Source organism: Ursus maritimus, unplaced genomic scaffold (assembly GCF_017311325.1).
Source record: "Ursus maritimus isolate PB19 unplaced genomic scaffold, ASM1731132v1 scaffold_1, whole genome shotgun sequence".
In the NCBI taxonomy this organism is placed as follows: Eukaryota; Metazoa; Chordata; class Mammalia; order Carnivora; family Ursidae; genus Ursus; species Ursus maritimus.
The window spans coordinates 84,110,130-84,182,218 of record NW_024423343.1 but is presented as its reverse complement, the minus strand read 5'-3'; positions in this window follow the sequence as shown (position 1 = coordinate 84,182,218).

Here is a 72,089-nt window from a genome sequence, read left to right as displayed (position 1 = left end):
TGGCAAGAATACTGGATAGACTTTGATATTAATACCATAAGACCACAGAAATCATGTACTAATTCTAAGCCCATTTTCTTTCTCTTTTAAAAATGTTTTGGTTTTTTTGTTTTGTTTCTTTTTTTAATTAAAGATTTTTATTTATTTATTTGAGAGAGAGCACAGAGGGAGAGGGAGAAGCAGGCTCCCCACCGAACAGGGAGCCCCACGTGGGGCTGGACCCCAGGACCCTGGGATCATGACCTGAGCCAAAGGCAGAAGTTTAACCGAATGAGCCACCCAGGTGCCCCATCTCTTTTAAAAATGTTTCAAAATAATTTCAAACTAGTAATTTCATAAAATAAAGATACTCTCATACATAATCATAATACAATTATAAAATGCAGTGTATTTTTTTAATCTCATTTTCATTTTCATCTTGGACATTTCTCTGGAAGTTTGATTTGGGTCAATTTTATATCAACCTGTTCTCTACTTAACTTTTTAAACATCAAATACAGTTATAATACCTTTTATATGACCATTCTGCTAATTCAAATATCTCTGTCAGTCCTAGGTCAATTTTATAAATTAACTTTTTATTTTGAAAGAGTTTGACTCACAAAGAGTTGCAAAAATAGTGCAGAGGTTTCCCACGTATTCTTCCTCTAACTTTGTTCAATGATAGTACCTTATATAACCATAGTACATTGTCAAAAAGAAAATTGACGTTGGGACAATACTATTAACTCAATTACAAACCTTCATTAGAATTTCTCAGGTTTTACATGTATTTTTGTGTGTGTGGACACTGAGTAAGGAGAATGGTTCTTTGAAAATCTGTCACATATATAGATTTGACTAACAAAACCACATTCGGGGTACAGACCGGATGTATTATCATATACACACACAAAACCTCCTTCATATTACCATATTACTCCTTAATAGCCATTCCTTTTCCCACCGCTACCCTCTGGCACTCACTGTTATGTTTTCCATCACAATAACTTTGTCACTTCAAAGTTGTTATGTAAATGAAACTACTCAGTAAAACTCTCTGAGGTTAGATACATGCAAATACACATAAAATACACTTGTTTCTAAATCTGTCTAACCTTATAGATAAATTTCTATATCCATCACCTATGTCTATATAGAACTGATTTTTAGTAAACTCAAATCTTTCCAAATGACTTAGCTCAAGAATGGCATTGCTCTTTAGTTAAGATTTGGAGAATATCATGCTAGCACTGCTTGTTTACTTTATTATTCTAGATGGTTCTTTATGCAGTGGATAATTTTGTCTTTGTTTTTTCTGGTTGTTTGATTGGTTGCTTTGTTGGTTAGTTTTGGGAGAAGGGGATTGGAGTTCGAACTGAGTATAGCTTAGTGCATCAATTTGAAGAAGCTTTCTCAATTATTGTGAAAAAATCAATCGTTGAACTGTGTTTGAATAAGATATATCAAATATGAAAGAGTGACTATTATTTTCATACACTACAGCAAAAAATAGCCAAAATATTTTCTATCCAACAGGAAAACCCCTGCTTTATGAATATTGTTGAATAACTGGCACAAAGCTGGTAAATTCTTTCATAGATATGATTTAGATGAACTAGTATATTTCATAATTCACATAGTTTAAATACTTAACAGTTAAACTATTGTATTTGAAATAGTTTATATCTGCAGCAGCAGTAGTCAAACCATTACAAACACATTTCGGGGAAAGACTAGCTAAAACATTACATTTGAAAGACTAGCAATCAACCTGCTAAATTTTTTTGAGACTCTTTTTACTTGTAATTAATAATTTTAGGAAGATGAGCTGTAGTCAGGGTAACAAGGAACAGAAAATGAGTAGTGTAGTTATAAGAAACCTTGCCCTGGGGCGCCTGGGTAGCGCAGTCGTTAAGCGTCTGCCTTCGGCTCAGGGAGTGATCCCGGCATTCTGGGATCAAGTCCCACATTGGGCTCCTCCGCTGGGAGCCTGCTTCTTCCTCTCCCACTCCCCTGCTGTGTTCCCTCTCTTGCTGGCTGTCTCTCTGTCAAATAAATAAATAAAATCTTTAAAAAAAAAAGAAAGAAACCTTGCCCTATATGGCCCTGTTTACCACAGTACACTGTGTTCCCTGTGCTCCTGTGAGCGCCAGAATGCAAGCATGCTTTGACCTTCTCTTCTTTACCTTGCTGAGAAAAGTAACTTCAATAGAACATTTACATTTTCTGAGAATAGTTTTCACAACTACAGTTGCAACTTACGTTTCTATGACTGTGGTCAAATAATCTATAATTCCTGACTTATTTCTCTGTACAATCACTTTAAAGCAAAATAAAATGTAAAAATGATTTCAGGAGAGATGAAACTATAAAAACATTATTTTTTGTAGTATTCCAAAGTCTCTACTGAACTTATTGTGTCGATAAGATTTATGTAGTACAGGAATATTTTCATAATGTTTATTCACAAGATGTATGCAGATACTATTATTAATTCATTTTTAAAGGTACAATACTGGTGTACAAGTAAAGTGATGCTGTACTGAAATTGCTGCCATTATTACAGAATTATTTCTTAGAAAATAGACATATAACTTCAAGCACTTTCGGCACTGTAGATTTTAATCTGTATACCATTTTGCATTTCTAAGGGTAAAACTTGCCAAGGTAAACCTATTGGTTCAACTATATGTGACACAACAATATTGGGGAATGATAACAGATTTGATTTTCTTTCCATGGTTTTTTTCTTGCCACCTGGATCTACCTATTAACTTAATGGCATCCATTGCTTGTATAGATGGGGTTTGGGAGGTGGGGGACACAAGCAAAAGAATAATAACCAGACAATTTTCTTAAGAGACTGTTTTAAAAACTCATAGCTCACCCTATAGTCTTAAACCAAGACACTTTTATATCTGAATAGCTGGCCTGTTTGAAAAAACTGTGTGTGTAGTTTTTTTTTTCTTTTAAGATTTATTTATTTGTGTGTGAGAGTGAGAGTGCAAGAACACACAAGCAGGGGGAAGGGCAGAGGGAGAAGGAGAGAGAACCTCAAACAGACTCTGTGCTGAGTGCGGAGCCTGACCTGGGCCTCCATCTCATAACCCTTAGATCACGAACTGAGCTGAAACCAAGAGTCCGACACTCAGCCAACTTCACCACCTAGGTGTCCCTGAAGAAAGTTTCAATGTTTCATCACATTTTCCTACGTTTTTTTTCTCCAAAAATCAAACACATAGTTTATACCATAAACAAAAATGAAAAAAAATGATGATGGTATAAGAGTAATTTCTGGTTACAAACTAATCAAAGACACATGGTTTGGAATGAGAGAACTGTGTAAGGAAATTGGATAACTTTGAAGCCCACAAAAGATGACCTGACCCTTCCTCACTGGTCTTCACTCCCCAGGCTGCCTGCTAATGTCAGGAGTAGTTGATCAAAGACCAATAGTCTAAGGGGAAACTAACTGTGGAAGGACTGATGTCTTACTTTCTTATACTGGAGCCAGTAAGGAGAAAATCCCAAGAATGAATGTCAGAGTGAACTAGCAGATAGAGATCCCTACTGACCCAAATTTTCTTGCACTCAGAGAATCACAAGAATGTTCTTCCTCCACCTACACCCCAAGAGAAAAACAGAGGTTTCTAAGGGCTGTATACTTGAGGTGAGGAAGGTTCAGGAAGCCTAAATGTTCACAGTGGTAGAAGGCACGGGACCTAAAACTTGAACAGTGGAAATAAGAGCCCATGACTAAAAATCAGTGGGAATTACACACCACGGTAGAAGCCAAGAAGATGCTTGTTAATGTGAGGATGAGATGTTTTTCCTCTGTATGAGAGTAATATGTGATCTCTTGACTGAAATTTCTCATTTGTCTCTCCAGATCTATTCTTTTCTGCGTTGCCTTGGACCTAGAGGCTTACTTGTATAGACTGTCTCATTTAGGCTCTGTTACCATTTGGCTCATGCTTGGATTTGGACAATAAGAAACACTGGCAAGAGATAAGAGAAAGAGAGAGAGAGAAGGAGAAATAGGTCAAGGTATTTACTTATATTCTCCACCTACTCTCTTCATACCTCACCTCACTCTATCTGTTCCTCACAAGACAAATTTTGGCAGTGACTGCCTTCTTCTCCATGATCTATGACTATTCATTTTCACTGGGTTCCAGGTATTGCCTTTCCTGATATTTCTTTAGGTTAGGGATAGTAACAACTTCCCTTCTCCAAATCCCTGTGTGATTCATCATCCCCTATGGATACCCATGTCCTTACCCACATCTCTGTAAATAATCCCATCTTCATATGCTCTTCCTCTACTCCCTTCAGTATGTCATTTATCACCTGATCTTGAATTTAGACTACCATCTGGCAAAAATAGGAGGAAACAAGAAAAAATCTTATCTAAAGACAAGAAAAAATCTTGAAAGCAGCAGAGAGAAATGATGCACTGCTTATTTGAGAACACCATTTCAAATGACAGAGGATTTCTCATCTGAAACCATAAAGGCCGGAAAAAAGCGGCACAACATTTTTCAAGTGCTAAACAAAAATAACTGCAAATTCTACATCTGATGAAAATATCTTTCAGGATCAAGGCATTCTCAGATGAGGGAAACCAAAGAGAATTTGTCACTAGCAAATCTATCATTAAAAAATGACTAAAGGAATGTCTGTAAACAGTAAGGAAATTATCACAGAAGAAGGTTTACATGGATGAATCTGGAATCTGCTACTTCTTAGCTATGCAAACTTGGGGTGATATTAACCTTTTTTCAGGTTTAGTGTGCTCATCTATAAATTGGGGATAATCATTGAGGTGCTTATAGATTAAATCAATGATACGTATAAAATAATCCAGTATCTTCTTGGCAAAAAAAAAAAAAAAGACTCTGGAATGGGTGAAAATAAGGCTGAATACATCAGACTACCCTTCTTCTCATGAGTCTTAATACATATTTAATGATTAAAGGAGAAATTATACCATCTGATGTGGTGTTTAATATATGTAGAAGAAACAACTTAGTCTATGATATTGTAGTAGGGAATAATGGAATCTAAACGGAAGTAAAATTTCTACACTTCACTTGCAGTGATAAAATATCAATACCAGCAGACTCTAGGTCACATAATGTGTATTATATTTTCCTGAGTGACCACTAAGAAAACAATACACAACTATGTAATGAAAACACTAGAAATAAATCAAGACAAGCCTTTTTTTAATTTTTATTTTTCGATTGTTAAAATACACCAACAAGGTGGCATAAAAGGAGAGGTATTTCAATGTTTCCCCGACAAGCAATGGATATAGGGTCTGAGACGCCCTAACTAGGGAGATGCCCATGGGTTTAAGGTTACATTTGGGATCCACAGGGACAAATTTAAAAATGAGAAAAGCCAGGAAATTCCCACCAAGAATCCCATGGGGTGACAGTCACTGTAAATTTAATTATGAAAAGTCAGCGGATAAAAAACGGTGACCTAAAAGTTCAAAATGCCAAGGTCCCCAGAAGTACGAAGAAGTCAAGTCAAATGAGATCAGAATGAGAGGGCGTCTACAGAAAATAGAGAAGTTGGAGGAGGGAAGCCTGATTCATGGCTTGCTGCTTGGGCTGACAACTGTGTAGTGCATTACAGGGAAGGCATCTGACTCATTTGAAGTACAGGAAGCAGGAAGTCAGTGTAGGGGACACATAAGAGCAATTAATGGGTTTCTAGACCTTTAAGAGGATTTTCCTATATTATCTCCCTTAATCCTCTGTGTGACAAGAAATTTTAGTTTCATTTTAAAAATGACACACCCAAGTAATAAGCAAATTTAATAACTTGGATAAAATCATTTAGCCAAATATGGGTAAACTAAGATACACATGTATCTTATGGGCACGTTCTGCAGCTAAACTGAACAGATGATCTGGGTTGCTAAGAATGGAATAATCTCTTCACTGTATTTTCCTCTCCAATATCTTGTAGCATGAACTTGTTTAGTTCGAGGCAAAGAAGCTGTTTTTTAAAACTTTTTATTTTATTATAGAAGCAGAAAAATTCTTAAAATAAAACAAAGCAGGGCTTTGATTGACTGAGATCACAAGATTTTAAAGAATAAAGTAAAAGCCAAAGGCGGGGAAAAAAAATGAAAGTTATACAATGGAATCTTTTTTCTTGTTCTTAAAATATTAGTGTGTATTTTTGCCTTTATCACTTTCTCAATGAAGAATCTTGTAGAAAAGTGATGCATCTTCACCATTCATATTTACTGTTCTGAGGAATCAGTGTTGCCCAGTGTTTAAGAATACAGGCTCAAAGGCAATTAACATGGATGAATCTGGAATCTGCTACTTCTTAGCTGTACAAACTTGGGGTGATATTAACCTTTTTCAGGTTAATGCGCTCATCTGTAAATTGGGGATAATCACTGAGGTGCTTATAGATTAAATCAATGATATGTATGAAATAATCCAATATCTTCTTGGCAAATAATTTTTTGAAAAGCAGTCAATATTTTAATAAATATCTACAATATTTATTTAAAAATATTGATAGAAAATGGTCAAAGTCATGACCTCCCTTTGGAAATTTACCTCCACTGCTATGTACCCTTTGAATCCTGAACAAAAGAACTAGAAAATGACTCATCGTCACTTGGAACCTGGGTGAAACATTATAGCAGGATCAAAGAAAATGCAGGCCTGCTTTAGAAAAAGTATCTCAAAGTATATCCCCTACCTAAACTGAGTCCAGCCTGCCATGTGGAACAAAGAATAGCACATAGTTAATGAGTATATTATATGGCCTGTAAAGAAAACCAATGTAGCAAAACATAAAATAGTTTGAAAACATACAGTAAAAATATACTGCTTACTCAGTATTAGGAAGATAAGGAAAAGGGATTACTTGGAAGGAAATGATTGCAAAGAAAAACAAGCAGCAGATTTTCTCACAGCTGAAGACCATAGAATAAAAGATGAAAGCTAAGCTTCTTAGGTAGAATAGTATGAATTCCAACTGTGTACGAGGGACGAGCTGACAGAAGACTAATTTCTCAAGAAGAAAACATTTTAAAAATTAAGCACTTCAATCAATATGTCATTCTGGTTTAAAAGGAAAAAAAGTGGTGTCCAGGGAGTGGATTTTTATTTTTTAATCAAATGTAAATACAAAGACAAAGATTCTTTACAACTTTAAGTGATCAATGTTACCCTGACTGATTGCTGTAATTTTATTTTTGTTAGACATACATCAATGAAAGAATTAACTCTTTGTTTCTGGTAGTTTTATCAACAATATGATCTTAGTTTAGAATATTCTAAAATGATAGAAACATTTGTCATTGTAGAAAAATCCTATCCATTTCAAACAACTTACGAAGTATTGACTCTATAATCAGAGCCTAGATTTTTTTACAATTTATTTAAAAAATTAAAACATCAGAATTAGGACTTCGATTTTATTAAACATTTTATTTAACAATATTTGTCAGATTAATTCATTCTTTTGTCCTTTCCCAAATCTTCACCTGAGTAGCGGAGTGTGAATTGGTGAGTCGTATTCTCTTGTTCACGTCCTAGGGAAACATTACTTTTGTTAAATAAGGTTATATGATAACAACAGGCACAATGTTCTCTCAAATTTGACTGCTGCTTGGTATTTCAAGACTTTTAATACAATATATATGTATTTTTAGTGCAATATATTTGTATTTTTCTTTTACCTAACGTGAAATGTTGTCAAACTTGTGAGATACGTAAGAGATAATTTATAAAATCACTTGGATAAGTTTCTCCTTAATATTTTTTCATTTTTTTCTATCGGAAATCTTAGTATATATTCCTTTTCCTTTTATTAAATTTCATATATGTTAAAAAAAGTTTCTATAAGAAGTTCTGAAGCCAAATATAAAATAAAAAAATCTTTATTCTGAATAATTATCATTTATTTTTGCATTTGCTTAGGAATATAATGGTCATGTTTTAATGTTAGTAAACAAAAGGAGAAATAAAATCTAGACAATACCACTTTACCTGTATCTCTTCTCATAGGACAGAGATTAATGTCATGCTTTGGACTTGATTTGGGATATTATATTTCAATTTTAAGAAACCTCCAATTGCATCTATAAGCAAAGAAGCCCCAAGTTCTCTAGGCACTAAAATTACTCTTTTCTTTAAGGTCTAAATAAAATGATTCAAACTGGATCCTATGTTGTTGCAGGAATTAGAATCCTGCCTTGAAAATTCATAAAGATGAGCTAGAAAGGGCAATGCAGATGATTACATTCTTAATCCTCCTCACTGCAAACTTCTCTCCCCAACAACTAGGTGACCATCTCCCACTATGCTATGTTTTATAACCAGAACACATGAACAAAAGCATGCCTAGTTCTCTAAGGCAGGGCAATCACAAGGCTAAAACGAAATGTATAAGTTAATAAAACTTATTTAAGATTTGGGGGATGGGGTGGGAAGTTGGTAAGAACAACCACAGCATGAAACAGAAAATAACCAAATAGTCAATGCTACATGAAGAGTACTGAACTATGAACACATAGAACCACACAGATGAACTCAAATGCATGATAGTAAATAAAACAAGCCAGACTCAATAGGTATGGTCCAATTTATATTATAGGCAAAACTCTACAGAAATATAAGAGACAAAATGTAGGGACAGAAACAGGTCAGTGGTTGCTGGGGTGGGGGAAAGAGAATAGACCATAAAGGGACATGAAAGTTTATGGAATGAAGTGTCAGACATTTTGTGGTGATGTTTACTCAACCATAGACATTTAACAAAATTCATAGAACTATAGAATAAAAAGGATTTTGCTAAATGTAAATTATACTTCAATGAACCTCACTTTAAAAAAAAAATGAATGCTGTGCCATATTATTTTTCCTATCCCTTACCTGTATCTTCAGAGGACTCCTTAGAAGCCCTTTTTCCACGTAGCTCCAACTTCCTAATTGATTCTCAAACCAGAAGTTCCAGCTCCCCTTATGGTCGGTTCCCATTTCCAGGATCCCCAGATTTGTGTCTTCCTAATCCCTCCAAAATCCAAATGAATCAATTTGCTTAAAAAAAAAAATCATTAGCGGGCAGAGACATTTTTGCCACTCATTGATCTGAACCCATTCATAACTTGCTCCTGTTCATAACCAAAGACATTTTGATGTGGTTCTTTTCCTTTTTCTTTTCTTTCTTTTCTTTTTTTTCCCCCACAAATAAAAGAGCCACCTCTCTCAGAGAAGTATTTACCGCCATGGTTGGACTCTCAAAGGCCTGGGGTAGCGTCACACTCAGTCTTCCTTGCCAGTCTCGGCAGCCCCAGATATACTATTTCACAAGGACTCTGCCACCATTACCAATGCTTTCCTTCCCTAACCAGCACGTTCCAGAAAAGGCAAAGGATTAAGTGCTAGAAAATTCATCTCCTACTTGAAATTTCTTTACAAACTGTTCCGTTTGATTGCCCAGTGTCTTCAGTGACTAGGCATGTTAATTGTTTAAAGGGCAAAAAGAACATGCTGCATTAATTTGTCCATTTATTTGCTCCCTTTCCTCCGTAGATTACTATTTAGATTTACTTTATATTTTATATTCAGAACTGATTCTATGTTAAGAGAAGAAAAATTAGTGTTAATCCAAGGAAATGAAAAATTTAAAAACTGATTTGCACAGCTGCCTTTATAAGTATTACATGGTAGTCTTAAACTTACAGATACAAGTGAGAATGTACTAATATCCCCAGCCCTTCCTGCCCCTAACTCAGCCAGTCTTCAGGTGTCACATCTTTTGGGAGATAATTCTCCATGGTATGTGTCTCCTGAGCAAAAGGCCTTGACATTTACACTGGAGGATATCTTATCAAGGATGTTAGTATAGCAAAGGGAATTGGAAGATAAAGATTGTGTCTCCTCCTAGAGCAGTGACAGATTTTTTTCCTGATTAGAATAATCAAAATACTGTTTCCCTTCAGTACGAAGGTTGGCTAGGTTGGCTAGGAGCTCCCTTGAAAAGACCGGGGTTGCTAAGCCGGGAGTACTCAGCTATGACGCAAAGCCACTGCTTGCACTTCCACACCTGCGCCATCCCCTGTGGTATTTAAGGGGAAAGGATGTGACCACAAAGCTCATGATGACTGCGGTGCCAGGAGTAATGAAGTCCTTTGTTTCGGACTCGCGAGTCCCAGGTCTTCTGCCAGCCTTCACAAAACCACGGGGACCTAATTTATTAACTGAGAAGCACTGTCAGTTCTCAGACCATTATGGTTCTTGATAGTACTGTACCCACAAATCAGTCCAGTACATGTCTGTGTGTGTGACGTTTGGTGGGCTCATCTTACCTGCAAGCTCCTGGGCCCAAAATACTGCCCAGACCACCTACCTGCTGCTCTACCAGGATTGTTGACACAGCTGCGTTCAAGCAACTACTCCTTCTGCTATTCTTCTCTGGGGCATTCTCTCCTTGGCTTTTGAAGGCTGCTACCCAAAACATTGAGGCCATCACCAGTGAGTGCCCAATTCAGGCCTCCTGAGATGCTCTACTGTAAATTGGTAAGGACACAACTTCTCTTTCTCTCTGTGGGCTCTTCTGTACATGTTTCACAGTAGGATTGCTTGGCCCTGGAGCTGTTCAAGGTCATTTTGATTTTACAGATACATTGGCTTCTTTCTCCAGGGTAAATACCCAGGACTAGATGTTAACTAATCAAGGTGAGTTAGTAAAGCCAACATGGTATAACCAGGATGATTCATCCTTTCCAGTTCTCCTTCTTATTGCTGAGTCAAGCCTAGTTTGATACACTCTCTCCCTTGGCATAGATTCTTTACCAGAGGGCCTACAGTCACTGCTAAGTCACAATAATTAGAATGCTATTGTGGACTGAATTGTGTCCCCTCAATATTCATATGTTGAGGTCCTAACCCCTAACCTGATGGTATTTGGAGATGGGAACTCTAATGAGGTAATTAAGGTTAAATGAGGTTGTAAGAGGGGGACCCTAATCCAATAGGACTGATGTTTTTATAGAAGAAACACCAAAGATTTTCTCCCCCCCCTCTCTCCATGAATGATTTATTTTTCCTCTGGGAAGGGAGTATATAGATACCAGATACTAGGTAAAATATGGAGGGAACTCCTTATGGAATATATCAAATGTCAGGGACCTTTTTTTCATTGTTATTGGTTTCCATGTAAGAGATCAATGCAAAAAGAATAATTACTAGAAATACTGAAGGGGTTATTTATCAAATGGTTGAGACAATCCTGGTTTGTTTGCTCTCACATCTATTCCTTGCCCTTTCTGACTTCTGCTCTGTTCACAGACCAAGCCTTGCAGGCTGCATTTTCTAGAATTCACTGAGTTCTGTTAATGAGAGATTGGGAGAAGCCAGAGTTTATTTCCCCTCCCCCTGTGTCAGCTACTCCTCCAACTTTCCCACCTGCTCCATGGCTCCAGCTCCCACCAGAAAGGCCAAATGGATTCCAGCCTCTGTCGGACAGTCCGGGGCTCTACACTCTTCCATCGTCCTCCTCCCTTTGTTTCAACAACCTACAAGTGGTAATGACTTTCTACTATTGCTAGTGTCTGTTACCTCACCATTCTATTTGCATCCCACCACCCAGACAACCAATTCCTTAGAGTAAATCCTCTTTGTTGTAAATTCTTTTTTTTATTGAAGTATAGTTGACACACAATGTTACTTTAGTTTCAGGTGTACAAAGAGTGATTCAATGACTCTGTACCTCATGCTATGCTCACCACAAATGTAGCTAGCATTTTTTGACTGATTCATTCCATAACTGGTAGAAGTAAATTCTTAAAGTAGTTTTAAATTTTCTTATTTAGATCCTAATTGGATTATTTGTTTTCTTGCTTAACTATGCTCTGCCTTATTCCAGATAAGGTTTAAGACGATTTGGGGAAAAGCGTGAAGTAGGAGAAGATATCAAAACTTTCAAGTGGATTTCTTTAAAGCAGAAAGATGATCTAAAATAATTAGATAAAATAATGTCAAAAATAACCCAAAGTAATGCACAAAATTGACCTATACATTAGCAGTAGATGACTTATAAATTTAGTTCTAAACATTCTGTCAGTCATTATAAAAAACAAAACATGGTCAGTTAAAAAATTCAAAGGTAGGTGGAGAGGGAAAGGATTCTATTGCTTATTTAATTACTAGGATCTGCAGTTCTTTGCAACATCTGCTCATGGTATATATAAAAGGGTTTACCTTTTTCAAAAATATTATTCTCAAAAAAGAAAGCACTCCAGCATTAGTGTGCCCTCTAGTTTTGCTTGGTGCATTCAAACCCAACCATCCTTCAAAGTTCTGGAGTTGATTCAATCCAAAGATCCTCCAGGATGCATCTTGGCCACTGCAGAAATTACAACCTTGTTAGTCAAGGTGGGTTTTCATTCCTGCAGTGTAAAATTCTGCCAAGATTGCTTCATGTTTGTATTCCCAGTGGAGCTTCAGTTTTTTATTGCACAGCAATGTTTGTCCGTTTTCCTCAAAGCAAGGGAAGGATTCAGTCAGAATCAGCCCTTATCCAGTGATAAAAAATATCCAGTGATAAGAATAGCTGCATATCCAGTGAGTCAATCAAATTTAGGTACAGCTCTATCAGACTACTGGACCAGTTTACCCTCTTTACTCATGGAGAGGCTTCTTCCTTGGAATTCATAGATCTTTTCCTTAAGAAGGACATCAATCAAGGAAACTCTGGCTGTCAAAAGATCCTACAATCTTTGAATATTGTATGCATAATTTTCATTGTTTTTCACTAATGCTCAATGTTTCATGGTGCCCACAATAACAAATCATTTATTTATTTCCCCTACATTATTTTCAACATGGGCACTTGTGTGTACTGTACAAGAATTTCTTTAGGATGTATACTTGGAACTAATTTTTCAGGGGCATGAGAAAACACATACTTACGTTCACTAAGCATAGACAAATTACTTTCCAAAATGGTTGTTCCAGCTTATGTTCCCATCATAAGAAAAGATTTAAAAATTTTCTCGTTTACATCCTAGTCAATGTTGTTTTTATCTGATTTTCTAATTTTTACCTATTAAGAGTGTAAAGAGGTATTTCTTTGATGTTTGGCTTTCTCTGCCTAATTGTGAGTTTGAGAGCATTTTCATCTTCTTTTAAGTCAATGGTACTTCTCTGAATCATCTGCTCATCTTCTTTACCAAATCTCTAATCAGGTTTGCCTTTTTCCCTTGTTTATATTACATAAATTTTCATTATGTTAAATTCTAAGTACAAGATAATGGCAGTTCCAATTTCTCCTTCAGCCCAGGGTATTCAGTAATTTTTTTAATAAAAGATGTATTAAACCATCTTTTAATTCATTATAAACATACACGCACATATACACATATACACAAGCTAATTTAGCATGTTTGTGCTTTTAAAAGTAATGTATTTGACCTCAGAATTTTCCTACAAGATAAATACATTCAATATCCCTGTTTTAGAGATGAAGAACCAAGGCAAAGAGAAGTTAAATAACTTGCCCAGGGTATTAAGCTAGGAGATGGCAAAGTCAGATTTGAGCCCAATGTTTGAATCCAGAGCTCAGGCTTTTCACTATGATATCTTAACACTAAGTCAATATTGAACAAACATTCATAGAGTTTCTTAAAATGAAACTTTGGTAAACAATAAATAAGTAACAATAGAGATGAAATGTGATTTCTAAGGGAAATAAAAATATCTTACTTAGATACCTCAAATATAAAACATAACCATCCATTTCCAGATACTTTTTGCAGATGCCTAATTAGAAGCTGTGTGACCTAGTTAATGAAAATAACCATCCAGGTGTAATAGACACATTTAATAACCTATAATCAAAAGTCATGTTGACTATTTTTGTTAAGATAAATTTCCAGTAAAATATCCAACAAAGTTGCCATTTAAATGGTAATGCTAATAATTACATTCTGGGTTCACACTTCACTGAATGGCATAATTTATTTATTGCACATTTCCCCTGTGGTTAAAAGAGAATGCTTTTGTTCCTATGAGGGCTCTTGATTATCACTTTTGAAATCTTGTTTAAAAACCAGTTTGAATGGAACAACTAACATCATTTTTTAGATGAGATTTTTGAAGCAAAATATATATATCTATTTTTTTTTCTATTATGCAGATATCCATCCATCCTGGGAAACAAAGCATCTTCTTAGTAATACTGCCAGTTAAAATCATACAATTCCCTGGAAAGAAAATAGACTGCCATGAGTAACTGTGAAGTATATTCTTTCATTGGTGGCTAGACTTCAGTACCTACGATCCTTACTTAATCTGTCATCTCTGGGGTAAATAAATAAATTTAATGTAAAATTTTATTTGTTTTAGCTTAACATCCTTAGTGTAGAGACCAGCACGCACTTGTCTTTGGCAGATGTCAAGAGTTTCCAATTTATATAGGTTCATCACTATGCAAATAAATGAACAAAATCTGCAAAAATATTGTATGTAATGGATACAAAATTTATTATAAAATAAGAAGTTTTAAATTGTTTTCTGTGAACTCCAAAATAGAAACTATGTGAAAATTGGAAGTCAGAAGCACAAGCTGCAAGCATTAAACATAATCAAGAATTATGTCAACGTTCAGAACTAGAGAGACAATCTTGAAAAGGTGTCCACTCTCCTAAACAAACAAAAAAGTATTTACTAATTTCCCTAAAAAGGCCTCCACTTTAGCATTAGTGATTGTATGCTGGTTGAGGGAAAAAACTTGGAATCATTCATCTCACAATGCTTAAAGACTTTTGACATAGCCAGCACTCAATCAATAAGCCAGATGGAAAGAAAATATTCACAATACATATATCAGACCAATAATTTTTATGCAAAATATGTGAGGAACTTTTACAAATCTATACCAATAAGAGAAGAATCCAATAAAAAATGGTGAAACTCATACAGATATACTGTATAAAAGATTTACAAATGCCAATGGGTTCTACAGACATCAGGAAAATGCACATTAAGCCACAAAAAGATGACATTTGTTACCCACTAAAATTGCCAGCATATAAAATACTGATACTACTGGGGTGCCTGGGTGGCGCAGTCGTTACGCATCTGCCTTCATCTCAGGGTGTGATCCCCACATCAGGCTCTTCCGCTATGAGCCTGCTTCTTCCTCTCCCACTCCCCCTGCTTGTGTTCCCTCTCTTGCTAGCTGTCTCTATCTCTGTTAAATAAATAAATACAATCGTTAAAAAGAATAAAAAATAAAAAAATAAAATAAAATAAAATACTGATACTACTAAATGTTTGCAACTGTCTGGAGTAACTGAACATTCCACATACATTGCTCATGGGAGTGTAAAATAATACTACTGCTTTAGAGACCTGTTTGAAGTTTTATTATAAAGGTAAGCATGTATCTACCCTATGTCTGAACAATTCAACTACCAGATTTTTATCAAAGAAAAAAATATTTACGTTTACAAAAGAATTGTACAAGAATGTTATAGAGGACTTCAACATTATAGCCAAAAACTAGAAACAACCCAAGTGTCCATCAACAAGAGGAATGGATAAATGTACTGCAGTATATTCGCACAACGCAGGGTCAGGATTACACCGAGGCAATGGAGGAAGATATGTGTGTGTGTGTGCATGTATGTTTATATATTGGCTATGTATTTATAGTATTAATATATTATATTAATATATTGAATTTTGTTTATAATAAATTTAATTAAAATCATTATATATATTATATACAAATGAATACATTTATCATTGACAACTACATAATTTGTAAGGTCTAGTGCAAAATGGAAAAGCGGGGATTCATTAAAAAGCAAGGAAAACAGCACCATTACTATTTATCTTTGTGTTACACAAAGTTAATTTTAAGTGCAAATAACAGCATTTAATAAATATGCAGAATTACTGAAATTACACAGTTCAGTTCGTATTTCATAACTGGGACATGCATGTGTATTTTGTTCTTACCAGAATGGTGGAAAGGTCACACAGTAACTCAACTGGCTTTATTTTACTTTTTTTACAGGTATATTCAACCAATACTCTCTAAATTAATTTCTCTGATTAATAAGGGACTGTTAAAGGGCAATAAAACTGTAGGTTGCCCCAATCTTTTCAATTTTTTTCCCATTCAGTGTCATCATTTTCATAAGTGGTTGGCTAAAAGAGGGAAGTGACAAGACTAAGAAAGGATACGTTAGGAGTCTTTAGCTGTTTGTGTTTCCTTGAACACTGTTACCTTCTTCCTGTATTGAAAACAAATTAAATGAAAGTGTGGAGTCTCAAGGCTGTCAGCAGTCCCACTTAAACAGTCATAGACATAACATCATTCCTTTGTACTTACTTTAAGTCTTACTGAACTTGCATGCATTGTGATTCCACCACCAGAATTCTGTGCTTGTGGGACATCACAAAAGCTGTATGTGATTGGGGTGACAAGGATTAGCAGCAAGCATACATATAACACTTATGTCCTCTGCTAATATGCATGTTTCATTCTCCCATTAGACTTCACCTACAAAACACAAGTTCAAAGATAAAATTTTGATGAATTTCAATATTGTGACAGCAGAACATTAAACCAAACATAGGTCCTTCTGAACTTGAGACCCTTTGAGACCATACAGGTCACATATGCAGGAAGCCAGCCCTGATTACAAAGATGGTATAGATAGATAGATGATAGATAGATAGATGATAGATAGATAGATAGATAGATAGATAGATAGATAGATAGATAATAGATAGAAAGAAATAGATCAATCGATCTAGAGAAGACTCTTCAAAGGGTAAAAGACACCTCAAAGAAAAAAAGGTGATGAGAAGTGGTCAAAATCTGGATACATGTTGAGGAAACAAAGGAGTTTAGATATGGGCTTTACAAGAAAAAAGAAATTAAAAACCACTCAAAGTTTTGGGACGAAAGAGTTAATATTTAATCAAATAGGGACAGAAGGAGGTGGTGTGAGATATGAGAGATATCAGAAGTTAAATTTTGAATATATGAAGTTTAAGTGCCTGTTATACACCCAAGTGTAAATGTCATCTAGTCAGGTAGATACTTGAGTATGGAGAGCAGAGAAGACAGCAGTCAACAGTCATGGCATGATATTTAAAGCCATGAAAAGTGAGAAAAGCTGATGTAAGAGGTAGGTATATATGGAGAAGAGAAATACTCCAGTATTTAAAGATCAAAGAAATGGCATGTGATCTACAATGCGAACTTGAAAATTGCTTTGGGCAAATGATTTAATTTCTCCAAATGCGTTCTCCCATCTGTAAAGAAAGGGTGTTGATACCTACTTCTTAAGATGACTGGGGAATGAAAGATAAAAATAGTACTATCTAAACCATCTACAGTACCCAACAGAACTGCCTGCTTATTCCAGCCCACGTGTCTCCTTCCTCTGATTCATTCCCCATAGAACTAAAAAGAACAAAACAAAGCAAATGAACAAGAACCTTAATCCTTCCACTTATTCATTTGTATTACCACTGTTGGCCCTCTTAATACTTTCAATTACTGGTCAATTGTCCAGGACAGGAAACATGTCTTATTCATTTTTGTGACTTTACCACTGAACTCACTATAGAAATAAAAGACACTAATATTTTTCTCTAAAGAGTGAATATACTCTTGGCAAATGAGGTCATTCGATTGCCCTAAAGAAATCTTTACTATAGTTCCTACTCCTCAGGACAATCAGGATCTAACTTGTAAAAAAATAATGTTTTACATTTCTCACAGTATGTTTGCTTTAACTTGATGAACTAAAAGCGATTTGAGAATAAATTTTTCATATTTTTCCTCCCCGCATTCAAAGAAATAACAGTAAAATCTTTAAACATGAAAGCACTTATGGGAAATAAGTAATTCTCCCAACCTACTCTGAGATCAAACTTGAAAACTAAATGTTCTTTGACATTCTGTAGGATTTATAAAATGTCAAGATAGCTTCCACTTTGATTAGTTATTCATAACTTTGAAATGTTTCCATTTACCATTCATGTTCATGAAGTACCTCTCTCTGTTTTCAGTGGAAAAACAGAGCTTTTTGCATTAGTGATAACTTATATAATTGTGTTAAAGAGCTAGACACTGAACCTGGGAGAAGAATAGCACATCCAGCCCTGTTCAAAGCTGCAAATCTCTGATTCGGGTTGTATACAACCAAGTCAAAAAGCCACAGGGATTTGGCTTTACCATTTGCCTTTCTTACGTAGCTTTTTTTCAATGACTAGCCTTGAAAATATGCAGAACTTCCTAGAAACTAAAAGGTAAAAATTGTCCCTAATGTTTCTTTCAAATGGCCTTTTACTCAAGAAGGTATCTTTTTGATTAATGAGAGATCAGATGCCTGTGACATCTGGGAATACTGGCTATCCTAGAGGTGGCGTCAGGACACAAACAGGAAAAAATGAAACCACTCTGAATATATAAACCAGAAGGATTGAAATGCGAGAATCGACTAACAAATGATGAAATACTCCAAAACAATGGCAACCAGGAAACAGGAGACAGAGAATCCAGATATTCACAGTAGGAAGCCCCCCACGTTATCCACCACCAGACAAAGGGACTAGGACTCAGGGATCAACATTATTTGGTAGAAGCTAGGGTGTGTTCATACTAACTGGTCAGCACATTGTCTCTATATAAGGCAGCAATTCTCAAATTTCGTGTGCGTGAAAGTTATATTGCTTAAAATGCAGACTCCGAGGACTCACCTCCAGAGGTTAGGATTCAGTAGAATCTGATTCGATGGTATTAAGCATAGGAATATGTATTTTCAACAAATACCCTTGGTGATGCCCGTATAAGTTGTCATGGGCCACATTTGTAAATATATTATTAAGGAGTAATTTTTCACAGAAGGTCTAACTATAACAAAACTACTTGTTGAGAAAAAAATGTTGAGTGGAGAGTGATGGAGTTAGAGGATGTTCAGGAAAAAAAAAAAAAAAGGAGAGAGAATGCATTAATTTCATGCATCCATTCAAGCCCGGATCTTCCGTCTCCTTTTCTTAGACACCTTGTGAATCCCATTCCACATATCTCAATTTAAACATTTGAACATAAAAGTATATACTAAAGAATTTCTTAGATTGCATAATAGAGACAACCTCAGATCACTTCAGGATTATTGTTAAGTGACTCAAGAGGGTAAAAGCAAAGAAAAATATTTCAATGGCTGCACAGCTGCTACTGAAAACTGAAATTGCAAATCATTATTTAGGACATCATGTCGAACATCAGTGTGGTGCTCTAACAGAAGATTGGGTGACCCAGTTTTTTAATTCTCTTATATATAGGGGTCTGCACCTCAGTTCCTTTGCCATTAGGACTCAGCTTTTCTTCTTACCTCTTTCCGTGAATTTTATCTCTTTCTTTCCATGTCTGCATCTTCCTCAAATGATTTATTCATTACTAACTCTGAATCTAAAGTTATTTATCTACCTTTATATTCAAAGCCCCTCAAAATGCTGTCATCAAGTATATTAGGTAGCATCCTATATGGAGCCTATACTGAACAGATGTCTCAGATTTGTTTAGAATCTTCAGTAAGAATCCCACTACAATCCCGCTTTGATTAAGACTGCATGTCCCCATATTTCTTCATATAATTTTAATGGACAGTTGCTCATGTAATTTTAGCAGATGACTAACTTTATCATTTGCATTTTAACTTTTTTTCTAAATTTCCTTTTCAAATTACAGATACTCTCAAACCCATGTGCTAACCAAACATCCAATACAGACAATGAATTAGCTGTTACTCAAAGGTTTCAAATAAGGGTGATGTCACCGCGTAATCTGTCTGCCTAGTCTATCATGGCAGATCATTCACCATTCCAAGGATCTTCCTCTCTAAGAAGTTGCAACTGCTTCACTAAAACTTTAATAAACGCATACCAATGATGTCTGAAAGTTATATAAAATACACATAATTTTTTCTCCAATAGAATAGCTACTCAAATATTTAAAAGCATCTATTATGGCTCTCCTAAGTCTTTTTTATCTCTAGCCTAAAATCCCCCAGTTCCTTTCATCTCCCTTAATGTGTCAGAGTTTTCAGACACCTCACTGTTCTGAACACATGCTAATTCGCCAATGTCTGTTTTACATTGTGATGTACAGTATTAGAGAAATTATTCCAAGTGTGAACTGCATAGCAGATGAGATGAATAACTTTCTTTATCTGGATATGAGACTTTGATTAACTCAATTTAATGCTATGTTGTGATAATATTTTCAGTGGCATGATCAGAGTATTGAATCATGCTGAGCTTGTCATAATCAACAAAAACACAAGAATTATCTATCCAAAGATGCTATATATCACTTTTTCCTGATCTTTATCCTAACTAGTAAAGTCAGATATTGGCATTCTTTCCTTTTAAATTTCATAATATTGATTTGATTCTCTCACTGGTTTTTGTAACAATAATTTGAAATATTGAGGTCATTTACTCTTACAGCTGGAAATGGTTTAGTTTTATCTATAACATCAAAAGAAAGCCCAATGGACAAAATAATCTCCACAGTCCAGAGTTAACTGACCTTCACTATACAACAATTCTCTAATTCCCTAATTCTAAACTTCATCCATGTATGTGCCATCTGAATACTTGACAGTTATAATTAGCGATGGTTCCGAGTTATCAAAAGATTAAAATAAAAATAATATTGCCTCAAGGCTCCTGGGTGACTCTGTAAGTAAAGAGTTGGACTCTTGATTTCGGCTTATGTTATAGATCTCAGGGTCCTGGGATGGAACCCCACGACAGGCTCTGCGCTCAGCACAGAGTTTGCTTGTCCCTCTCCCTCAGCTCCTCCACCCGCTCATGTGTGCTATCTCTCTCAAATAAATAAATAAATAAATCCTAAAAAAAACCATCCCAGAAATAATACTGCCTCAACTGATGTTTACAGAATCTCTGATGCAGAGAGCTGAAATTATTATTCTTGATGTCAAAGATTTGCTTACAACATTAGAGCTAGTCTAACACACAGCAGAAGACACAACAGAACTAATAGAGGTGGAGAAAAAGTAGACCTGGAAGGGATGAAAGGATTATAAAGGGGCATGAGGACTCTTTTACGGTGATGAATATGTGTATTATCTTAATCGTAGTGATGGATTATCAGGTGTATTCTATGCCAAATTCCTCGGATTGTACTTACTTATATGTGTAGATCATTATATACCAGTAATACCTCCATAAAGCTGTCAAAATAAATTGAGGGACTCAAGGCCTTTTTTCATGCTGATTATATCTATCAATATTATTCAATAGGTAGTTAAAACTGAGAAAGTTTAAAAATATTTGTTTATTCATTTAAAAACAATGCTAATTTCACCTCATGCTAATATAGCATTTTTATAAAAAAAATATTTTCCAAGATATGAAAAAGTTAGTGAATATAGAAATAGTACTTTACATTTTTATAAATCTCTTTTTACATCTGATAACAGAAGGCAACTAGATTTTCATACATACGACTTTCAGTCTATTACTAAACATTGTATTGATTGATATATCATAAAAAATACTGCCTCACACAGATGCATAATTGGAGATGAGAGTATTTTCATAGCCTTTTCAGATAGTTGTGGCTATTCTTTGATGCTACACCAAGACTCAACAAGTGGTGATTTCTTAAAGGTACATTGCACTATAAAAATTCAAATTCTATCAATACACTTTATATGCTCTGTTACTTTAAAATTTATTAGACTACATTTCATATTAAATAGATTTTTACCTATGCATGAATGTGTATATGCATTATAAATTTGAAAAAATATTGATTACCTGAGCTCTGCAGTTCTTTCCAAATTATGATCCATTTTATTTTACAGTATCAAAATGACAAATTCCAGTTTCATCTTGAAAACAGAGATTTTCTTCTCTGTGTAACTATTGTTTTCTTGGTCCTTTAGGTGATATTCTGATTCAGTAAGTTAAAATATGTAAGACCATTCCCCTTATGAGTAAATGCCTAACTTATGGTATGGTTATCTATCCTTTCATGGATAAAGACTATTTCAGTATAAAATGTACACTCATAACATTCTAGCTATGGGACATGAGGCCTTCAAGATCTGATTCCTGCATATATTTGCAGCCTTTTCACCATCCTGTGTCTACACTCAGTTTCCTGAATTCGACTTGCTTGTACACATTTTATTGAGTTGCCACATATATATGTGTTTTATTCTGGACAACACTATTCTTTTGGCCAAAGAACTCTTACTGTCTGCAAAAGTGAGATGCTTAACCATGATTTGAGGTAAACCTCCTTGACCAACCCGAACAAGATGCGGGTTCCTTTCATGTGCTGATACACCAATGATCCTACCTACTTTCTTGGTCTTTATGAATTAAGGAAAGGCACTCCCTCCAGTAAGATGCAGGAAGGCACATGGCTTGGCAACATCTTCCTAACAGACACATCTTCACTTAATTAGACACAGCCTCCACAGAGAGCTGGGAAGGAAGAACTGGCTTAGATTTTACCTACCATGCGATGCTCCACCAGAAGCCATTGTAAGAGCATAATATACAAAACTTTTCTAGATGTTTTGACCCTTTCATACTACTGTTCATGAGTAAAAAGGCATGTCCTCAGGTACACTATAAGCACCACAAGGAGGAATCTGCTTTATGTGTATCCCCAGGATGCAGCACAACATCTGACACATTACCAGTGCTCACCAAATAGGCATAGAATGAGGGAATATTGGTGGAAATCTATATACTATATATATACTATATACTATGGCACATATCAGAGATTTCTCTTGGAGCTTATGTCATGATATGTATTTTCCCTCCACTGCTAAATTCATCCCATCATCAATCTTCACAGGATAGATTAGTGTGGGAAGCTAGCAAATTAAAATACAATTATTTATGGGAAAATGTTTTTTTCTTTCAAAATGAAAATGTAAAGCATAACAAACAGACAAGTAAATATATTTCAAATATTATTTTGGTTACCGGCAGAAAGAGAGGAAAACAGCAATTTTCAAACATGTTTGAATTAACAAGATTCAGAGGAAGTGGGAAAGCCATGGAAAGAACAAGAACTGTTCTTCATAATTGTGGGTAGAAATCTAGTCTGTCATTTTTCCGGGCACATGAATTTAGGCAGATTGTTTAACCACTCTGATCTCAATTTGTCATTTGTAAAATAGATGTATACTTACCTCCTAGTAGTGTTGTTGTGAAGAGTCAGAAAAACAAATGATGCATGTAAAAACCCAAGACATCACTTGGCATATTGCAGGCACTAAGTATTTGGTGGTTCTTTACTAATTATATATGTTCTTATCATATTACTGAAAGTAAAAGACACCATGAAAAGAGAAAATAATTTTTTAGATATGAAGTTCAAACGATGGAAGTCTTGATTTTTTTGATGTGCCATTTCTGTTTTGTACATTGCTTCAAATTTGCATTTTCGTATCAGTGACAAATGCATGAAAAAGTGTACATTTTAAAATATTTAAATTAGTATATATTATTTAAAAATGCATAGTAGCTTTACTATTCCATAGGGCATTTGACTTCAAATAACCAAAAACATGACATAACAACTTGTAAAATTAGTTTGCTTCACATAACATGAAATTTTGAAGAGGCAGCTTAGAGCTGGAGAAGAAGCTCAATACACCAGGATTGACGTGGATTCTCTCTTCCTCACCCTTCCTTGGCTTAGTTGCACTCATACTCATGCTAGTGAATTCTGCACAGGCATGGCTTGCCTATCCTTAAGTGGTGGATGGGAAATTTAACTTTTAGTTTTCCAACACTGACAGTAAAAGGAAGAAAAATCAAAAGTGCATTAGGTAAGTCTCTTAACTGAGAGCAATTATGATGTATGGTATAGCAACTAACCCAACCACATTTACATGTTTTCATATAAATGAGATTAAATTTAAATGAATTTACCAATATTCTACATTACACTTCCTGCTCAAGTTGCTTTTGTACTTTGACAATGAAAAATGTGAGTTGTGAGAAATACACCCATTATGTTAACAAATAAGCTATTAGAATATCAAGGATTCAGGGGCGCCTGGGTGGCACAGCCGTTAAGCGTCTGCCTTCGGCTCAGGGCGTGATGCCGGCGTTCTGGGATCGAGCCCCACATCAGGCTCCTCCGCTATGAGCCTGCTTCTTCCTCTCCCACTCCCCCTGCTTGTGTTCCCTCTCTCACTGGCTGTCTCTATCTCTGTCAAATAAATAAATAAAAATCTTTAAAAAAAAAAAAAAGAATATCAAGGATTCAATAAATATTTGTCATAAAACTCTCATATATAGTTGGTTGAAATGGATACTAGCTTTATTTTGTTAGACCTAATAATTCGAAGTAGATTTTCGTTTATTTGAGTTATTTATTATCATTTCAAAAAATTCATGGCAATTACAAAATATCTTAGATTTAAACACATTAAATATTTTTTAAAAAATCATATAAATTTTTGCTAACCTATTGTTAGCTTATGAGTCATATGTAGATAATTTCTCATGGTGTAGCCATCAACATTTTATAACAATATGACGGTCTATCAAATAGTTGCAGATATGCATATATTGTGATAAGAAATTAGGTTACTATAGCATTTCATGCCACTAGGAACTGAGTAGATCTCTAAATTTCTGAAAGAGTTGTCAGTAGATCAGAGAATTTTATAAGTGGGTGTGTCTTTTGCATTGACATCAAATCTTTTGATAATCATTTACAATATTTATAATTTATCTTGCATGTGCTTATGAAAGTGATTTTTGATCATTGTCTTATTTGTCAAAAGTAATACACCCTGCATATTGCAATTGAAGGAAACAATCAGATTTGAAATATAGCATAATCTTACAAACCTTCAACAGTGTCATATCCTTTATTTAATCAGTCAAAATTTTTTCTTCCTCTCTAATATCCTTAGTATTTGCCTCTAAATCACCCACTAATGTAATCCTTATTTAAATAGAAATTATGAAAGTATCATAATTACTTTTCTTTCCTTGAATTCAGCAGAAAACTAAACACTTCAAATAGTTCAATTTATCCCATAATAATTTCTAAAAAACATGTTACATGATTCCCCTTGTTCCTTTTTCTTTTTTCTTCTATGCTACATTTGGAGACTGTTTATCTTCTTTTCATTGTTTTAATTAATCTATAAATTATTTATCCTGTTTCTGGGCATTTGAATTCTGGGTGGGAAAAGAAACATAAAATTGTGGTTTTGTAACAAATGTTGGTGAAGATGCTAGGAAAGGGGAACCCTCTTACACTGGTGGTGGGAATGCAAGCTGGTGCAGGCACTCTGGAAAACAGTATGGAGGTTCCTCAAAATGTTAAAAAATAGAGCTATCCTACAACCCAGCATTTACAAATGTAGTGATCTGAAGGGTCACCTGCACCCCAATGTTTATAGCAGCAATGTCCACAATAGCCAAACTATGGAAAGAGCCCAGATGTCCATCGATAGATGTAGGGAAAAAGAAGATGTAGTATATATATTGTGAATATTACTCAGCCATCAAAAGAAAGAAAAGGAAGAAAAGAAAAGAAAAAAAGAAAAGAAAAGAAAAGGAATCTTGCCACTTGCAATGATGTGGATGGAAGTAGAGGGTGTTATGCTAAGTGAAATAAGTCAGTCAGAGAAAGGCAATTATCATATGATTTCACTCATATGTGGAATTTAAGAAATGAAACAAAGGAGCATAGGGGAAGGGAGTGAAAAATAAAACAAGACAAAATAAGAGAGGGAGACAAACCATAAGAAACTATTAATCACAGGAAACAAACTGAGGGTTTCTGGAGGGGAGGGAGTGGCTGGATGGGGTAACTAAGTGATGGGCATTAAGGAGGGCAAGTGATGTAATGAGCACTGGGTGTTATATACAACTGATGAATCACTGAACTCTATTTCTGAAACTAATAACACGCTATATGTAAATTAATTTAATTTAAATTAAAAATGTCATTAAAAAAATTGTGGTTTTGTGTACATGTCAGGTGGTGCCATTGGTGGGAGTCATGGAATTCAAGGAGATGGTACACAGAAGTAGAAAGGCAAAAAAATATATACATGGGTTTATTACAAAAGTATTATAATACACAAGTAATATCTAGAGATAAGACTAAGGAATTAATACATAATTTTTTAGCTTTATTTAAGTATAATTGACAAAATTGTAAGATGTCTAAAGTGTATATCATAATTTGATATATATACACATTGTGAAAGTATTCCTCCCATTTACTTAATTAACATATCCATCTCCTCACATATTTTATTTATTTATTTATGAATATTTACTTTCTACTTTCTTAGAAAATTTCTATGACTCAATACACAAATGGAAAATTATTCAGCCATGAGAAAGAAGTAAATTCTGCTTTTTGTAACAACATGGATGGAACTTGAGGTCATTAGGCTAAGCGAAATAAACCAGACAGAGAAAGACAAATACTTCATCATACCACTTGTATGTGGAATAAAAACAAAAAGAAAAGGAAGAAAGAAAGAAAGAAAGAAAGAAAGAAAGAAAGAAAGAAAGAAAGAAAGAGAGAGAGAAAGAAAGAAAGAAAGAGAAAGAAAGAAAGATGGAAAGAAAGAGACAGAAAGAAAGAAAGAAAGAAAGAAAGAAAGAAAGAAAGAAAGAAAGAAAGAAAAGAAAAGAAAGAAAAGAAAGGAAGGAAACAAAAAGAAAAGCCAAACTCATGATATGCAATTTTGAGAAAAATAAAAAAGTCATGGTCATCCCAAATAATATCACAAAGTTTTTTTTAAAATACCATTTATTAACATGGAAGGTAAAGTTATGATATAGACAAAATTAAAATTAAAATCTAATTTTTTTAAGTCTTCATGGAATCATCAGTACATTTCACCTCACAAATATGTAAATTCTTTACTAGTTATCGTAGAAAGAATATTTCTATAGCTCCCAGTAAATATGATGTGTCCAATTTATATGACCTTTCTTGTATTACTCCTCATAAACTAGTCATTAAAAGACTAAATAAAAAATAATACATAATTTTTCCATGGTTTCTTAAAGTTATAAGAAATCACACTATATTTTTTCTTCAAACTGTGCAATTTGAATGAGCTTTTTAATCTTTGAAAAATAATGGTGAGAATTTTCTTGGTTTATTTAGAGCAAAATACTTTTCCTAGTCATCTGTTTTATTGAATTAATAAGCAATTAATTGTATCAAATGGAGACAGGTTTGAAGCCCATAGACTGACAAAAATATTAGCAAAAGGGTTCAGAAGAGCAATTAGTGGAAATATTTTAAGAAAACAAGTGCTTTTAAATTTCTTTAACAAAATTCATATTATTAATAAATGTAATCTTGTTACTATTACCATTATTTTGTTTTTCTTTAACAACTTCACTGACATAATTAATATACCAAAAATTTGACTCATTGAAAGTGCACAATAAAGTAGTTTCTAGATTATTCAAAGTTGTTTAACCTTTAGCACAATCTAACTTTAAAACATTTTTATTACCCAAAAAGAAAATCTGTATACAGTAGTAGTAACTCCCTATTCAACAACTCTCCCTATCGACTCCACCCTACACACAAGAACATAGACCTGCCTTCTGTTTCTATAGAGTTGTCTATTCTGGAGTTTTCAAATATATGGAATCATACAATTCCATTGTATAAAAAAAGCTAATATTTTCGAGGTTTAACAATATTGCAGCATGCACTAGTGCTTCATTTCTTTTAATAGTTGAATCATATTCCTTTGTATGAATATACCATGTTTATTTGTTTTTTAATCAAATTCATCAGTGGATGGGCATTCAAGTCACTTCTTTTTGTTATTACGAATCATTTGGGTATGGACATTTGTGCGCAGTTTCTTGTTTGAATGCCTGTTTTTAATTCTCTTGAGTATATTACCTTGGAGTGGAATTGCTGAATCACCTACTAACTTTATGCTTAACATTTCACTGAATTGTTGAACTGTTTTCCAAAGAGGCTATAACATTTTAAAATCCAGTCAGGAATGCATGAGGATTCCTATTTCTCCATGTTACTTATCTAACGTACTTTAGCCACCCTAATGTTGTGAATAGGTATCTCATTGTGGTTTTGACCTTATTCTAATTAATGACGCTAGACATGTTTCGCTTACTTATTTTCTATTTGCGCATGTTCTTTGGAGAAATATCTGTTCAGATCTTTTGCTTATTTTTAAATTGAGACCTAGCACATTATTGCAAATAGTAAATGCTCAATAAATATCCATAAAATAAATGGGAATGGCTTTCCTTTTTAGGATAATTTTTTCTTATTAATGGATATTAAATTACAAGTGTTATTCTTTTAAAAGTTCACTTAAATATTAGAATAAGTATTACGGAATGATAGGATGGTTATTCATTTTGCAGATCATGTAGCATATAAAAGCAAATGAATAAATAATGCTTGCTATCTCAAATATGATTTTAAAAAACCCCTCAGAATCTTAATAAACTATAAACAGGAACAAAAAGAAAAAGAAAGATCACATCTAGGCATATTATAATTGAACTTCTGACCAAAGATAAAGGTAAAGCCTTAAATCAGCAAGGATTACTAATCTAAATAAAGGAAGATGGGAAAAACAGTTGGGCAAACAGAAAACAGGGTCGGTTTGTACATTAAAACCTGAATTTATCAGGGCGCCTGGGTAGCGTCTGCCTTCAGCTCAGGCCGTGATCCAGGAATCGCCGGATCTAGTCCCACATGGGGCTCCTCCGCTGGGAGCCTGCTTCTTTCTCTCCCACTCCCCCTGCTTGTGTTCCCTCTCTCGCTGGCTGTCTCTCTGTCAAATAAATAAATAAAAAATCTTTAAAAAAAAAAAACCAAAAAAAACCCCTGAATTAATCAGAATTGCGTTGAATGTAAATGATCCAAATACTCCAATAAACAAATGAGAATCAATCTGAATGAAAAAAGGACACGAACCTAACTCTGTGCTGCTTGAAGATACAAGAAGGTTGACTATAAAATGATATAAGCATATATAAAAACATTAGGCAAAAGTAAACTGATGGTTCCATTAATATCATACAAAGTAGATTTTAAATCAAGAGGATTATGTTAAAAAACAAAATACATCCAACTAAATTTTAAAGATCAAATTGGCTTTATTCAGTGATTCATGAATTGATCAGCATCCCATCCAGCAAACAGAAAGCTCTGTTGAGCTGCAGGGAAGAAAGAGTTTTTAAAGAAATGGGGGTGGGGAGAGGGGGGGGTGGAAAAAGGAAACTATTAGCAAAGAATGCATTGTTTTAGGCAAGGTTGCCCTCCTAAGGGGAATGGAAGCGGCCTATCAGTAAATTTCCTTCGAGGGCTGACCAGGAAACTCCAGGTTGACTGGTTAAAGGTCACATTCCTAGCTGGGTGAAACTGCAGTGAGGTTAGGTATTAATTCTTGGTTTGCTGATCTGGGGCCTTAACATAAGTGATTACCACCTGTGCGGTTTTCTTTTTAGCAATCATTAGAGAAAAAGTACATGCTGTAATGAAAACAAATCTCAAGCAAATATAACAGTTCTAAATCACTGTGTGTGTCATCCCAGAGTCACAAAATAAGAGAAGAAATAAATCCATTGAAGAGATTATTTGTCCTGTTGATGAGGACAAAAAGTAATGGTAGCTTTCATAGTCTATTAGCAAGGAGGTAAATTCATACTACCACTACAAAAAACTGACAGGATCTAATAAAGCAGAATACAGGTTTGTTCTGTGACCCAGTAGTTAATATATATCCAGTAGAATGCTAATTTATCCACTAGAAATGCCTACATATCTGAACCAAAGAATATGCACTGGAATACTCAGGGCAGCACTATTCATAATAGCTCCAAACCTGAAACTGCTCAGATGTCTGTTACTAGGAAAATAAATAAAGTGTACTATATTCATACAATGGAATGTTAAACACCGATGAGAATTAATGAACCACTGCTACGCATAACTAAATGGTTGAATCTTACCAACATGTGTTGAGTGAAATATGCCAAACAAAAAAGATACTACATAATTCTAGTTTTACAAATTTTTAAAACAGGAAAAACTAATTTATGGTGTTAGAAGTCAGAGAAGGCAGTTCCCTTCCTAATGACTAGGAAGTGGCACAAGGTGGCCTTCTTTGTTCCGGTTATGTTCTATTTATAATTGTGTGTGTGTGTGTGTGTGTGTGTGTGTGTGTGTGTGTGTGTGTGTTTAAATGAAATTGGCAGCATTGTGATATTTATTTAGCTCTGTGTTTATGGCTTGATCAATTTTATGTATGTATATCATATTATGACTGTTTTTATTTTTTTTAAGATTTTATTTAGTTATTTGAGAAAGAGAGAGATCACAATCATGGGGGAGGGGTAGAGGGAGAAGCAGACTCCCTGCTNAACAGGACTCCATCCCAGGACTTCGGGATCATGACAGGAGCCGAAGGCAGACGTTCAACCGGCTGAGCCACCAGGCACCCAACGACTATTTGTTTTTAAAGGTACATTATGTATTTGGCCCTTAGTTCCGTGTAGAAAATGTTTTCCTAAAAAAGTTCCATTTGAAGTGAATCTTCAGAATTATACAGAACTTATAACAAAGATCACAAAACTTCCCAACTATATGACCTGTAGGAAATTAAGAAAGCCCTATTGGTGGACATTTGGATGTATTTTTTTCAATGATAACTGGCAATGTAAATGTTCCTACACACCACTGTGACTAGATAAATAAATAGATTAAAACATATATATAAGATATTATGATATATATAGGACATGCCAATATGGTATTATGAAATATATAGGATACTATAGATACACGTGGCATTATAGATATATATAACATCATATATATATATAAACTAATACTAATTTTATTGTATTAGGTATCACATATATACATATATAATACTCATGATTTTGAAGATTATCCAAGAGATTATTGAAAATCATTGTCTACTTAAAAAAAATCGATTTTTTTAATGACCATTACAGTACAAAGTTCAATTTCTGAAAAAGCAAAATGTTTATAATGACAAGTCTTTCTCATACTTTTTCCTTCTAGATCGCCTCCTGGGAAGTAATTGCTATGAACACTTTCCTGTTCATTCTTCCATTTCTTGTTTCTATTTTTCCCTGTACAGTATTCTACACCTTATTTCTTCTTCCCCCACATAAGTAAATCTTGCAGGCAGTACATTTTTGTACATATGGATCTGTTCCTTTCATTTTAACGGCTACATAAATTCCATTGTATTAATGTAACACAGTTGATTTAACTGGTCTTTTACTGATAGATATTTAGCTTTTCCCAAATTTTTTCTATCTGTACTGCATACAATGCACATTTTTATGCATTCATCATTTTACATGGGTGAATATAGCTATAAGATGAATTCTTAAAAATGAAATTGCTTAGTGAATTGACATGAGGATTTTTAATTTTGATTGATAGCGTTTCATAGTTTTCCATTAAGTGGAAGCAATTTACATTCTCATCAGCCATGTATGATTTTAAGCATTTGTGTTTTAGAAAAATAATTCTGTGTTACGTTGGACCATGACAAAGAACAGTGATATGTGGGATGCTAATTCAGAAACTAATACAGTAATAGTCGATGCAAGTAGTCAGGGCAAAGGCAGTAAGAAGTGAGAGGAAGTAACAATTTCAGGAAGTATTGAAATAGTTGAGTTGAGAGGATTGAGATAATGACACCTTTGAGTGCTCTATCCATAATGGCCTTAAGTGTATCTTTTACTAAATCATCGAACTGAAGTCCCAATAATTCAAGAGACATCCAGTCCATTACCACTTCACCCCTTGACTTGTCAGCCTTTCAGTTCCTTTTGCCAAATTCTCACTTCATTAAAGTGCTACTAAAATGAATTCCTTTTGTCAGATGTCTCCACTATTCTCCATTAAGCCATTAATACGGGCTCTTCTCTCTCAAGAACTTTGGCCTTAAAGGTTAGCAAACTTGAAGTTCAAGTATTTGGCCTTTATCATTACAAGACTGAAAAAAGCTATTCTTAAATCGGTCTCCAAGTTTAACCTCCAAATTATATTAGGTCCAGCATTAACAACTCTACATTCCCTAGAGGAGAGCTGTCCTCAAAATTTACATGTGGAGAAACATTTAAATTTCCTCCAGGGAAACTGAAGTTTATCAGGGAGTACAAGCAGCAACTCTTGATTATTTGCATACATTCTTCACCATAGACCAACCAGTATCCAAAATCATGTTGAGAAGCATGAGATACTCTTTCTTCCTTACATGAGAACCCGATAATCCCTGTCACTTTCTTAAATGTGATTAGCTTATAAATTTGAAAGAAGGTAATGGAAGCTAAAACTGTGATGCAATTTCTCTTGTTGAAGAGAAGTAAGATTCTGTGATTTTGTAAAACTTTTATTAATCAGTTTTGCTTGGACCTGTATTACATTTGACAATCTCATGAGGGCATGATAATCTCATAGTGGTCTTCCCACACTCCCTCCCCAGGTGGCATAACTAGCTGATGACAACATAAGAACAGTTTAGAGGATAGAAAAGGTGGTATGACCCCTGGAAAGGTTTCATAAGGGCTTGAGTTTTATCTTCTCCTGGTAGAGATGTCTGTGGAGGATGGGCGTACAACATATTTCGTTCCAGCTTAGATGCAAACTTCAGGCCATTATTTTTTGAAATCTGAAGTTGGCAGATACAAAGTTGAGAGGCCTGGGGAGCAAACAAATAAAAACTAAGCTAAGCAAACCTGTGGTTTTGAAGTAGTCAGGATATTTTCTGCTTTCCAATTGTTAGAGACTTATATTCTACTTTCAGGGAGGCTGTTTTATTGTTCCAGGAAAACAGTGCATTGAAATGTGTTTTTTAATTTTGAAGATGTAAAGCAGAGATATGACTCCAAGGAATGCAATTGCTCTGTAAGAAAATGTAGAGGTTGGCTACGTTGCAAGTAGACTTGCATATCTGCAGATTGTGTTTCCCTTAGAGGAATTTTTTTTCCAAGTATGGATTTAGAATGTGCTGTCTCTGACAATTATGGCAAGCCCTGGGGGGAATCCTTATGAAAACAATGGCAACAAGACATGAGCAATAGAGACCTCATAGGACTTAAAGACGGGAAAGCCCAATTAACTTGGGCTTGAAGAGAAACTGTACACTGGTAATGAATCGGGCTTGGCTAAACAATGGACTATTGCATTGAACTGCCGATGTCCCACACTATTATTATTCAAGACAAATAATTTGCTTGAGAGGAAAGGGGTTGAGGCATGACTATTGTTTCCAAGAAATTATTTTTTTGAAGGCTTCAGGCCAGACTGCACCTCTGCGGTTGGAGGTAAAATCTTCCTTAAAAGAAGTAGAAATGCTCATGACAACCACCCTGGGAACAGGTGAAACTGGGGACAGAAATTCAACTTGGTAGGTCTTAGATTAGAAAAAAATAAAAAATAAAAGACATTGTTTGTTCTACTCTGGGTAGTAGGATTGTCATCCTCAAGAACACCCCTTTAAGTATGGGAGGCAAAGTTTTTAGGAGGGAAGGAAATTGGCCATCACAACAAAGATTCAGGCTAGAAGCTAAATGAAGCTATTTTGTTAGGAAGATTCTAATAGTAAGGCTAGTTTAGGTGGTACTTTGAGCTGACATATCTAATATGTAATACATATCTAATACTAATTTTAAATTACATGCAAGTTTTATTTCTATTATATTTTAACTTTCAGCATCCTCAGTGGAAGATTAAGGGAAAGTTCATGTCCATGCTTGTGATAAAGGACAAGAGATAAAAAAACACACTCAGAGACAACATACTTACTTGTTCTTTCTGCAGAAGTTTGTCATACTTTCTATATACCAGGCACCATTCTGGATGCAGAAAGTAGATTGGTATGCAAAATAGTCTTGATGAATGAGACAATGTCTCTCATAACACTCACACTCCAATGTGAAAAGATCAATAAGATAGAGAATCACCAATTTAAAAGTAAACAACCAGATAATATAACAAATAGTAATATTATTAAAATAATAAAATAAGAAATTATATGTTTGTGTGAACTCAGCCCTCACAATAGGCGCCGATTTCCATTTCACGATCTATGTTGTCCATGATCCATGATCTATGACACCATGGTGCCCGGGTAGAACATGTGACCTACTGTAAGACAATCAGTACATTCTATTCACTAAAATGATAGGTTTGGGGATAAGCTCTTGACCCAAGATGATTCAACCATCTTGGAGTTTTCCAAGAATTTCTGAGGCTAAGATATGAAGAAAGAAGCATACAGTGCTTTGAGCTGCTAGAAGCTATATTTATATCGTGAAGAGAACAAATCCTAGGGTGACTGCAATAGCATTAAAGGCAAAGTAGAAAGACAGAAAGAAGCTTTGTCCTAGGGAACATTATTTAGTCAAACTCAAGTATTATCTGAGAAAAATGCCACCTCAAGTTTTCTAGGTATGCAAGTCAGAAAGTTCCTTTTATTATTGAAGCCATGTTTATTCATTGTTACTTCCAACAACAACAAAAAGTTATAGCATAAATTTGCCTATAGAATGGAGACTAGCTTATAGTTCATCATAATGCAGAGACTGGCAATGCTTGTTAAGTGACCTGGAATTCTTACGGGAAAAAGGGATAGGCAAGATCCTCAAATCAGATCAGAAGAATATAGAGTTTAAGATTGAAATACTCTAACAACATCACGAATCTTCTATGCCACAACTGAGGCTCAATGATGTTTATATTACACAAAATATATATATATGAAACTTTCATTCCAAAAAGCTTGGAACCCCTTGGAAGGGACTCATCAATTTTCCTCATAATATCACTCCAAAGTAGTCATATTATAAGTAGTATTATTCATATTTTACATAAGGCAGGAGAAATTTAAAATTCTTATAATCCCATTTATCTAAAAATATGAAACTATTCACTCCAGACTAAATATAACTTTGCAGTGAGACACATTGGTCCTGAGCTGCTTTAAAGTTCAATTCATAGAGCAGCTAAATGCTGAAGTTTTTAGGCATTTTTATTTTATTTTATTTCTTATTTATTTTTATTTTCTTAAAAATTTAATTATTTATTTGAGAGAGAGAGCAGGGCGGGGGGTGCGGGGGGAGAAATTTAAGCAGACTCTGCACTCACCACGGAGCCCTACGTGGGGCTTGATCTCACAACCCTGAGATAACGACCTGAGCAGAAACCAAGAGTCAGATGCTTAACCCACTGTGCCACCCAGGTGCCCCAAGTCTTTAGGCATTAAAATTTTTTTTTACAGTGGGAAACCTGGGAAGAAAAAACTTTTTATGTGCTAACATGTATTTATATTTATATATTCTACCCAAACTGTTTTCAAACCATATTGTCATTCTGTTAAGAATTAATATTTCATTTTACCATCAGAAAGAAAAATGACAACTAACATGATGTCGTCAAATGGGACAAAATTTTGAGATACTATTTTAATAATAGTATTAATAATAATGAATTATAGATTTAATATTGATTCATTAAGCTTATCCACCCATTCCAGCTTAGTATTTCTTTGGCGTAATAATGCATATTTTGAGACACTAGTTTTCTGAGTTAGGAACAGTCTGTGTCAAGAAATTATCTACATTAACCAATTGAGACAATTGATTAATTAACAAACTGACAATCACTGCTTTGCTAAAAATAAGCAGATAATTAGATGACTTCTCATAATAATTTGTGAGTTTTTGTCTCATTTTGTAATATTAAATATGGCACATACATTGGGATTACAGTTAGTAAACTTACACTAGGCACATTACCATCATTAAATGAGTATATCCTGCCTGTATAGATGCGACTAAATCAGGTGCTAAGGCTTATGAGCTTAATTTTCAACTGTTCTATGATAGCTGTCCAAATAGTCAAGTGTTCCTTAAATATCTTTTAAACAAACAACAACAGCAACAAAAAAAAAAAAAGAAGAAGAATAAGAGAGAGAGAGATGGCATATCTACCATAGACTCTGCTGGAAATTAAATACATTTTAAAATTTACTTCTTATAAAATACCATTAAAATGAAGTAATAATGAATTTTTGCAAAGGTAGGTTCTTACACAATGTTACTGGAAAATGAATCAACTTTAACTCTTAAATGCATTCTAGATTAATGTATGTTACTAGGAAATTCATTTTGGTATGCACATCTATCACTTGAAGCTACTAATTGAAATGTCCTAGCCACAAAGAGTCACCTTAGATACTGCAGGGTCATGACACAGAAAAGTTAATACTATTTCCAGTAATTTTTTCCTCCTTAAATTAATGAAGTCTTAACAATTAGAGGTTTCTGTGATCCAGGTAAAGGTCATATTCAATTTAGAATGGTTTTAGCAGAAAGTAAATTTAGTATAACTGCTTTTAAAAAATTACGAGCTGGTTTTAAAATTAAAATTTTCAAATATACACTAGTTCCTTTCTAAAATTGCTAAAAATATTAAAGCAATTTGTGGTATAGGTTATATGTTAAATGGTACAAAAAAATCTAATTTCTGGAAAATTGACCAAATATTGAAAAGAAAAATGTTACCTTAATCTGGGTGACAGTTCGTGAACTAACTAAAAAATAAAATGCCAAAAAATAAAATAAAATAAAAAATGCAATGTCTCTACCTTTCAATTAATAGCATTAATGGCACTCATCCTCAAAACTTACTCAGGATTTTTAATTTGAATTTGTATGTTAACAGCACTAAGTAATTGAACACACAAAGTAAATTGGTTAACAAATAGTTCAATGGAAAGATTTCTAAGTTCACTTCATAAACGAATTTTACTGTTATCTGTCTAATTTATGCCCCATATGTGATATGCATAAGCACTCACACATATAAAGCAAAGTAATTGTCATGATAGAGCTCCTCGTTGCATCTTTGACCGTGATCTATTGTGCTGAAAAGAGATTCAGGTTTAGGTAGGGATTTGAGGGAATAGTTGAGTAGCAGATGTAAGGTAAGGTTCAGGTATAGAATATGAATTCAAGGATGAAGCGGGGAATGAGGCAGTTTCAATACAATTATTACAGTAAATTATACAATTTAAAGGAAGTAAATTGATACAAGAATTTTAGAAAGCAATTCATCAACTTAAGGCAACTTTAAGCCCCAAATAAAGTTCCATATTTTTAACCCACTCATCTAATTCTTGAGATTCTTTACAAAAATATATAAAAATTGTGAAGGATGGAGATCAACTGTACAGAATGAAGATGCTCTTTCAGTGACAACATTTACACTGGCAGATGTTAGAAACAATCTAAAATTCCAATATTGTGCAATTAGCTTGCTTATTTCAGATGCACCTACTTGATGAAATTTTTGCACTAATTTATTCATTTAGCAAGCATTTATTGAGTGCCCACTCTATTTAAGAAAATGTCCTAAGTGTTAGAGACAGAGTGGTAAAAAAAAATTGTTCATGATTCCTGTCTTGTTGGAATTAACTACTACCAGTCATCATCAATTATAATACTCTTCAATGTTATACAAGTACATGGAACAATGATTATGAATTATTCAATCACTGACTTTTTAAATAAATTATTTATATGAAAGTTTCAAATATAGTGTGTAGCATTTCCTTGCATCCTTCACCCAGCTGCCCTCAAATATAACATTTTACATTACCAAAGTACAATTGTTAAAACCAGAAAGTTGAATTAAATACCTGGAATAAATTTGACCAAAGAGGTGAAAGACCTGTACTCTAAAAACTGTTAAGACACTGATGAAAGAAACTGAAAAAGACACAAATAAATGGAAAGCTATTTAGTGCTCATGGATTGGAAGAATTAATATTGCTAAAATATCTATACTATCCAAAGCAATCTATAGATGCAACAAAATCCTTATCAAAATTTCAATGGCATTTTTCATAAAAATAGAGCAAGCAATTCTGGGGCACCTGGCTGGCCCAGTCAGAAGAGCATGTGACTCTTTATTTTTTCTTAAGTATTTATTTATTTATTTATTTATTTATTTATTTATTTAAGACAGAGCTGGGGACGAGCAGAGGGGGAGGGACAAGGAAATACTTCACTAGGTGCAGAGCCTGATGAGGGGCTTGATCTCACAACCCTAAGATCATGACCTGAGGCAAAAGCAAGAGTTGGATGTTAAACTGATGGAGCCATTGAGGCTCCTGAGCATGTGACCCTTTATCTCAGGGTTGTGGGTTCAAGCCCCATGTTGGCTGTAGAGAGTACTTAAATAAATTCAAATTTAAAGAAAAATAATGAACAATCCCAAAATTTGTATGGAATCACAAAAACTGAAATAGCCAAAGCAATCTTGTAAAAAGAAACAAAGCTGGACACATCGTGCTTTCTGATTTCAAACTATCTTACAAAGCTGTAGTAATCAAAACAGTATGGTATTGGCATAAAAACAGACAAGTAGAACAACGGAGCAAAATAGCCCAGAGATAAGTCCACACATATATTGTTAATTAATTTATGAAAGAGCAGCCAAGAATATACAAAGGGGAAAGGATAGTCTCTTCAATACATGGTTTTGACAAAAATGAATAGCCACATGCAAAAGACTGAAACTGGACCACTGTCTTGCACTGTACACAAAAATTAATTTAAATAGATTGAAGACTTGAATGTAAGACCTGAAATCATAAAACTCATAGAAAAAAGCTCTTTGACATCAACCTTGGCAGTGATATTTTTTTAAATGCTTTTTTTTTGAGAGAGAGAGAGAGAGAGGCAGGAGGGTCAGAGGGAGAGGGAGAGAATCTTAAGCAGGATCCTAGCTCAGCATGGGGCCTGATGCGGGGCTTGATCTCACAACCCTGAGATTATGACCTGAGCTGAAATCAAGAGTTGGATGCTTAATCAACTGAGCCACCAGGCACCCCTGGCACTGATTTTTTGATCTGAAAACCAAAGGCAAAGTTAACAAATGCAAAAATCAACAAGTGGGACTATATCAAACTAAAAAGCTTCTGCACAGCAAAGGAAACCATCAACGGAATGAAAAGGAAATCTACAGAATAGGAGGAAACACTTGCAAATCATGTATCTGATAAGGGATTAACAAAATATATAAATATATAAAATATACAAAAAAACTCATACGACTCTACAAAACACAAGCAATCTCATTAAAAATGAATAGAGATTCTGAATCAATGTTTTCTCAAAGAAGACAAACAAATGGACAAGGACATAAAAAAGTGCCCAACATCACTAATCACTAGGGAAATGCAAATCAAGACCACAATAAGATATCACCTAACACCTGAGAGTTGGAATGGCTATTATCATCAAAAAGAAGGGAAAACAAGTGTTGGCAAGGATGTGGAGAAAAGGGAAATCTTGTGCATATTTGTGGGAATGTAAATTGGTATGGCTACTATGGAAGAGAGTATGGAGGAGCCACAAAAAATTAAAAATAGAAATATACAATCCAACAATTCCTCTTCTTGGTGTTTTTTCTGAAGAAAACAATAATATTAATTTGAAAGATATATGCACCCCCCTGCTTATTGAAGCATCATTTATAATAGCCAAGATAGGCAAACAACCTAAGTGTCCATCAATGGATAAATGGATAAAGAAAATGTGATAGATGATATATGCAAGATATATGCCTATTTATATGATATGCACATATAGGTATAAATATCACATATGATATATATACACACACACATATATAATAGTCCATTGTGTGTGAATACACACACACACACACACACACACACACACACAGAGTGGAATATTATTCAGACATAAAAAAGAATGAAATCTTGCCATTTGTAACAACATGGATGGATCTTGAGGTCATTATGCTAAATGAAATAGAGTAAGACAATTACTGTATGATTTCACTTATACGTGTTTCTAAAAACAAAAACCAAACAAACAGCAACAACAAAAAACTCATAAATGAAGAGAACAAAATGGTGGTTGTCAGAAGCAGGGAGTAGGGGTGGGGGGCAAAATAAGTGAAGGGGTCAAAAGGTAAAAAGTTCCACGTATAAAATAAATGAATCGTGGAGATGTAATGTATAGAGAAGCAACTATAGTTGATGATATTGTATTGCATATTTGAATGTCACTAAAAGAATAGACTGCAAAATTTCTCATCACAAAAAAAATTATTGTAACTTTGTATGGTGACACCTGTTAACTAGATTACTGTGGTGACCATTTCCCAATATATACAAATATTGAATCATTATATTATGCACCTGAAACTAATACAATATTATGTATCAATCATATCTCAATTAAAAAAACAGGAAATTGACATTGGCATGATAATATTAATCAAACTACAGACCTTATTTAGATTTCTTTAGGTTTTATAGTCATTCTTTGTGGGCATAGCTCTATGCAATTTTACCACATGTATAGATCCATAACCAACACAGTCAGAATACAGTAACATTTTCTTACTCCAAACAAAATTTCTCTTGCTGCACCCCTATTGTCTCATCTCTACAAACCTAACTCTTGACTACCACTGACCCATTCTTCATAACTATAATTTTATGATTTCCAGAATACTATAGCATGTAACATTTTGAAATTGGCTTTTCTCACACAACAACAAGTTGTTGCATGCCCCAATAGTTTGCTCTGTTTTATTGCCAAGTAGTATTCTCTTGTATGGATGTATCACAACTTGTTTACACTTTCAGCTGTAGAAGAATATTTAATGATTGATGCTTGATGACATGAAAGTGACATGTAAGTTATGTGTATATATTTTAAAATTATAAGAGCACACAAGCTCCCTTAAAACATCACTTCATAGCAAGATGACTAGACCCATTAGGTGATTAATAAATATTTATTGGTTAAATAGATGCCCAGAAAAGAAAAATGGAAAAATTGTATTAGTTCATTTCATGAAGTGATGTATAGTGACTGTTGTCATAATTTTTTTTTTATGGAGCTCTATTTTGAAAAGAACATGGACTGCACAACCTAATAGTTAAACTTCCAAATCTTTATCTTTTTAACTACAATACTTTTAACATTTTACTAATAATTTTATCCACACTCTAGCTTATATTATCAATAAAAAATTTCATGAAGTATTATTTTCCTATGTTCCAGATAAGAAAGCTGAGGCTTAGCAAATAATGAACTCATGCAAATTGGTAAAAAGAGACTACTTCCAATAGAAAAATGAAGAAAAACATTAATAAAATGCCTAATAATTATTTTAAAATACTTAACTATCTAGTAAGCAAATACACATTTATTGAAAGACCAATATTATTTTCTAACTATCAAATTATCAAAGATTTTTTTTTTAAATGATAAATATCCAGCACTTGAGATTTATGGGATCAGAAGTTGGCACAAAGTTATGGAGGGCAATTGACCGCAAATATTTTCACTAAGATGATAGTAAATCCACTTCAAGTATTTTCTTTTTTTTTTTTTTAAGATTTATTTATTTATTTGAGAGGAAGGGGCATAAGAAGAGGGAGAGAGAGACTCTCAAGCAGATTCCTGCTGACCATGGAGGCTGACGCAGGACTCGATCTCATGACCCTGAGATCAAGACCAGCCAAAATCAAGAGTCAGATGCTTAACTGACTGAGCCACCCAGGTGCCACACTTCAAGTATTTTCTTAAATAATTATGTGTGTGTTTGTGTGTATATACATACATATATATTCACACACACATATACATCCATATACTTGTTTAAAAGTTGTTCATGATAATAACAAAAAAGATGTTATTTAAATATCTAGGAAGGGGCCCCTGGGTGTCCCAGTTGGTTAAGCATCGCCTTTAGCTCAGGTCATGATCTTGGGGTCCTGGTATTGAGCCCCACATCAGGCTCCCTGCTCAGTGAGGAGCCTCCTTCTTCCTCTGCCCCTCCCCCCTGCTCGTGTGTTCTCTCTCTCAAATAGATAAATAAAACCTTATAAAAAACTTTAAAAAATAAAATAAATATCTAGGAAAAGAAGAATGATTATATAAAAAATGAAATAGCAGTATTTATAGAATTTATAGATGTTTTTCATAGTAACCCCTATTGTTTTAATATTTTTCTTTACAATTATATTGTAATATTTATATATACAATGGTTATATATTTTACAATAAGAATATACATGTAAAAATAGTTTATATTGTTCAGCCACTTTCTATGCTTAAAAATCACTTCTCACTTATGTCTCATTTGATTGCACAGTAACCACTTAAGAATGTGATTATTGTTCCCATTTTCCTGACAGAATACTGAGACCTAAACTTATGAAGTGATTTGCCAATATCTCACATATAGTGAATGTCAAATTTAGTTCTAACAATCATGTTTTCTTTCTCGTGGTGTATAGCATTCTTTGTACTATATTATGCTGACAGCATATGAAGAATTACAGTTCATGGGTAATAAATATATCTCACCACATTTATGCACTTTAAAACTTACATTTGCATAAGTAGTAGTTTTAAGTACATAAGCTTGAAATGATTATAGCAGTTTTTTAAATTATTCAGTCCTTGACAAATGTAAACTGTGACAAATACATTTCCTATCAAAAGAAAGATTGTCAAATAGCTAAACATTGAATGGAACACCACCATCAATATTTCCAATATTTGGTTGTTATGAAGGACATTGAATTTTGCTGTAATACGAGAATAGCCCAGGGGTGCTATATTTAAAACTATATAGGCATTTCTATTAAAATCCCAGCTTTTCAGGGATTTATGCCAAAGCCATAAAAATTTTATTTGATAGAAAGGCAGAATTGAAAGTCTCTGTGGAGATTGTTTTCTTCCCTTTTCATATAAGATAAGCCTACCTGTTTGTTGTCTTCATGGAATCCAAACACTTTAACAGAATACGAATATCAGATAACTATTAAGCTCTTAATGTATACCAGCACTCTACCAGTCTGAGAAAATGTGTGCTGGTTATACTGTCTCAAGGCTTGCCTATTCCAAATTCTGTTCTTTTAAATCTAAAAAGGTTTTTGGTTTATGTTAATGGGCTCCAAACTCAGAATATTTTGAGTCACTCTGCCATCACTTTACATTGAACAGAGAAATGAAATGTTAAGTTTTCCGTGTTATTGAGAAAACTCTCTGATTATATTTTATTTTTGGAAGGGTGACACAACTATCACCTGTCAGCTATCTCTCAGAAGTATATGAATTTAAAGCTAACTTTTGTAATTTTTTCTATTATTCAATTAAATATGCCTTTATTGAATCAGAATTCTTTGCTTAGAATCATGTTACTGCTATAGGAGATAAAGAGAAATACTGGAGATTGTTCTTTCCTCAAAGAGCTAACAATTTCATTGGGGAGATAAGATAAACCCATGAAGCAGTGTGGTTCAAATACATAAATTGTGATCATTGTGAAACATTTGCTAAGAGCATAGATAAAAAATCCTGTGGTTGAATACAATTTAACTAGCTATTGCTTCACTTCTTCAGGACCTTATGACTAAAGCAGTATGACGCAACTGGGTGCGTAAGGTACATTAGGACATTGGTAGTGTTTTTGATCAAACCGAATCTGTGTTTTCTTTCTTTCTTTTTTTTTTTTAAGATTTATTTATTTGAGAGAGAGCAAGAGAGAAAATGCACGTGCTGAGAAGGGAGAGGGGCAGAGGGACAGTGAGAATCTCAAGCACATTCCCTGATGAGTGGGGAGACTGCCACGGCTGATTTCACGACCCAGAGATCATGACCTGAGCCAAAATCAAGAGTCGGAAACTCAACCTACCGAGCCACGCAGGCTCCCCAAGAATCCGAGTTTTCTTAACTAAAAGGTGAAAATTAAGTATGATCAGTGTTTTTCAGACTTTAAAAAGACTGTTAAACCCCCATTAGTAGTCACGAAATCAATTAAATGGATCACAGCCAGCATTCTTTCACAAATTGAAATAGTTTAAAATAGGTAAACAGAAAATATCAAAGTGTACCACCTAGTTAGGGTAAGTGTTGTTTCATGAAACTTTTTATTTATGTTATGTGTATGTGTTTGTGTATATATAACCCACCATAAAATATATTTCCATCTGTGGGTCATAATAAATGAAGTTTAGATTAGATGGACTAGTTTCATGCCATCTCTTAAAGTTTATAGTTTTGTAAACTCTCTCAGATTTCATCAGGCCATTGCAATACTATACCACATTAAAGATCGATGACATTGGCTTTAAACTTTCATCAATTTAAGCAAGAAATTCATCCTTCTAAAATCCCCATTTTCTCAATCTGTTATTGTAAAGAATATGAAGGTTGGTGGTATCTTGCATGTGTCATGACTGTTTTAGTATAACTTTTTCTATTCTGGCACTGTTTTCTCGGTGTTGAGTCATATCTATCCTGAGACTTCTTGCCAGTGCTTGAAATCTCTGTAAGCACTATATTTCATGCACAGTATCATGTGGACCCTGAAACCCCAAGGCTCATTCCTGGGACCTCATAGTGCAGTGCATAAACTGAATTCATTCTTTCAACTTCTAGCTTAAGGCAGGAGTTTTTGTTTGTTTTGTTTTGTTTTAAACAGAGATCAAATTTTGTCCAACTAGCTGTAGGGCAACCAATGCTGTCCCATCATTTTCATATTTTGACACTTCCCTCTCCTCTCCTTAAGATCCTAAAGAACTCCCCTATCTTCCTCCAGCCAAAAAGGAACAGCCCTTAGTGTCAACCATTTGCCTATTTGCTGTTGGCCTACGAAGTCCACCCTTCTTGGCTCTGCTATATATTTTAGGCGTCTTGGAGTCAGCACATTGTATTTCTCAGGTCCCTTTGGCATCTGGCTTTTCAAGGCATTGCTATCATTGGGAACTCAAACAGGAAATCAGAAAGTGGGAGGAAGCTTCTTGCTTCTGGGGTCTTTGAATTGGTAGTTATTGAAAATTGTTAAGAGATATGGGGGGTGATATTGGATTTAAGCAATCTGGAGAAGACAGTTACCTTTTCAAAGTCAGTCTTCGTTGAGCTGAAATTTTGGTGGGTAAAACACGTACAATAGGTTCCAATAGAACAGCAGCAGGCATAGCACAAGGACTTTTGAGTATCATTACTTTTTTTTTCCAACTTCTCAATACAAAACCCTTTTTCTCCTCATATCCATCCAATACTTATATAATAAATTCTCCAGATTAAATCTCTTCCAAATTACTACAGTTGATCTGTATACCTAACTGAACCCTGACTAATATAGTCCCATACATGGTAAATCCTTCAATATAGTTGGGGAGGGGAGACATGACTGAACAACACTTCCAGAAGAATCTGGGTTAGTCAGTCAGCTCTGGTTTAGTCTATGAAATAACAGAAGAAAATGTTTAGCTTGGGTTTATTAGGCATTAGTTTGCCAAAGATTCTTGAAGTAGATTGTGATATTTTTCAACAAAATTTATTCTCCCCAACCTTGCTGCATGGGGGATATATTTCTCTGCTCCGTAGAAGTTGGGTATGGCCATGTGATTTCTTTTGACCTATGAGATGTGACATAACTAACAGCATTAAAGTAGTGAGCCCTGGGGTTCCTGAGTGGCTCTGTCAGTTGACCATCCAAATCTTGGTTTTGATCTCATGGGTTGTAGGATCAACCCCGCATAGGGCTCTACACTCAGTGGGGAGTCTGCTTGAAGGTTCTCTCCCTCTGCCACTCCCCCCACTCATGCACGCACACACTCTCTCACTCTCTCTAAAATAAATAAATCTTAAAAAAATAAATAAATAAGTAGAGCCTTAGCCTTATGGGACATCCACGTATTTCTGCAGCCCATTGGGGTGCTCCTGACTACCACCAGAAGAACATCATGCCCCAGTTGGCTTCTGCCCTTCTGGTCTCAGAGGGAACATGCATGGAGCAGAACCATCCTAACATACATATGGACCTGCAACATGAGGTTGAGTTCCCCTTGTCAACCCATAGGTCTATAAGCATGAGAATAAAAGCTGTCATTAGCCATTGAGGTTTTGCAATTGGTTGATATGCAGACACTACTAATGTCATAGATTTCTAACAGTATTTTAGCCTTTTCTACCTTGTTGACTTCTCTATATGTAATTGCTGACATAGATAATCCCTGCAATCAATATCTGTGTAACCCTGACCTGACCATTCTGACCTGTTGTGACCTGCTATATAACATCTGGTGGTTTCACATAGACCCCTGAGAAAATGAAAATGTGATTAATTTTTCAGGACTTGCACAACACTGAAAAAAACTAAGAGGCTTAGCCAACATCTTTAAGATATAGCATTTCTTCAAAAAATACACTGTACTGTGTTTAAACTAAAAATTTATTATCCTTTATTCATTAATTTGTTCATTCATTTATAATTGTTTCAGGTATAGGTGATATGGCAGCAAACCAAATCAAGGTTACTATTCTCATTCTAGAGGTGTGGAAAGACTCCAAAATATAAATAAATACATCTATAATATACTGCCATGGGCTGTTTTAGGTAAGGTGATCAGTGAAGACCTTTGGTCTTCTGACAATTATAGTAAACACTAGTAGAGCTTATGTCTGTGTTATTGTTTTGTGTATATATATTATTGAGTATATATAGTATTATATATAATATTAAACTGATCCATATTAGAAAAGAATTGAAAGTATGTTTTTCGTATGTTCTAATTAATGACTTTTCTGGACATATTGGGTTATATATGCAATTATACATATTATTGTGTATATATAGTATATATATACACAATAATATGTATATATAGTATATATATATATACTATATATACACAATATATATGTACACAATATATATATACATAATATATATATATAGTGTATATATATATATATACTATATATACACAATAATATGTATAATTGCATATATAACCCAATATGTCCAGAAAAGTCATAAACTAGAACACATGAAAAACATACTTTTAATTTTTTTCTCATATGGCTCAGTTTCAAGGACATAGGAAAACATTTTATTTATATGGCTCCTCATAAAAAGTGGTGTATTTGAATTTCTCTTATATTGTGTTTTAGATTTAAAATAATATAAATATTGTCTTTAGGCAGTTTGATGGCTAAATAACTCCATGGGAATTTCAACACAATATAGTTCATAAATACTGGATAAAGCTATTTGACATTCATAAAGTCCCCTGACATCCTTACATGCTCTGTTAGTATTAAATTCATAAAGGCAGCAATGAGATTTAAAAGCATTACTTGTGCAGACTATTTTCCAGTAAAAATACAAATAGAACCCTTTGTATTTGGGTTCCTCACAACAAAAGGAGAGGAGAAACTTCTGGTGACTTAATAACCACTATTTACTCTGAAGTAGTAGGAATCACAGAAAATTTTCACCACCGGTAATGCTGTTCCAGGCACTGAACAAAGAAAACTACATGATACGCCCTTTGTCCTTCAAGAGATTACAGTCTGAGAACATTTATTTTGCCTAAAAGAAACTAATTTAAGTGACCTAGGGCAGAGCAGAAGTCACATATACAGTTCCCAGGCAGTTAGTATGGGGATGAAACAGAAATGGGAGAGACAAGACTCATCTTATGTCTGTGGAAATGCAAACCTTCTAAGAGTAGGAGGAACTGACCTTTCACCTGTGTTAAATACTCCGAAGGCACAAAATAACTGACTCGATTCCTCTTCAAAATCTTTTCACTGCAGTTCACTTACGCTTACTTCTGTTTTGTTTTTGTTTTTGTTTTCTCAACTCTCAGCTGTTAAAGAAATCATAGAAAGCAAGACAAAAATATATTTTTTTCTGGGAATAATAGAGGCAAATAAAACACATTACCACCAGTGTCACACATAGGGCCACACAGAGATAAGAATGTTCTCATAGTGGAGACAGCGAGAAAAATAAAAAGAAGACTGGATATTATTTTAACTATGGCATTAAGGCACATAAAGAAAACAGTGAGAATCAGATGGTACTTAAAAAACTGAAAACTGTAATGAAATGCAAGAGTGTGAAGACAGTGAGGTTTTTAAAAAATGCTATGTAATATTTAATAACACACACACACCCCAAACACGCATTTAAAAAAAAAAAAACTCCTAAAGCCATCAACAGCATAACAACTAGAACGTTTTATACCCATGTGCTCCTGCTTTGATTTTATCCCTATCCTGACTTTTTTTCACCATATCTTTCATCACAAAATAGGTTTTACTACAAATGCATGTGTCAAAAGAAAAGACTGATAAATATAACATCAAAATTTAAATGTTTTGATAAACAAAGGGGAAAGTAATCTTGAAAGATACACAGTAGAGGATGAAACATATTATATATAATTGATAAAACATGAAAATAAAAGTGAAATACGAAATCAGCAAAGAATATGAATAACCAGTGTGTAGAAGAGGAAACTCAGATGATTTACACACATATATACAAATTCAGTAATTCTCAGTTGTAATCATAGCAATTTAAGTTTATAGAATAAATATCACTCATCAGATTAGAAAAAATGAAAAAAATAATACGAACATGCCAATGATGCATTGACAAATTGTGAGGAAATCCTGTTTTCTTTCTTTCCTGATGGGAGAGTATAAGGCAGTAGAGCTACTTTGGAGAAGAATTTGGCAATATCTGTTAACACTGAAAATGTATTTATACTGTGATTCAGCAATTCTAATTCTAAGTAACAAGATAGAAAAAGCAAATTCACATATGTATATGGAGATGAACTAAAGTCTTTTATGAAAAACTCTTTCCAAAACTTAAAACCTAAAATAACCACAGTTTCCCAAACAGGAAAATAGTTAAATCTAGTTTGTTCATCTGATAGAATAATATATAGCAGCTGTAAGGACTCAACTAGACCTCTATGAGTTAGCATAGACAGGTTCAAAACGTATCTGAGTGAAAAAAGCAATCTGCAAAATATGTACACTATGGTATTATTTATGTAAAAATAAAAACCTGCGCCAAAAATTTTATATGTTTTTGTTCATGTATTTGGATGTATAAACAGTCTTTCTGGTTTCTACTAGAAGGATACACATGAAATTCCAGCAAGGAGGGGGAGACAGAAGGATGGTGATCAAAAAGATGTAAGCTTCAAATGGAATATTCGTATGAACAGACTAATACAATAATATATTACTTGAATAATTGAAAACTGTTAAGCAAAAATAACATTGAAAAAGAGGCATTTTCAGGGAAATGGAAAGTTGAATCACACACTCAACCTGGACTCTAAATATAATACATATTATGTCTTCATGGAAATCATAACATGAAACATTCAAATAATTGTTCTTCCTTTGAGTCTATATTCACCTAGTACCTTATAATTTTGATATTTATCTCAAGGAAAGAATTTGTTTAGCTCAACAGAATAAATTCCTTTGTTCGCTTAGTATTAGATGTCTACCATGTGGCAGTCACTGTTCTACACAATGGGGCCATAACAGGCAATAAAATGGACCATAATTCTTGCCCTGTGGAGCTTATCTAATAGTTTTATATATAAAGATGTTAGATGGTAGTAAATTATATGGAGAAAAATAAAGCAAAAGAGGGCCACAAAATTTGAGAAAGGAGTTATTGGGAATGAGAGGTGGACAACAACATCATTAGGTTGTTGTAGGTTATCCTCGAGATTTTGAATCTGAAGAAGTCGGTTAGTTTTAACCAAAAGAGATCTTATTAGGATCTGTCTGGGTACTGTGTTGAGAATACACTAATACCGAGCAAGGGTAGAAATAATGAGACTTCTTTGTGAGTTACTGCAATAGTCCAGACAAGAGAAGTTGGTGATCTGGACTGGTGTGAACACAAGGAAATGGAAAGACATGGTCAAATTCTAGATGTGTTTTGAACGTAGAGTCCACAGAATTTGCTGCAGGACGGTTGTAAAGATTTGCAGAACAAGGAAGACAGAGATGAGTCCAAGGTTTTTGGTTTAAGTTATAAATATCCAGTGACAATTAGCTGAAGTGGGTAAGACTGTAGACGGAGCAAATTTGTATGAATAATAAGAGGCTGTGTTGAACACGATAAAATTGAGTTACATATTTCTTAATATATGACTGCTCTAATTCTCACTGTAAATTAATAATAAAAATTCTGGTTAATATAGCTTTGCTTCTGAGTGTGGTTAGTATCTTTTTCTCTGTAAGATTGCACAATTGTCAATGCACAGGTATGACCAAGAATGTAGATTATAATGAAGACAAAGAGACTGGATTTTGCGAGGGAGTCTCTTCACAGCCAGCAAGCCGGTTTACCGTGTCACATTTTCTAGGGACATCTATGCTTCAGCATCTACTGCCTTCAAATGTCAAGACAGTGATGGAAAAATACCTGTTACTGTGACTTGATGAACCTAATCTACTATTTAGCTTGGGAGAGAAAGGAGAACAAAGGCATAGATTGTACCTTCCAAGGGTATTACCTTAGACGTACTAAGCAGGAAGAAGCAAGTAGCAAAAGAGGAACTATGCATACAAACTTGGAGTTGGCTGTGGTTGGCTGCTTTTCACATATATCTTCCTAGGGTTAGAGCACAAGGAAGCAGTTTTATCAAATTCCGTTGCCTTCCGTTTAATTTCCACTCACCCCAGACCACTTGTTTATCTTTTCCTGCTTCAAAGGCTTCAGAAAAGAACAAGTTAGACAAAGCTTCTATTGCCAAGGAAGCGAATCCCAGATTGAAATGTAGTTAGCTATAGCTCTTGCTACTGAGAATTATGTTTTCTAGAGCTTTCACAGAACTTAAAAAAAAAAAAAAAGGATAGGGATGAAGTAGATTTTACAAGTAGATTTTATTCAGAGAATGCAAGTGTATTAGGACCAATTAACAATTTGATATTTTTGAGATAAGCATTAGGTTACTTTAATTTATGGAACAAGAAGAAACACAAGCTTACTGAAATTTTTACTTCGCTCCTGTTGAACCAGTGATACTTGAATATGCTCAGTATAGTACTCTGTTTCATCAATCATGACATGCTGATTTTTTTTTCACATTTTAACATCATTGCAATGGATACGTATTGAAACAAATGTCTCCAAGCAGCAATCAGCCTACTTGCCGCTGGGGCATAGTTGGCATTACCTGTGCATGGGCAACCATCAAAATGCCTGATGAAAACTTGCAGAAAGATGGCGGGGGCTTGTAGGAAAGTGCAGAGATAATACTGGAGTGTTTTTTTTTTTTTAACTCTTCAACATGATCAGAAAAGACAATGTTTAGCAAAAATTCCTGACATTGGGGTGCCTGGGTGGCTCAGTAGGTTAAGTGTAGGACTCTTGAGTTTAGCTCAGGTCATGATTTCAGGGTCATGATCTCGGGGTAATGAGATTGAGCCCCGTATGGGGCTCTGCGCTCAGCATGGAATCTACTTGAGTATCTCTCCCTCTACCCTTCCCCCACTTGCATGCACGTGGGCATGCTTTCTCTCTCTCTCTAAAATAAATACATAAATCTTTTTAAAAAAAATCCTGACATGGTTTTTTTAAATTAAGCTAGATTTTTGTAATTGCGAAGTTGTCTTAGGAGCCCATTACGGAAGGATTTTTAATTATTCTGTGTAAGATTTTAAGAAATATTGTCTCCTCAGTACTCTTAAAGATAATATTAATGACTGAATTGAAAAATTTCTCAGAAAACTTATAGCCTGATTGTGTAAAACTTTCAGAAACAACTCAACCAATTTACTTAGAATGTTCTTTCCTTCTGTGAATGCATTAGATTGATAAAACGCTATGTCTATTTAAATCTAAAAGAGCTCTTTTAGTATAAAAGTATAAAATATGAGTCTAAGTGACAATAAGCATGGAGTTATAGTTTAATTGGCATCATCTTTTTTAGAGGTAACAGTGCATCTTAGAGTCAGTGAAATACAGTCTATGCTTTACAGTGATGGCTTCTTATCAGATCAAGACCAAGATCAAAACAAGGCCAAGTTAGCTTGAGAAACTGATGCAGTAGGCAATCAAGAGATCTAGTTACGACACTAACTTGCTGGGGGACATAAGGTGGTAAATACAAAATTTTGCTTTATTTTTCCCAGCCAGTAATGCAAAAATGGAAACAATTGGTTAGGAAATAAATTATCTGTCAGAAGTAATTGTACAAATTCATTTAACACCCCAAACATTTTTATGATTTTTTTTTTTTTGCCCTGGCTCTTACATACAAAACGATAATCCACACGGCACGTATTTATAGTAATCCTTTTACCAAAAATATGTCAATGTAGTTCAAAATAGCAGCTTCCAAATTAAGTATCTAAAAAAGCTCAATTTTGGCACCAACTCTTAAGTGAGTGAAATTATCTCTCCAGGGACCAGAGCTCAGACGATCCTTTTGGAAGATCAAAACAAAACAAAAGGGATGCTTGGGTGGCTCAGTTGGTTAAGCGTCTGCCTTCAGCTCGGGTCATGATCCCGGGATCCTGGGATCAAGTCCCACATCAGGCTTCCTGCTTAGTGAGGAAGCTGCTTCTTCCTCTGCCTGCCGCTCCCCCTGCTTATACTCTTTCTGACAGGTAAATAAAATCTTAAAAACAAAACAAAAAGTGCCCATTTGTTTCTTTGATGATAGAAAAGCAAAAATCATTACAATTAAATAGACACAGCTGGTCAGGTTGTTTCTCTGACTACCGTGTATAAGTGTAAAATAGCGTCCTCGTCACGCTCTGTCATCTGCTCCCGCATTATTAGATTAACATTTTATATTATTACTGTGTTTTTTATTGTCCTTTCCTTCCCCAAACTGTAGTCTCTGTGAGAGCATAAGACTGGTCAGGCTTCTTTGTCTCCTAGGAAGTGTATGAACTACAGGAAGTTTTCAATAAAAACTTGTGGAATGACTGAAAAAATTAGGTATTTGGAAAGATCTCTAAGCAAAATAACAAGTATATATAAACCCGATGTGTCATTGAGAATGAGACTAAAGATAGCATAATCCTTACCCTATATTTTCACAGACACATGTTTAATAGATGTGCTCATCTGGGGTCAAGTCTGTGATATCCAGGGAAGGGGTTTTTCAATCTAAAGGATAAAGCAAGGGTTAAGAAAATCAAACTTGATCTTTCTTTTATTCTCTGGTTTCTCTTGTTTTCATCACATCCTGACATAATTTAAGAAAAATTTTAATGTCATATGTTCTATGACATGGAACAATTTGATGATGGCTTTAAGAAGAATTTTGAGAGTAATTTTTATATCATACTTACTGAAACTTAAATTACTCTGTTTTCTTTTGAATTGCTATGGTTATGTGTTTCTATTATAAACTTTCAGAGGTTTTTTAGTGCTTTACAGTTCTGTCTTTTGCTTACGCTCGGAATATGTGTTTTAGTTATTAAGTGAAAATTACTAATCTATTTTCTAAACAATTTAATTTGAACAAGTTGCTGCTTAACTTTTTAATTTAGATTTAGATCTCTGTATCATCCATTTATGTAATAATTGTTAATAATTTTATATGCTACTGTGTCTGTAGTACACATTTGACCTTAAGCTAAATGATTTTGCAAAAATCAGTGAATAAGTAATATGCACCTATGGACATTAGAAAAGCCTAGTCTTTGAAGTTTGTTTTTCTTGTTTTTGAGTTTGTTTTTTTTTTAACAATAAATACTGGGTAAGAATATTTCAGTTCTGGATATGTATCTAATCACAGTTATAGAATTGATCACATTTTTAAATTATTAAACAAGCATTTTTCATGATTTCGTCCCTGATTAAGCAATCTGGTGCAGGGGGAACATTAAAGAAGGCCTGTGAGTTAATCTTCAGAATTTTCAAAATTTACCATCATCTCAAGGTCTAAGATTACTTCTACTGCAATGAATATTAGCAGTCTAAGCATCACCTAAATGATTTAACAAAAGTTGAATGGTCTCTTTCCTCTCTCTCTCTAAAAGTCTAAACTTTTAGACTTTGGGACACCTGGGTGGCTCAGTCAGTTAAGCGTCCACCTTCAGCTCATGTCATGATCCTGGGGTCCTGGGATCGAGTCCTGCATTGGGCTCCTTGCTCAGCGGGGAGCCTGCTTCTCCCACTGCCTGCTCTGCCTACAGCTCTCCCTGCTTGGGCTCTCTTTTGCTCTGACAAATAAATAAATAAAATCTTTAAAAAAATAAAAATAAAAGTCTAAACTATTTGGGCCATAATAATAATACTAACAATTAACGTTTCTATGTCCTAACTACTCATTACTAAGCACTAGTGCAACTATGCTATCTCCAGGTATTCTACACATATTACCTCATTTAATCTCAAAAAAGTATTTTAGAGTCTAGGAAGACCAATATGGAGAAGTGAATTGTAAAAACCTACCGTTCTCTTTCTGTGTGTTTCTACTTTACACAGAACACTTCACTACTGACACTTCTTTTGCCAAATGTGTGTAAGTCTTTCCACACACACCAAACAATTCTTGACACCCACCGGGTGTCCTACAATTTAACGTAGGTCTGACACTATCTACCTGGAGATAGCGACCGACCCACAAAACTGATCCCTCCCCACTTCAGATGCCAATTACGAGTAGTGATTCCCAGGTTACCCACAGCTTCTGTGAGATTTGGCGACAGCTTGGATGTCCCCATGATCCCCTGCTTGGGTTCGATTAATTTACTAAAGCTGCTTTCAAAAGATGCTCCTAGTGTTCTTCTTATCACTTATTATATATCTTCTATTATCTCACAAGAAATAAAGAGACTTGCCTCAGATTAAAGACCTTTATTTTTTTTTAAAGATTTATTTATTTATTTATTTATTTATTTATTTATTTATTTATTTGACAGAGACAGAGACAGCCAGCGAGAGAGGGAACACAAGCAGGGAGAGTGGGAGAGAAGAAGCAGGCTCCTAGAGGAGGAGCTTGATGTGGGGCTCGATCCCAGAATGCTGGGATCACGCCCTGAGACGAAGGCAGAGGCTTAATGACTGCACCACCGAGGCGCCCCAGATTAAAGACATTTAAACACAGGTATTTCCAACTTTGATACCAGATCTTGACCACGGTGTTATAAAAAGCTACCGTGCAATAATTAATTATCTTATGTGATATGCCTTTGTCAGATATAGAGGAGTTCGTTAGGAGGATTGTGGCTGGTGAAAACTATCACTGTAGCTATTCCTAATAGTCCGAAGTCTCAAACATCTGACTTGAGAGGACTTAAACTCACCTATATTTGAGGTATACTAGCTACTACCATAAGCAGATCTTTAAATTGAATAAGGAGACCTCCAATATATCTTCCTTTGTTATTCTAAGTAAGATAACATGTTGTATCTTTAATACAAAGCAATTTGGCTCAAAACTTTCAGTGTAGATGATTCCTTTGACCGAGATGGACTGTTTTTTAAATTATTATTTATTTGCCTTACTAGCTAAACATATTTGAGTGTAAGTTTACTCAAAATAAGCTGCAGAACATATTCATATCTTTACCTTTAGATTATAACATTTGCCTGTAATAAATACTAAGTACATATTTCTAATAAATGAACAGCAGTATTAACATAACTATCAGAACAATATTAATCAGAAAAAATAGAGAGAAGGCATCTATGCCTATAAAATATCCACTTGTTAGTTCTGCCATTGTCTTAAAATGAATTTGATGTGTGTGATAAACTGAATAATGGCCCCTCAAAGATGCCCTTGTCTTTAATTCCCATAACCTATAAATGTGTTTCCTTACAGTGAGATTGACTTAGATCCTATGGAAGAGGGCTCCTGGAAAGTAATGGAGTGGAGCAGAAGGAAACTAAAAAACAGGTGTTGAAGGTCTTCATATTAATCTGCATGGAGATGCAGTCACCTGTATCGAAGGCAATTGAACGATATCCAGGATTCTCAGAAAAAGACAAACATATTCAGCATAGAAAGGCAATGTTAAATATCTGCAAATCTCAGAAAATGAAATGCCATTTTATAAGTGTATCAAGTAGTAAGAACGTCCCTGGTTCCCTTTTCTCTGCTCTGTCCACACACATCTTCCTTCCCTTGGATCCTACCTCTAGCACCAGAAACCACTTTTAGGGAGCTCAGGGAGAAGGGATGTGAAAGGGCCAGATGAGGAAGTTAGCCCTCTTCCCTTGCGTCTTTTGCTGAAATAGATCTCAGCAGTGATGGTGAGCAAAGATCTTATGTTAAATTAAAGTCAGTTGTCATTATTAAATAGAATTGGACTATTTCCATATTTGAGATGTTTGGGTTTTTTTTAAATTCAAAGAAGCTAACAAACTATTTATTTTGTACAGGAACACACTAGAACTGGCCAAAATCTGGGACTGAAGGTCTAGCACCTATGGAATATATATGGAAGGCAAAATTTCTTTATGATTCTACATCATTAATTACAACTTATAAAATATTATGATTTATTTAATAAACAAGAGTGCTGATAAATCATTCAAGACCTCTAAATTACTTATTTTTTGACAAAGAATTTCAGAAATCACAACATGAATAAGGTCAAGTAGTACACAATTAATCAATCCCATTTTTTTTTACAATCCTTGTAAAGGAGGTTTCAAAATGTTCTCTTGAACATGAAGCCACTGATGGTAGAGCTCCTGGCGATAATGGGCCCGTGAATGCATTTCTGTGTTTAACCAAGAGCCTTGTGTCAGAATGACCTTTAAATATTACGAACATTTATAATAGGAAATGTAATACCTCTTTATAAGTATAATTGAAAAGACTTCAGTCCTTTCTATCCGCAAACACCACAAATCTGTTGGCAGTTTTATTCGTATTACTTAAAGTGATATTTTCATAACTGCCCCCCATGAGAACCCTGGACAGGGTGTCAGCAGCTCTGGATTCTTTTTTGGCCCTGTTGCTAGCTAACACATTACTCTAGAAATACCATCTAACTTCTGCATTCTCTCGTTCCACATTAAAAACAACAACAATAACAACAACAACCACCACAATAACAACAACAACAATATATTATAGCTACTCCAAATAGGCCAGAAAATGATTTTCAGGTGCCAGGCATGTATATAAGATATGGTTTCCCAACATCTTCAACTATGCTTTACCTTGTACTTAAAGGAGCCTTATTTGAAGATTTAAAGTTGCCTGGAAATAAGTAATCAAAAATGAAACTTAAAAAATGCCATTTAGACTATTGTCAGAGAACAAAAATAAAGAATTCATTTAATGAGAGACGTTCATATTGCCTGCATAGAAAAATGCAAAAACTTACAGAGAAAAGTTAGAGAAGACCTAGATAAGAGATTTACCCTGTTTATAGATACAAGTCTTGATGCTTTTCAATTAACCTCAAATTGGTCTACAGAGTCAATGCCATCTCAACCAAAATCTCAACGGCACTGTTTAGTAAAAATTGGCAAGGTGGAAGAGGCTCAAATAACTAAGTATTCTTATAGGGGAAAAGATGAGCCCTCCCTTCTATCTCACATGATACATAAAAAATAATTCAATAGGTAAATTCATAGAGACAGAAAACAGGACAGTGGTTACCAAAGAGAAAATAATGATGAGTTATTGCTTAATGGGTACAGAGTTTCAGTTTGGGTTAATGAAAAGTTCTGGAGATGGGTAGCAATGATTGCACAATAATGTGAATGTACTTAATGCCAATAAACTATACACTTAAAAATGGTCACAATGATCAATTTTATGTTTTATATAGATAGAGAGAGATATATTTTAAAACCACAATTATAAAAAAAAAGTAATGGAATCTTTGAAAAGCAACGTGGCCCTCATCGCAACCTCTGGTCCTAACTTATTTGTGGCTTAACAAGTAGAATGGGATGAAACCACTTTGCCACACTCAAAGGCTCGGAATGAAAGACCAAATAAAATGGTGCTTAAAGACTTGAAAGTATACATCAGACTAGTGGAATTAAAAAATGCATGGCAGGTACATGTTGAAAAATGTGTTCTTAGGACTCTGAGAAAATGAAATAACAGAATTTCCATTAGACTGAGACGTGAGACTCCCTTGAGATGCTGTATCTGGCTTCTTACACAATATGTGCAGTTTAATGTATGCCAATTACGCTTCAATAAAGCTGTGAAGAAAATAGTGCAAGGTGAGTGATAGAAAAAAAATGTAACAGCTAAAGATATAAAACTTGTAGAATAAAAGAGAAGAATATCTGTGATAGAGGTAAACAAATATTTTTACAGAACACAGAACACAAAGAGCCCTAATAATAACAGAAAAAGTAAGACCAACAGTGACAAAATACTATATGCTCGTCAAAAGGAATCACTAAAAAAAATGAAAAAGTAAAACGCACACTTGGTTATTTATCTTTGCAATGCATATATATGATAAAGAATTTGTTTCTAGAATATATATTTTAAAAATCTCAAAAGCTCAGTCGTATAAAGACAAGAACACAAAAAATGGGCCACAGATGACTGGATTAAGAAGTTGTGGTCCATATATACAATGGAATATTACTCAGCTATCAGAAAGAATGAGTTCTCAACATTTGCTGCAACATGGACGGCACTGGAGGAGATAATGCTAAGTGAAATAAGTCAAGCAGAGAAAGACAACTATCATATGGTTTCTCTCATCTATGGAACATAAGAACTAGGAAGATCGGTAGGGGAAGAAAGGGATAGAGAAAGGGGGGGTAATCAGAAGGGGGAATGAAACATGAGAGACTATGGACTATGAGCAACAAACTGAGGGCCTCAGAGGGGAGGGGGGTGGGGGAATGGGATAGACCGGTGATGGGTAGTAAGGAGGGCACATATTGCATGGTGCACTGGGTGTTATACGCAACTAACGAATCATCGAACTTTACATCGGAAACCGGGGATGTACTGAATGGTGACTAACATAATATAATAAAAAATTATTAATTAAAAAAAATAAAAAATAAAAAAATAAAATGGGCCAGAGACTATTAGAAACTTCCCCAAAGAACGTGCAACTGATGCATAAACACATGAAAGGCATTCAATGTTATTATTCATCATGGGAATGCAGGTAAAACCACATCAAGAAATCATTTCACTAGAATGACTAAAATTAAAAAGAATGACAATACCACGTGTCAGTAGGCACACGCAACCACTGCAACTTCCATGTATTCCTCGAGAAAAGGAACTGGTACCATCATTTGGAAAACTATTTGGCAGTTCACTATGAAGTTAAAATATACCTACCCTGTGATCAAGCAAATTCATTCCTAAATATCTTCCCAGGAAAAATCAAAATCTATGGTCCCCAAAATACTTGTACAAAAATGCTTAATACAGTTTTATTTATAATACTAAAAATTGGAAACAAACTAAAATGCGAACGCATAAACACTGTGAATATTTATATAGGGAACACTGGTCAGAGATATAAATAAAAGCACAATCAAGGTGCACAAGAGCATGAAGGACTCTCACAGAAATCATGTTGGGCAAAAAAAGCCAGTTATTTAAAATTCTACTTGTATAGAGACATAGACCAGGAAAAACTGACAATAGAAATCAAATCAATGATTGCCTGGCATGGGGAGAGACTGAATGAAGGGTGCATGAGAAAACTTTCTGAGGTGTTGGAAATACTTTCATTTGTGATGTGATCACCTAGGAGCAAATACTTGTCAAAACTCATTGGATTAAATACTTAACATCTTTGCATTTTATTCACGTTATGCCTTGTGATCATTAGCTCTGTGTCAACACGGAGGATATTTTTGGATGAGATTAACATTTAAATTGGTGAACTCTGAGTAAAGCACATTGCTCTCCATAATGTGGTTAGGGTTCATTCAGTCAAACAAAGAGAACGAAATGACTGGCCTCCCCAGCAAGAGGGAATTCTCCAGCTGAATGCCCTTGGACTTCATCTGTACCATAAGCTCTCCTGGGACTCCAGCATACTGGTCTATACTGCAATTTTGGACTTGCCAGCTTCCATAATCGTGTGGGCTGGTTCTTTATAATAAACCACCTCTGTATACACACATTCTATTGATTCTGTTTCTTTGGCAAACATTGACTAATACACACTTCAAATCCAGAAAACAGCATTGAGTAAATTCACTAGGAACAATATACTAGTTCCTCAAGGAAATCCTTCCAAAATTTCATTCCAATCTAAGTTTCAGAGTACATACTTCAGAGATAGCCAAAAATACTGTTTATTTTTCTTTATGAAACTTGATTGTTCCTACTATTAGGGAAATCAAATTTGAAGTTTTATTCCGTCAATCCCATCAATTTACATAATCCAACTTCCTCCTTCCTAAAGGTTCTGAGCCTCTATCCTCCATGAAATCTATTTCTAAGAGGATATTTCGATGTGTCCCTACTCCTAGACCACAGTCCTCTGGCTATGCTCCTGCCACAGAGTCTTACTGCTATGCATAGCCCTTCTGGGGTCTCAGTGGGGAGTGCCTGGAGTTTAACAAGGCCCCGCCTTCTTGGGAGAATCTAAACATCAATGTTCCTGTAAATCCCTGCTAACCTGTTTGGCTTGTAGCCAGTCTTCCACCAGGTTTCTTAAAATCTTGCTCTACCTGGTATAGCTTGGGAATCAGCCAAATGCTTGAGGAATTTGCATGCGGCTTTTTGTACTTACTTTTATGAAGTTGCCTTTCTCCAGGATTTTTCTGCCTCAAGTCTCATCCATTTTCTTTTTTTTCTTTTTTCTTTTTTTTTTTTTAAAGATTTTATTTATTTATTTGATAGAGACAGCCAGCGAGAGAGGGAACACAAGCAGGGGGAGTGGGAGAGGAAGAAGCAGGCTCCCAGCAGAGGAGCCCGATGTGGGACTCGATCCCGGAACGCCAGGATCACGCCCTGAGCCGAAGGCAGACGCTTTAACGACTGCGCTACCCAGGCGCCCCTCATCCATTTTCTTAGTACCAAACTCATCTCTGTAAAATTAGCCATTTTCTGCTCCTCATTCCCATGAGCTGAAAATTGGAAAATACCTTTAAAGGAAACAGTCCAAATGCTCTAGTCACACCACTTTTCCTTCCCTTCTCCTAAGGTGGAGCCTTACAACCCAATTAGTCGCTCTGAGTCTTAGTTGCTCTCTAGTGCTTTCTAACAGTTGTTTTGCATGGTTTTTCATAGTTAGTGTTTTCAAGGACTTTACAGCTAGAACTAAGGTTACCAGAGCAATCTTTAAAAACATAAATCAAATCAAGTCACCCCCCTCCCACACCATAAAATCCTGTAATGGCTTCCCACTATACTTTGAACAAATTCAGATACCTAGTCTTGATCTAAAAGTGCTGCATATCCGACCCTTGCCTACCTCCCCTAGTTCACCTAGAACCAGTCTTGTGTCATTTCCAGGTTTATATGGCCACATGTCCCTCCTTACTGGACAGGGCCCTTGGTGCCTGTGCTCTTTATGTTTGCAACCCTCTCACCTCTGTCTGAAACACTGTTCTCTGACTCTTATTGGTTGATTTCTTCTCATCCCCATGGTTGACCTAACTGCAACCTTCTCAGAGAGCTCCTCCCTGATTGCATTGTATAATTCCATACTATCTTGTTATTCCTTATTTCTGCACACTGTTTTTTACTTTTCCCTCTCAGTTGGTATCATGATAAAACACAGAGCAAAAGCACATAAGAAGAATTGGGGAAAGTGAAGGAAAAGTAAGTAGGATTTAGCTTTGCAGAGAAGGGGAGAATACAATTACAGCATCTGCAAAGTCACCTACATCAGGAACTAATGAGAATATTCCAGTCCACGGGAAGAAGATAAATGAAGAAAGGGGTGGGTTTCGGCCACGTTCTACAGGGTTCCGTGAGACCTACTAAAGAGATTTCCTTTCATCCTGGGTTCAGTGCTCTAAATGAGCATTTATTAGAAACTGAGACCATTCTTTATCAAATTTTGTTTTGTTTTTCACTAAATAGTATATTGCAAACCAGTTTCCAAATCAGCACATATGCACTAATACTGTTATGCTTAGTGGCTGCATTTAAACATCCCATATGGAGGACATTAAAGGTTGTTTCTGAAATATGACTACTATGACTAAGGTGTTTTTGAGCACCTGAGAGAGGCATTTTGTGCATTTCTCTGATTATATTTTGAAGACTTGATTCTCAGAAAGTGAAATTTCTGATTTAAAATATATATACACTTTTAAGGTTTAATGTTCTTATTGTCAAAATACTCTAATTTACAAATAAACAGTATCATGCAAGAGTACCAGTGTTTTGCCACATCCTTTCCAAACAGGATATTGCTGTTTTTCAATATTTTTGTCAATTTGGTAGAAAAGGGATACCTCATTTTGATTATAAGATAAATTGAACATCTTTTACTGTATTTATTAATTGCAGTTCAACATTTATGAACTATCTTTGTGTGTATCCTCAAACACCTTTCTATTTGTACAGATGTTATTTTTTTACTAAATTCAAATTGCTTTTTATGTATTTAGCGAGTTTTGATAGTCTAAAATATGTAACTAACAAACATGAAGTTATTTTATTTTTATCAATATTTAGACTAAATTTGCTTTGTATGTTCTCATCTCCTTCTATGCAAGCGAAGAAAATTAATATTTGGTGGTGTATTTGTTCTCAACTATAGTGGATCTCCAAAACATTTTACGTATTCATTTTGCAGTGAGATTGCTTGATTTTCCTTACATATGTGGTACAAGTTTTAAAAGTTCTTGACTTTTAACTTTTCCATATTGACAGTTTTAATTTTATGTGGTAAATCTTTTTTTCTTTATGCTCCCCCACCTTGATATACTTGGAAAATACTTCCTTACCCTAAGATGCATTTTAAAATCATCTTAAAATTTCATTGTAGCATATATTAAATAGATCTAGAATTTATTTTGATTTATGTGGTGCAAAGGGAATTTAAGTTACTATTTCCTAAATAGAAGCAAGTCATTGTTGCATATGATAAAGTAATCTTTTCTCTATATGTTTAAGATGTCAATTTTATGAAATATCCAAGTTATACGTGTAAGAATATATGGATATATGTGAATTCAGCCCACATGCACATACTCACATACATGGACACACCTGGATCCAGGTATTTTGCCCTGCTTAAGTGATATACCCACTAACTTTTACAATAGTACTTCTTACTATTCATTAAATTACACATTATATTAGTCACTAAATTTTCACTTGATATTTGCTTAGTAATGGAATTAAATAATTAAATATAGTATATAACATCTCAACTTTACATACATATTTTAACATATTGTAAGACAAAGCACCATTCATTATTCTTGTTTTCAGAAGTTATTGAATATCTTACTTTATTTTTAAAAAGTGGTACAATATCAAATGATTATCTTAAACCACATTACAAAAATGTTTGTCACATCTGATGCAAACATGAGAGTCATCTCGAAATTGGAATAAATATAGGAGGAGAAATGTTTTCTACAAAACTGGGATAAAACTAGATTCCAAGGATTTGCTCAACCCTATTATCATTCATCCAGTGCCTTACTGAGTACACAGAAACCTTTCAGTAAATATTTATTGATTGATTGAAAAACACATTTGAAGGCATTTAAAGTGTGAACTATTTGTTCAAGCTGTACAAATAAAATTACACAAAGAGAAAATTCCCCTTTACAATTTTATCAGACATGTGTTTGAATCAACAATTAATACTTGTTTATTGGCTAGTTGTAAACATCTCAATTGTTTTATAGTATATACAACAAAATAGAAGATACAATGAGTCTCAAAAAGATTGTAGTAAAATGTGCATTTAACCATTAAGAGGAAATTAAGAATTCTGAGGATAAGGAAGTTTGCAATGTCTGGAATCTCACAGGTTCTGTAAAGAAGATAATAAAGAATGATGGCCTTTCTCCTTGGGGCTTTAACAATAGGCAGGGCAAATGTCAGCACAGCAGAGATTCTCTCCTCTAGTGCTCAGGACTTCTAATGAGAGAGCTTTGATGAACTATTCCCCTGGAAGCAAGTAGACTTCTCATGTTTGTGGCGATTATCGTAGGTGGAATTATTTTTGAAAATATTGACTGGAAAAAATAAAACATAATATTTTTAGCTCCTTTATGCATAGTGTGCATTCTCCTTGCCCCCCCCACCTTTTAAAAAAATGTTTGCTTTCTTCTCTTTTTTATTTTTTATTTTTTAAAGTTTTTATTTATTAATTTGACAGAGAGAGAGACAGCCAACGAGAGAGGGAACACAAGCAGGGGGAGTGGGAGAGGAAGAAGCAGGCTCCCAGCGGAGGAGCCTGATGCAGGGCTCGATTCCAGAATGCCGGGATCATGCCCTGAGCCCACGACAGACGCTTAACCACTGAGCCACCCAGGCGCCCCTCTTCTCTTTTTTAAATTTCATTTCCAGGTAAGAAACTTAGGTTCATGACAGAGAGTATCAACTAAGTATTCAGTTCTGTATTCTACAGGTCTTAGTACTGTCCAGCTGTTTACGTTATCTATTTCCCACATAGTAACACTGTAAGCACAGCATATGCTAACAAAAGAAATAAGGAAAAGCAGATGAAATATATTTAAGCCCACCATGTGTTATGCTTGGAGACATGATGCCGGGCTCTCCAGAGGAATAAAGAATAGGACCTCGAATAAGTTTGACTTTGGGGACACTGGACTAATACACCTGAAAGAAAAAAACAGCATTAACAACCTAATGAAAAAAATCTATTGAGATTAAAACATAAATAATTAGATGATACTTCACGATATTGTTCTTAATGTATATATATCATCTGTCTTTAAAAATCTCTTTAATATTTTATGTTTGGAGAATTAAGTTCAAAACAAAATGCTTCACAACAGATATGTCAACTTGAGCTTTGCATTTCATATTTTATCCCGGAATGTTTATGAATTCTCTCCTCATTAAGTCTTTATCCCAATAACCTTAGAAGGTCCCTTGCGATTCCCATTTTAGTGCCTGCTGGTTGATATTTATATCTTTCAGAAACAAATACTTCTACTTTGAAATTATGAAGGGGTTAAAGTAGTTTATCACATGCAGAAAATAAACACATTTTTTCCTGATAAAATACCAAGAAAATGAAAATAAATAGATGGATTTATGGATGTATACCAAAACATCACTAAAGCTTAGTTGACTCTGTATAAAAGCCACCTCAATAATCAGTAGAGATCACTGCCAAATCCATTCGACAATAACAATTGAAGTCAATAGTAAAGTCAGTCAGAATCATCCCTCCAACTACATTGTATCCTCGTTCAGTTATCTAGCCTCCGCAGTCACGGTTCCAGATAGTGAACCCTTTTTGTCACTATCATTCTCTTTCATTCTTCCTCTTTTATCTACAACTACTCTATAGAAAATAGATTTATGTAGCCCAGTTTTAGCACTAGAGTTTCAATATAAAAGTGAAATAGTCTCTCTCTCTTTCTCTCTTAAACCAATTCAAGAAAGGAGAGAGGATAGAGAGGAACCCCTGAGGCTCAAGTGTCCTCAGTAATTTCTTTTTGGTTTTGATATGTGGTAATGGCTGAAAATGGAGTAATCAGAGCATCTAGCGCCGAACTATTTCTTCTTAGACTCAGGGTGAATTGCAGCAAGGTACCTACTTCTCAGGAAGGCCCTGTGAGCTAATAGATAATTTATGCTAGGGCAAATCATTTCACAATAATTTAATAGTTATTAGTTAGGTGTTAATAACTATTCTTCCTAGCAGTTCACAAAGAAGCTCCTGGGAGAATGGGAAGTACAGAGTATTTAACAACTATGACACAGTCCTTTGGACCTTTTAACCCTTTGGAAAACTGGTGTTCTAATCCAAGTAGATTATTCACAAAACGTAGTGATTAATAGAAGCTCTTTCCATGATTTCTGTTCTAGTCTACCCAAGCTCTCCCAAAGAACCCTCACCAATAGAGAGTATGATGGTCATGATCAACTGACGAGAATCCACATAAATGTGTCTTATCTATTAATATCAACATTGTGATGACTCAGCTACAGTCCCTCTCCATTCATGACTGGCAAGTTAATAATAGTACTACCTCATAGTATTGGGATAATTAAAGGAATTCGTACATTATATTAGAACAGAGTTAGCACTCAATAGACATTAATGGTTTTACTCTTCTGCTTCTTGCTGTAGCTGCCATTGCTGTAATTAGCAGTATTGGATACCAGCCTGCATGACTGCCTCACCTTCCTGGTCCCTCTCCAGGCTCCCATATCCTTTGGCCCACTGCAGCAATGAATGTGAAAGCATGTGGGAGTGAGGAAGGCACAGACCTCCACGTTACCATTTTGGTACAAGAGTTAAATAGGTCCTACCCTAAATTTCCTTCTACAGGATTGTGTCTGAATCACAACTTTTAAAAAGATTTAACTGAAAGTTCATAGTCAACAAAGGGGGATGCAATCTGCAGCTATTTACAACTGCTAAGCCATGTGGTTTATTTCCGACCTGGCTGGACCTGGATCACCCTCAAGGATTCCCTAGCAGGGTAGCACTCTAGCTGACAACTTGTCAAAAAAGTAGCAAGCCAGTTTACCTCTCATCATCAGAAAAGTGGTGGAACATTCTCTTCTAGGAGAATGCCCATTATTATGAGGCCCAGAGAGAAAAATTCTCCCAACCAAATGCTTATCTCTTCAATTCTCACTTTTTTGTCCCAGAATCTGCATTTTCCTCTGAGTCATTTTCAATAAAACTCTGATCTCTGCAATATAACAATACAGTTTAATGTAGTTTAATCCATTCTAAGTATTCTAAAGAAAAGAAACATTTCTACCATCTGTCTCCTTCTGCCTTCTCATCCAGTTAAAAAACAGCAACAAAGTCAGCACACATAGAAAGTTCTGCCTCAATCAAATGTACACAATTTTATATTGCAAAGCTGAATGTTTAGTTTCTTTATCTAAATCATCTGCATTTAAGTTAATGGACACTTTAGTTCTTCCATAGAACAATGGTTGGGTACATTATGGCACATCACAAACTTTTGCAGATGTGCTCATTAATTTTTTTTCCAAAAATTGCTTTAATTGCCCATGATATGCTTGGCACTGGTAAATAAAAACAAATAAGCAGAAATTATTTTAAAAACGACTCTGTCCTTTGAAACTAAAAATATGCTTTTAGAGAAAAAAAATAGTTAAACACAGAATTTTACTATGGCTTGCCATAACTTTTATGAAAGTAACAGGGAACAGCACAGAATAATGAAAGATGGCATTCTTCATGGCGTGGTAGGTATCCTTTTGTCGTTGTGTGGTTTGTCCAGCAATGACATGTTTTCTGGGTATGATCTTGTTTTTGAGGACACCATTGCCTCCATTATGTCTGGAAAGTGCAGAAGCTGGGTAAGTGTTGAAAATACTAGTCAAGGGGGCGCCTGGGTAGCGCAGTCGTTAAGCGTCTGCCTTCGGCTCAGGGCGTGATCCCAGCGTTTCGGGATCAAGTCCCACATCGGGCTCCTCCGCTGGGAGCCTGCTTCTTCCTCTCCCACTCCCCCTGCTTGTGTTCCCTCTCTCGCTGGCTGTCTCTGTCAAATAAATAAATAAAATCTTAAAAAAAAAAAAAAGAAAATATTAGTCAAAAAAAAAATTTCACTACAACAAAACTAAAGTGGCAGTAATATAACTAAATATGTAATGAAAATGGCAAATTTGGCATGTATGTTTGGGATGAATCTTTTGAAGACAGTATGGATTTTGAGCAACATTAGCAAAGCATACATCATGTGACCAATACCATGCTGATGCAATTGCAAAAACTAGCAAGAGTAGCCTGCTGGCCTCTCTCATCCCCTACCTGCTGTGTTTTTCCAGAGTTTTATCTACCTTCTGAATTCCCATGTCTTTTATTTACCAGGTTTATTGCTCATTCCCACTAAACTGTAATTTCTACAAGACCAGGGTTTTCTTGACTGAAGAATCTCAAGTGCTATAAATAGTATCTTACACATAGCAGGAGCTCACTAAATATTTGTTAAATCAAGGGAATACGTAAGTAAAAGAGTGAACAAATGAACAGATAAAACATGATATCATTTCATCATGAATAATACTGGATGAATTCTAAGAATAACTTGTATTTATGTTTTTTAAAGCACTCTTAAGACCCGTTTAATCTTCCTTCTCCTCCTAGAGGAGCCTGGTATAATTTCTACATATAAGTAGTTTTGATTGATTATATATATATTTTTATTAAAGTATGAGAAAATAATGTGAAAAAAACACTGGAGGAATAATTTATATGAGCAAATGTAGGTATTTTAAAAATATTCTGATATCCTGGTCAACATTCATCCATCAACTCAACAACTATTTATTGAATATCTACTATGCATCTGGCTTTGAAAAAGAAAGACAGTATTACTGGCCTTATTATAATACTTTTAAGCAAATAAAGTGAATCATTTCAGAACATGCTAATGCAATGAAAATTTAGGGTGATGCAGGCATGAGGAACTTGCTTTTTTTGGTTAAGGCAAACAGGGAGATAACTTTTGAACAGAGATCAGAACGGAGTGATTGCACACTCTGAGAATACTAGAAAGAAAAGTTCTGTAGGCAGAGAGAACAGCAAGTATGAAAGACAAGAGGCAAGCAAAATGAGCAGGTTTGCAGAATGGAATGAAGGCCAAGAGGTGGCTGGAGATCACTGAGAAAAGAGGACTATGATGTGAGTTGAAGACAGAAGGGTATCTGGGGGATGCCTGGGTGGCTCAGTCGGTTAAGCGTCTGCCTTCGGCGCAGGTCATGATCCCAGAGTCCTGGGATTGAGCCCCACATTGGGACTCTCTGCTCAGCGGGGAGCCTGCTTCTGCCTCTCCCTCTGCCTCTCCCCCTGCTTGTGCACGGTCTCTCTCTCTGTCAAATAAATAAGTAAATAAGTAAAATCTTAAACCAAATAAAATAAAATAAATTTTTAAAGATTTTATATATTTATTTGTCAGAGAGAGGGAGAGAAGGAGAGAGAGAGGGAGTGCACAAGAGGAGGAGAAGCAGAGGGAGAAGTAGGCTCCCTGCTGAGCAAGGAGCCCAACGTGGGGCTCGATCTTAGGACCCTGGGATCATGACCTGAGCTGACGGCAGACATTTTACTGACTAAGCCACCCAGGCGTCTCCCCTCCTTTTTTTTTTTTTTTAATATTTTATTTATTTATTTGTCAGAGAGAATAAAATGAAAGGAAGGAAGGAAGGAAGGAAGGAAGGAAGGAAGGAAGGAAGGAAGAAAGAAAGAGAAAGAAAGAAAGAAAGAAAGAAAGAAAGAAAGAAAGAAAGAAAGAAAGAAAGAAAGAAAAAGAGAAAGAAAGAAAAAAAGAAAAGAAAGAAAGAAATGTATCCAGGACTAAATCATGTACTGCTGTATTTACCATGGGAGGAGTTTCACCTTTGTTTCTTGTTGACCTGTACTTTGCTGGAAGTTTTCATGTTTGTAGGTAACACAATTTGATTCACTTTATGCTTTTAAAAATATCCCAGTTGTGACTAGAAGAAGACCCACACTAGTGGGAAAAATATTTTTATCATGAGTAGTTTTCTTTTTCCTATTAAAATTTTCAGGGAAAAATGGTAAAAAAAAAAAAAAGATAGTGTATTGAATTGTCATTATTATCTACATATTTTTCTTGCTTTAAAAGTCAAAATTGTATTCATAAGCGTTGCAAGTACAATTTTTTAAATTTTATAATTAATTTTTGTCTAAAATGCATTCATTTCTTCACAACTAGCCTAAAATCTCCAGGGTGTAGAGGAAAGAAATTAATGACAGTTACTCCAGTCCAAGGATATCACTTTCTATAGAAATAATTCTAAATCTTGGGTTACTTCAGTCCTTTTCTGTGAAATTGCACATTAACCCTGGCTGATTGCAATGGGTAAAAATCATCAATATTTCACTTCTTCCCCCCCTCTAAAAAGCTAAAACCTGACGGGATAAGTTAAAATTTAAACCACGATGTGGTATTAAATTCAGTTTTGGCAGTTAGTAGATATTTTTTATCCTACAACAACAGATGTGACTAAAAGAATTGATCTTGTTGACATGGTTACCCTTGTATGGATAGAAATCAATATTAACAATATCATCTACCATTGCACATTCTGGCAAGGAAATTTTTGCCATTCATAAAGTCAGGCTGAGCTTGCTTTCCATTGTAGTGTCACAGCCTACTTCTGATGGAAAACATTTTTATCTGCAATTGGCTAAGTCGTTTATCTTAGTGAGACAGCACATGCAGCAGACAGCATCAGCAAGTAGATAAAAGAAAACTGCCATCATTAATTATCCTGAGGGCTGGAATTGGGGTCCCTGAGCTTCCAGTAGCCAACTCACAAAGAGGGTAATAAAACTTGTGATTCAAACATAATTAGGTGCCATATATTGTTAATGTCTTTTTAGTCACCTCTTTAAATGCAGGATCAACTCTAAGTCTATGTGAAGCTGATTAGTATCCAACCAAATGTTGCAGTGTTTAATGTGGATTTACTATTGGCATTGCAGTTGAGCTTCCTGACAATTTCATGACAATCATTCGTGTGTTATGGGTAACTTTAGCCCAGATCTACACAAACCAATAAAGTGGAAGACTGAAACAATACTCCAGGTAGTTTTTCTCCCACATTTTGATTGATTAAAATTTCAAGAGAAAATTTCAAAGAAACACCAAGTTTCCATTTAAAAATATTTTTCCTGTAAAGGTCATCTAAAATGCAATTGTCCATTAGCACCATCATTTTGACAAATAGGACATAATTTCAGAACGTCTAATCGAACAATTACAATTATACTAAAAATTTGTTGCACCTTTGTCCCTGATATAAGATATACAAATCTTGCTGACCCTTGTGACTATTTAAATATTAATTTAGCATTTATGCATTTAGCTATTGACCCTTATATTTTCTGTTGTAGACTTTATAGTTTTTAAATGCATTTCTACATATGCTTGTCTATATTTAATGCAGAAGTTTCTGCCTGGACTCTGATTTTTCTATTTGATGAGTTCTACAGCGTTTTGCTATGCTAGTCTTTATATTTACACTCATTCATCTCTTTAATATTTTCAGTTTGTTTAGCATTGAGCTTTAATTTTGCAGATAATCTTTTTCTCTAAAATTATACCAGCATTTCTCCTAAAATTTACCAGAAGTTTTATAAATTGGATCATCCGTTTTTATCTTATGCAGTGAAAATCTACCCCACTCCCACTCAGAGAATTTCTTAACTACCTAAATCAATGATCAAAATGCACGTACATGTTACAAATGCTTCCACCACCCACCCCTGCCCCACTAGATTAAATTTCAAATATTTTGGAATATGTAAGTTTGGTTCAGGTAGAACGTCTGAATTTACTTTAAAAAAGTAAAATTTACAAATCATTCAGGGATGTATATGATTTATAAAAACGCTCACTATTTACCTGTCACGGAGGAGTATTCATATCTGTGTGTGTGTGTGTGTGTGTGTGTGTGTGTGTGTGTGTGTGTGTTAAGTGATCAGTGAGTGGATCTGGGGGAGTTTGTTGGCTTGGCATGATCATGGAAAAGCCATGTTTCACCATACATGGAGGAAAATAATGAAAAACTTTCTATGTATCTTTTGTTCCTATTTCTTTCCCTCATTTTGCCATTGACTTAAAAATGTAGACTAGATTTGGTGATGTTGTTTGCCAATTTCAGCAAAGATGTTGGTGTTTGCCTTCTCCTGTAAAGTGTACATACCTGTACAAACACAAAATAACTCGAGCACATTGAAATTTTCTTCCTGGCTGTGAGTAGTGTGTGTGTGTGTGTGTGTGTAAACTATTTAGGTTTCATATATAATTGGAAAGGCAACAGTATGGGAACACTGGATAAATTGAAGCGGAAGACAGAGAATGAAGGAGGATACTTATAAAGAGGCTTCTCCATTTCATGATTTCCCCTATATTCACCCTTCTCATAAATCAAGCATTACATAAGTTGAAAAAAAAAAAAAGCATCATAAATGTCTTAAAAATGCACTAACAACAGCTCCATACAGGTTTTCAAGGGAAACAGTGGTGGTTTGGAGTTTTTGGGTTTTTTT